Genomic DNA, 72,089 nt, shown 5'->3' with positions numbered 1-72,089 from the left:
GTCAGACTGGCCAATAAAAATAAAATAACACAGACACTGGACAGAGGAACTCTGCCTAGAAGGACAGCATCCAGGAGTCGCATCTTCATTTATTGAAGATGAGAAGTGGTGTTTTGCGGGTACAATTTAATGAAGCTGCCAGTTGAGGACTTGCGAGGCATCTGCTCCTCAAACTAGACACTCTAATGTACTTGTTCTCTTGCTCAGTTGTGCAACAGGGCCTCCCACTCCTCTTTCTAGTCTGGTTGGAGACAGTTTGCGCTGTTCTGTGAAGGGAATAGCACACAGCGTTGTACCAGATCTTCAGTTTCTTCACAATTTCTCGCATGGAATAGCCTTCATTTCTCAGAACAAGAATAGACTGACAAGTTTCATAAGAAAATTATTTGTTTCTGGCCATTTTGAGCCTGTAATCAAACCCACAAGTGCTGATGCTCCAGATACTCAACTAGTCTAAAGAAGGACAGTTTTATTGTTTCTTTAATCAGCACGACAGTTTTCAGCTGTGCTAACATAATTGCACAAAAAAGTTATTTTCTTTAAAAAATAAGGACATTTATAAGTGACCCCAAACTTTTGAATGGTAGTGTATATTATTTTCTAGAAATCTAGCTAACATTACACTGCAGTGATGATGGTGGGATTTACCTAGCTAGCTTTCCCCCAACAGTTTAAATGTAGCTAGGTATCTAGCTAGCTAATGGCATTTATAATCAATCAGATGGTTAACTAGCAAAAATATTAGTTTTCCCCTCGCATCTAAATCTGCCTGATAAAGCTAGCCAGATGATAGCTAGCTAGCCAGTCAAAGCTAGCCAGCTATGATGAATGTCTGAAGCCAGCTAGCTAACGCAATAGAGGCTGTCAATGCAATGGCTGGTCTAAAGTTCGTCTGAAATGTACCATTATATTTCCATGATAATCAAACTACTATAATGCATTTTCAGAAAAAAAATATAGATGAACACAGATAAACGTAACGAATACTTTCAAGGAGATAGTTTTGGTATAATCCAGCCAATGGATAGGCGGCTGTGGTTTTGGCATGGGGAACTGATTGGTCAAGAGTTAAAGGTCCTTCCCTAGAGCGCAAATCAAATTTTTACTTACAAATTTCTTTCTGCAAACGTTCAACACTCTTTTTGCGAGTTTACAAATATTTTGTTAACGTGACAAGAGTGACAGAACTCCAAATGTATGCAGATTCAAAATCTGAAAGGGTATTTTCGATTCACAGAAGAATATTTATACTCGTAAATGGACTTGTAATAATTGAGAAAATAGATTATACCTGCACATTTTATTGAACGTATTCAAATGTCAAATTACAAGTTTGTGACCGTTGTTAAATCATTCACACCTCATGATACAAGCTCGCAAAGTTAAATGACATTTGCGCATTGTACTTACAACCACGAATCTCAATGTGCAACCACGAAATTCAAAATACAACTCACGTAGTTCTGTCATCATTATAATCCCATATATATACATTTTCAGAATATTGAAACACTTTTTTTGTTTTAAATAGATTGGTGTGTATTTTCACTTTCTAATTATTGCATGGGGTTGTTCAGTTACAGACACATATTTGTTTAAAATCTATCACTTGATGGTTTCATTTCAGAGAGACAAATATCACATTTGTTGCTAAACAAAATATATCCACCTCTGCAAGGTTATACACAGTTAAATTTGACAAAAAATAGATTGTTTAATAAAGAACTGTACAAATCATACATTTGTGATGTCATTATTTAAAAAGTTTATATATTTACAAATTAATCAATACAGTAATATGAGATTTGAGCTCTGGTCAAAAGTAGTGCAGTATGTAGGGAATAGGGTCTAACTCTAACCAAACACTAAAGTAATATTTTAAACACACATGAAGATACCCATAAGAAATAATTTCTGATAAAACAGAAATTTGAGAAGTTGATGGATATCGCATTTTGGAAATAAACTCTCCATATGCATTCATCATGTCTCGGCCCAACTACATAAATAACATGAGAAATTGCATTGCAGTGTTATAAATAATTGAATTTTGGCCATAGCGGAGCAGCTATTAATCAAGTACTAATCAGAAAAATATGTTACTAATCAGCTACTGTATATGAGGTAAAAGTGAAGTTAAACAGATGCAGCTATTTATGGCTCCCTTGCTGACCTTTTTGTTAATCAATTGCATTTCTCTGAAATGAATCTGTTCCTAATTGCGGTTCACTGATGACTGTGCAAATTCACACATTTCTGAAATTCGCAGGCTGGTGACCAGATCATTGGTTCTGCTATTTGGAGTTAACATTGTTTTCCTCACTGACCATGTTTTCAGACTGGGTGAAACTCAAACTGCGTGGCTGTGAAATATCAACACTCCAGCTGGATGTCTTTCCACACTGAGAGTTTGCCATGGCCTGTTAATGTTGTTTAATTTCCCTCAAACCCGGAGATGGTCAGTCGGAGAAGATGTGTCACGGTCGTCCTCCTCTTCATCTGAAGAGGAGAGGCGAAAAGGATCAGAGGACCAATATGCGGCGTGGTAAGTGTCCATGGTAAATCTTTAATCAAGAAAGACTGAACACTATACAAACGAGTAACAAAAACAATAAACCAAATTCGACCGTGAAGCTACAAAATGAGACCTGTGCTGAAACAAGCCATCAACATAGACAATCACCCACAAACAAACAGTGCAACCCAGGCTACCTAAGTATGATTCTCAATCAGAGACAACTAATGACACCTGCCTCTGATTGAGAACCATACTAGGCCGAAACAAAGAAATGCCCCAAAACATAGAAAAACAAACACCCACCCAACTCACGCCCTGACCATACTAAATAAATACAAAACAACGGAAATAAAGGTCAGAACGTGACAATATGATGGAGTAGATGAATGATTTGATAAAAACAACATATTAAATCATGTTAGCTGGAGAAAAATTATACAGATTCCAAAAAGATTCCTTAAGGGCACATAAAATAATTATAATATCATGGCCATAATAATATCAGGAAAACAATATCCCTATGTATTTGTGTTTTTGCTATGTTCTGTTTAATTTGTTTGTTTTGTGCTTAAGATGGAATTTTTAAAAATTAATACAAAAAAAAGTTATGAGTGAATGACTATCATCTTATGCCTGTCTCTGGGCCTGTACACAGTGCAATCACCATCCCCGAGCTTCCAACAATAGTTATTTATCCCATTACACTGTCTTCAGCTAGGGATTAAAATCCTAATGAGACATGATTTGATCAGGTTTTTAATTGATAGCCCACTGAAATATGACCATAATCCAGCTCTGTTGGGAGATCATCAGAACCTCATTGTTTATTTTACTCACAGTGGGTCTTAGCTGATGGGGCTCCAATCTAGCATGCAAACACTAATTGTATTAAATCAGTTGCTATATCAAATATGTTTTTGTAAATTATGTATTGGAGAAATACTGATGGAAAAATATTAGTCCTCACAATCTCTCAATAAAAATGGAGAGGACATTTCAATGTATTTACAAGTATTGATACAAACCACAGATTAAACAGAAATTGTATGGTGAACCCTCATAGTATATTGGTCTTGTTATACCCAGTAGCTGTGCATGGATAAAATCACAGAGGAAGCCAAGCCAGTTAAAAAGCCATATTACAACCTGTGTTGTGATAATTGCATTGTTAGCTCTATAACCCATTCGTTCATACGCCACTGTGCTATACAAAAAGGCCATGACAACAAAAGTTTACAGTCAAGTGGCGTAATAAATTCAACTACACATAATTTTTGTTTCATCACAAAACTGGAGAGCAACATCTGTCCAGTGAACTCGACAAAGCAAATATTGCATGTAGAGTGCATTTGGAAAGTATTCAAGACCCCTTGACCTTTTCAACATTTTGTTATGTTACAGCCTTATTCTAAAATGAATTTAAAAAATAATGTTCCTCATCAATCTAGACACAATACACCTTAATGACACAGTGAAAACAGTTTTTTAGACATTTTTGCAAATTTATGACAAATAAAAAACCGAAATACATTATTTACACAAGTATTCAGACCGTATGAGACTCGAAAATTGAGCTCAGGTTCATGCTGTTTCCATTGAACATCCGTTAGATGTTTCAACAACTTGAATGGAATCCACCTGTGTTAAATTCAATTGATTGGACATGATTTGGAATGGCATATACATGTCTATATACAGTTGAAGATGGAAGCTTACATACACCTTAGCCAAATACATTTAAACTCAGTTTTTCACAATTCCTGACATTTAATCCGAGTAAACATTCCCTGTCTTAGGTCAGTTAGGATCAACACTTTATTTTAACAATGTGAAATGTCCGAATAATAGTAGAGAGAATGATTTGTTTCAGCTTTTATTTCTTTCATCACATTCCCAGTGGGTCAGAAGTTTACATACACTCAATTAGTATTTGGTAGCATTGCCTTTAAATTGTTTAACTTGGGTTAAACGTTTCGGGTAGCCTTCCACAAGCTTCCCACAATAAGTTGGGTACATTTTGGCCCAATCCTCCTCACAGAGCTGGTGTAACTGAGTCAGGTTTGTAGGCCTCCTTGATCGCACATACTTTTTCAATTTTGCCCACAAATGTTCTATAGGATTGAGGTCAGGGCTTTGTGATGGCCACTCCAATACCTTGACTTTGTTGTCCTTAAACCATTTTGCCACAACTTTGGAAGTGTGCTTGGGGTCATTGTCCATTTGGAAGACCCATTTGAGAACAAGCTTTAACTTCCTGACTGATGTCTTGAAATGTTGCTTCAATATACCCACATAATTTTCATCCCTCAAGATGCCATCTATATTGTGAAGGGCACCAGTCCCTCCTGCAGTCGATATAGGACTTGTTTAACTGTGGAAATAGATACTTTTGTAGCTGTTTCCTCCAGCATCTTCAGAAGGTCCTTTGCTGTTGTTCTGGGATTGATTGCACTTTTCACACCAAATGACGTTCATCTCTAGGAGACAGAACGCATCTCCTTCCTGAGCGGTATGATGGCTGTGTGGTCCCATGGTGTTTATACTTGCGTACTATTGTTTGTACAGATGAATATGGTACCTTCAGGCTTTTGGAAATTGCTCCCGAGGATGAACCAGACTTGTGGAGGTCTACAATTTTGTTTCTGAGGATTTGACTGATTTCTTTTGATTTCCCATGTTGCCAAGCAAATAGGCACTGCGTTTGAAGGTAGCCCTTGAAATTCATTCACAGGTATACCTCCAATTGACTCAAATGATGTCATTTAGCCTATCAGCAGCTTCTAAAGCCATGACATAATTTTCTGGAATGTTCCAAGCTGTTTAAAGGTACAGTCAACTTAGTGTAAACTTCTGACCCACTGGAATTGTGATACAGTGAAATATAAGTGAAATAATCTGTCTTTAAACATTTGTTGGAAAAATTACTTGTGTCAAGCACAAATTCGATGTCCTAACCGACTTGCCAAAACTATAGTTTGTTAACAATAAATTTGTTGAGTGGTTGAAAAACTAGTTTTAAGGACTCCAACCTAAGTGTATGTAAACTTCCGACTTCAACTGTATTTACATTTTATATTTCAGTAGATAAATAGATTTTTATTTAGTTATAATGAGGTATTGTGTGTAGATTGATGAGAAATAAAAACAATTTAATACATTTTAGAAAAAGGTTGTAACGTAACAAAATGTGGAAAATGTCAAGGGGTCTGAATACTTTCCCATTGCACTGTAAAAAACAGATGCATCACCTGCAGCATAGTCAAGCAAGTTAATGTTTTTGACAGTTTACTAAAGAACAACTGATTTAGAACCACAGAGTTACCGCAAATCAGCACAAAGACAACAGGAGCACTGCCTTTGCTATTCCAGCTCCATTTCAACAAACATTTAAACATCATCAAATCAACAAGACCATATATGCTTAGTTTAATAGAATGAAAACAAACTTAAAGATACCAAAAACTATTTAGTCCGATCAATGTTGCTAAATATAATGTGGCTGTCCGTGGGACAGATTTCTGTGAGTGCGCACACAAGTATAATAGTTAAAGTTAGCCTACTAGGCCACATCTAGTCTACATATTGAACTTCAATCGTCTCAGGCCATTGGCACAACATATTAATTTTTGGTTAGATCAGAATCACTGTCATAATCATTGGCCCGCACAGAGAATTAATTCTATACCACAAGTCCAAATCCCCATCTCCAACCATGGCTTAGGAAAGGTCAGATTTATCAAACTAGCTACTGCATTACATCAATACAAGCAGACCAGAAACAGACACGTTTTTCTGAAAATGTGGTTTTGCTTAGGAAGTGATTTGATTGGTGTGAAGTCGACTGCAAACTGGCCTCCCTTGGGGGGAGTTTTGCTGCACCAGAACAACCCACAAATGGGAGAGGGTCAGGGATGGGGGCTGCTGAGGGGGGGCTGGGAGAGGGGCAGGGCTGGAGGCTGCTGAGGGGGGGGGGGGGGGTTAGGAGAGAGGCGGGGCTGGGCTGTGGGCTGATGGAGGGGTTGGGAGAGGGGTGTGTTGGGAGAGGGGCGGGGGTATGGATGTGAGGGAGTTGGCAAGGAGGTAGGCTCAGGGCCTCCCTGATGGTACCAGGCAGAGGGTGTCAGCACGGGGAAGCCGTGTAGCTGAAGGATGGTTCCTGGAGTAATGAGCTCTGTGGTAGAGGAGGCGGCTAGCGCCTGTCAGAATGAGCAACAGTCCAGTCTTCATGAGACTTGCCAGCGCTCCCACTATCACTATCACCAGACAGGATTCTCTTTCCCTCAACAACCCAGATCACATGCAGCAACTAGAGCCGATTGATTGTTCAGACAACAAAAAGGGGTCCCATAGGGGACTAGGAGGACTGGGTTAGAGTGACATCATGGGAAGGGGGAGACATGTTGACGGCCTGACTTGAGCTTATCATTCTGCATAAAGGGTTATTTCTCTTTGCCTGGCTACCCAAACTCCTTGCTCCGGCCAAACACTTAGCCACTCCTACAGACGTTAGTTTCTTCTCCACCATGAGTCTGGATCTGAGTACCTCCTGGACGATTTCAAGAATGGCAAAAACATTCTAACCGTTCTGATTGTTCCTAGAAACCGATGGGTTAGGCCAGAGCCAGAACACACGTGGGTAAAGCAGTGGTTTGAAAATGTGTCATTGGCTTTTATACTCTGATAGGTTAGAAATGTTCCAATCACTGTTTACTTTGTTTAGTACAACACCCCTCATTTTGACATCACAACAAACAACTTCAATGATGGCAGTTTCAGACGACAGAACAGCGGATAGAGCAGTTTCAGACGATAGAGCAGTTTGAGTCATCAGGCAATATTTATCTTGGGAGAAGACCTACTTGTCTCAATACAAACCGGCTGCTAAATCCTACTGTTACAGTGTTAGTCAGTAATCCATGACCATTTCAAGGTGGTATGCCAAGAAACAGATATCAGATGGATATATCTCCTTTGACATATGGTGGGGGGCCCATTGGGTGGCAGCGTAGCTTAGTGGTTAGAGCGTTGGACTAGTAACCGAAAGGTTGCAAGATCGAATCCCCGAGCTGACAAGGTACAAATCTGTTGTTCTGCCCCTGAACAAGGCAGTTAACCCACTGTTCCTATGCCGTCATTGAAAATAAGAATGTTTTCTTAACTGACTTGCCTAGTTAAATAAAGGTAAAATAAAAACAAAACAAAAATATTTCTGGAGTGATAGGTATCTGCATATGGCTCATAGAGAATGTGTGAGCCATTTTACAAGCCTTTCATTGGTGTCCAGATAACCCCAGTAGATTATGTTGGAGGATCCAGACTTGTTTATAATGGTAGCATGTATAGCCCACCCGGAAGCCCCGTGTTGGGTTAACTACAACATTCACTGACAGGACACTTTCCACTGGTATTGACCCTAACGGATTCTTTAAGTGGTGTCTATAATCAAAAGGCGTTGTTTCTTCATAGCAAATGGAATAAAATGTTTACAATAATAAATGATGTTTTTCTGATTTATAAACCATTTGCAAATTAATAATAAACAGTCTATAACCTACATATGAACCCTTTACAAATCCTTTATAAAGGCTACTTTAAAGTGGTAACAGGTTTGCTAATGCAATACTATGACTCAGCATCTGAGTTCTGCTCATTGCTTAGTCACCCCCTGATGCCTTTGCAGATGTAGGATCTTAATTTGATCACCCTGTTGCAGGAGAACAGGACGTTTTAGACGTGAAGTGTATTTGACGTTTAAAAAGGCTTCTGAAGTTTGTAATTTCCACTTTGAACGGAAAATGTATCAACCACTGCAAAAATGTCAATTAATTATAATCCACATAATAATTCACATTTCATGTTGCTGCAGGATTATTTTTCTGATCCTACATCTGTAGCTTGGACAGCAACCAGGCATGGACTTGTGACTCATAATAATTGTTTTTATGTTTTGTAGTGTACAGTCATTTTCAATAAAAACAATTATGTTAGGAACATGATACAACTAATTAACCAAGGAGTTGTGCAAATCCACTCCTCAGAACATCAGCCCTGAGTCATTACTGAGGGAAGTGCCATTTGTACTGCAGCACCAGTCACGTTGGGGGAGGCAGAGAACATCGATACAGACAGAACAGAAACTGAGACCAGGAGAAGGGTCAACGTCTCTGTTGTGAAGAATCTTGGATTGATCACCAAAGGAAACATGCTGCCTCAATGTCTTTCTCTCTGCTCTGTCATTGCTAATCATTAGGGTATGAATGTTTGATGTCTGTGCTCTGCTTATTTCAAGGTGTCCGATTCTCTTGATGAGGCTATTGGGCCTTGTCATGTTCCATTGGGTTTGATATGTTTGTGACTTTCCTCAAGTCACAGAAGCTTACATTACCACAAGGTGCTGAAGCAAGGATCAATGTCAGAGTGAGCGAGAATTAACTTACAGGTCATGCAGCACAGGTTTTGTATACTCGCACAACCCAAATGTCTTTAATTTGGTTAGCGAGAAAACCTTTCCACTGGCTACTACTGTTTAACTCATTTCACCAAAGTCTCTTGCTCTCTAGCTAGTGGCTTCTGTGCAGCCTGCACCAATGCCCACATCACAGACAAACAAACAAACAATAAACCACTTTTGCCTGTACAAACATGCATGTAACATGTGTTTGTATGTTATAAGTCACGCCTGTGTTATTAAGTTCCATGTTTCTTTATCACAATTATTTGCTATCCATAATGTCTGTCATGTGGTTTGCATATGAACATCAAAGCGCAATGTGTTTCCCTCCATGTGGGGAATTTGGCCACCGTCAATACATTCTTGCTAAAGGACATCACAGTTGCAGTGAAAATGTCCCCGATATGACCCGTCTTTGAAATTCACGCAAATGTGTGAGTGGTGGCGTTTACCCCTTTATTAATGCCATTGTAGCAACAGGACCCTTTCAAGGAATTACCAAAAGTCTGTTGTCTGTCTGTCTAAATCAAATCAAATCAAATGTTATTGGTCCCCAACACATGTTTAGCAGATGTTGTTGCGGGTGTAGCAAAATGCTTGTGTTCCTAGCTCCAAGAGTGCAGTAATATCTACAGTACACAACAATACACACCAATCTAAAAGTAAAAGAATGGATTTAAGAAATATAGAAATATTAGGATGAGCAATGTCTGAGTCCGGAGTATATATATACAGTACCAGCTAAAAGTTTGGACACACCTACTCATTCAAGGGTTTTGCTTTCTTTAAAATAAACACACAAAAAATATTCTACAATAATAGGGAAGACATCAAAACTATGAAATAACACACATGGAACCATGTAGTAATCAGATAAGGGTTAAACAAATCTAAATATATTTTATATTTGAGATTCTTCAAAGTAGCCACCCTGTTCCTTGATGACAGCTTTGCACACTTTTGGTATTCTCAACCAGCTTCATGGGTAGTCAACTGGAATGCATTTCAATAAACAGGTGTTAGGTTTAACAGTTAATTTGTGGAATTTCTTTCCTTCTAAAGCATTTGATCCAATCAGTTGTGTTGTGACAAGGTAGTAGTGGTATACAGAAGATAGCCCTATTTGGTAGAAGACCAAGTACATATTATTACAAAAACAGCTCAAATAAGCAAGCAAAGAGAAACGACAGTCCATCATTACTTTAAGACATGAAAGTCAATCTGGAAAATGTCAAGGCCGTTTAAAGTTTCTTCAAGTGCAGTGGCAAAAACTATCAATGATGAAACTGGCTCTCATGAGGACCGCCACAGGAAAGGAAAACCCAGAGTTACCTCTGCTGCAGAGGATAGGTTCATTAGAGATACCAACCACAGATTGCAGCCCAAATAAATGCTTCACATAGTTCAAGTAAAAGACACAGCTCAACAGCAACTGTTCAGAGGAGACTACGTGAATCAGGCCTTCATGGTCGAATTTCTGCAAAGAAACCACAACTAAAGGACACCAATAAGAAGGTGGACATCTGTCCTTTGGTCTGATGAGTCCAAATTTGAGATTTTTGGTTCCAACGTCTGTGTCTTTGTGAGACACAGAGTAGGTGAACGGATGATCTCTGTATATGTGGTTCCCACCATGAAGCATGGAGGAGGAGGTGTGATGGTGCTTTGCTGGTGACACTGTCTGTGGTTTATTTAGAATTCAAGGCACACTATACCAGCAAGGATACCACAGCCATACTGGTTAAGTGTGCCTTGAATTATTATTCTGCAGCGATATGCCATCCCATCTGCTTTGCGCTTAGAGGGACTATAATTTGTTTTTGAACAGGACAATGACCCAACACACCTCCAGGCTGTGTAAGGGCTATTTGACCAAGAAGGAGAGTGATGGAGTGCTGCATCAGATGACCTGGCCTCCACAATCACCTGACCTCAACCCAGTTGAGATGGTTTGGGATGAGTTGGACCGCAGAGTGAAAGAAAATTAGCCAACAAGCGCTCAGCATATGTGGGAACTCCTTCTAGACTGTTGGAAAAGCATTCCAGGTGAAACGGGTTGAGAGAAGAGTGTGCAAAGCTGTCATCAAGGCAAAGGGTGGCTACTCATATATAAAATGTATTTTGATTTGATTAACACTTTTTGGGTTACTACATGTTTCCATATGTGTTATTTCATAGTTTTGATGCCATCACTATTTGCCATCACTATAATGTAGAAAATAGGTCAAATTAAGAAAAACCCTTGAATGAGTAGGTGTGTCCAAACTTTTGACTGGTACTGTATATATATATATATATATATATACATATATATATATAAATATATACATACATACACATATTGTATATATTTATATATTTTTTATATATATTTATATACAATATATGTGATAATATGTATAGACATTATGGACAGTATGTGGATAGAATATGTAGTATATCTGAATAATATGTGGATAAAACAGTATATGTACAGCAATAGTTGCATCGGATGGCCTTGACTAGAATACAGTATATACATGTGAAATGTGTTGAACAGTGTGTACATTTTTTTTCCAAGTAACCAGTTTTCCATTATTAAAGTGATCAGTGTTCTATGTCTATGTACATAGGGCTACAGCCTCTAAGGTGCAGGGCAGGGTACTGGGTGGAGGCCGGCTAGGGATAGCTATTTAACAATCGGATGACCTTGAGATATAAGCAGTTTTTCAGTATCTCTGTCCCAGCTTTGATGCATCTGTACTGCCCTCGCCTTCTCAATGATAGCAGGGTGAACAGGCCGAGCTCGGGTGGCTGAGGTCCTTGATGATCTTCTTAGCCTTCCTGTGACACCGGGTGCTGTAGATGTTCTGAAGGGCAGGCGGTGTACTCCCAGTGATGCGTTGGGCTGACCGTACCACTGTCTGGAGAGTACTGCAGTTGCCTTACCAGGTGGTGGTACAGTTTGACAGGATGCTCTCAATGGTGCATCTGTAAAAGTTTGTGAGGGTCTTAGTGGCCAATATGAATTTCTTCAGCCTTCTGAGTATGGGGCCGGGCACATACCCTTGTGGGGCCCCTGTGTTGAGGATCAGCGTGGTGGAGGTTTTATTGCCTTCCTTCATCACCTAGGGGTGGCCCGTCAGAAAGTTCAGGACCCAGTTGTACAGGGCAAGGTTCAGACTCAAGGCCCTGAGCTTAATGATGAAATTGGAGGGAACTATAGTGTTGAAGGCTGTCATGTCTATCTATCTATCTATCTATCTATCTATCTATCTATCTATCTATCTATCTATCTATCTATCTATCTGGGGGTGTGGACACAGAGCTAGGGTTGGGGTTCTGTCTGTCTGTCTGTCTGTCTGTCTGTCTGTCTGTCTGTCTGTCTGTCTAGGAATGTTTGGCCCTATTGTGCTGTTGACATAAAACCCTTGAAACTACAAAGAAAAATGACATAGGTAGGTGGTGAGTTGTTTGATTGGACTTCTCTGGTGATGGGGTTGAGAGATGGGAGGTGGGGATTGTCTTTGGAGCTCCTGATGACTTGATGGTGGTGGGATGTGATGAGGGGAAAGTCTGACAGACAGTAAACCCTTACCCCGAGCCAACAGAGGCTCACTGACACCAAGGGCTATAGCCAAGACAAGAGGGAAAGTGTCAGAGAGCAGCAAGTGAGCTTGCATTTGATTCCATAAGGGGAAAATAGTGACATAAACCATCCAACCACAGGCACATGGTCTAGGAGTAACAACATTGCATGGCCTGGCACCACCCCATTATCAGCAAACTATTTAGTTGGTGAACTAACTCTTTCATCTGAGTGTATCCTAATGTGGTGTCGTTATAGTTACGACTTAATAGATGTTGTGTCCATATGCTTTGTGTTGGGTTTGTTGTGGCCTTGGTTGCTTTCATGAAGAATTTTTGCTATCTGAGAGTAGTGGTTTATCGTTTACAACTACAGTTAAACATATTCTCCTGTACTTTTTTTACACTTTTTAGCCAGTAGATCTGAAAGTAGCGCTCATGAGTCAAAGGTGGTCCCCGGAAATTGCGTACTATGTCACAAATGTGCAGATATGTGCACTACATCATTGCTTTCTCTCTGCTGTGTGTGTGTCTTGTTAGCTGTCACTCAAATGGTGAGCAGTTGAAGCTCATTGGCTGAAACTCGAAATGCTAGGGGGCTGGCCCATGTGGGGGTAAATGTTTGGAAAATGAACAACACTTTAACACATTCATCCCAAATAAATAGGTTTAAAAAAAAGACTTACTAGTCGCCAAAGTACCAGAGCATGTCTTTAATGAGAAAACATTTGTTGTTAACTGGAGCAGGCATTGATGGAATTGTGTGTATAAACTGAATGAAAGAATGATATTACACAAAGATTTTGTATTAATCTTGATTATCTTCCTTGTTTGAATCCATACTGTGCAGACAGAGTAGACTACTGTACTGTACAGCTGGGCCTTGAGTCCATGGGCCATTGTTTGTAGGCCTACCTCAGAGGTGTTACAAACCACATCACAGGCCTCAGGCTCTTCTGTTCATTTCAGTAATTCTCATGTCCATACCATTCAACTTCTTTGTCTTTTCTACCTGCATGATAAAGATAGTTATAAGAGAAACGACTGTAAGAAAAGATGATGAAAAGAGCCTCTGGGTTGTTTTTTCTTAGTGTTCCACCCCACTTGCGCAGGGAGAGACTGTCTGTGTGATTCCAGTTTACCACCAACATGAAAAGAGAAATGTACTGTGCTGAAGGACACATTTAAGAGGAGCACAGATCTGAAACTGAGTCGTATAGTGACGAGTCTCAGAGCCTGGGATAACAAAGGCTTTTTCTAGCCTCTGTCCTGTGTTCTAAAGGATTTGATGTTGGTGGATGAATGGAAACTGGACACCTCCTCTGTTACCAGCTCACGTCGGTTTGCAGCACAGCAACAGGGCAGAAGTTGCAATCAAAGATGTGTGTGATGCGATCCTCTCTAGACCTGGGGGTTTGGGGTTTGACATGGTGTCCCATGCTAACTCAAATGGCTTCTCTTCAATGGCCTGCCCTATTCACAATGCTGCTTGTAGCTGAGAAAACAAAAGGAAGATTGTAGACAAAGCGCCGTGCTGATGTCAGTGAAAAGGTGAGCTACATGTTATTGTCTGTGATGAACTTGGTAATGGAAGGAGTGGATTAGGGCAATTCCATAGGGTATATTTAATTTGCAAAAATGCCAGGGACAGCTGATCGAATCTGGGTAATCATACTGTCTAACATGTAGAGTAGATAGTGGATACAATGCAGCAATGGGGAATACTTCTCAAGAAGAATATGGGAGGCATCATAAATAATCCCATACTACACATCATCCCCTTATATTCAACCCATTAGCCAAAATGTCCCTCAAACAGACTCTACTGTAGGAAAATGGTACCTTGTAGAGTCGCAAGTGTGATATCGGATACTGCTGTATATCAATGAATACTTGTACTGAGTGGTACACGATTCAGTTCACAATTCCATTTTTTATTTTCTCTTTTACACGGGTGTCCTGCCTCTTTTTCTGTTCTGTTTTTACACAAGTTGTCTGTGTTTATAACAACAGTCATCATAGCTGGTTTAGTTGCCAAATTTGAGAGACTGTGTTTACAAGGGAGATGTTCTGTTCTATCTTATTAAATTGCCACTCCCTTTCAATAAAAGGTCTGTCTGTATACAGTACTTCAATTGTTATATCAATAGTGTTTACAGTACTACACACAGCAATATTGATTTCAATGAAAACAGCTGAGGATTAACTTCATGCATATATTCCACTTTTCTGAGAATCAAAATCAGTTCAGAAAAGTAGGGTTTTGTCTTTAAATGTGTCTTTACAACCCCAGTAAACCCTCAATTGAATACATAGTTAAAAAAAACACACACATATTCAGTATTTGGTATTAAACATAATGTACTTGAACATACAGTATATAATAAGAATAACAGAATAAATAATTGTATGAACTGACTTGGAATGTGTATAGTGCAATGTAATGTATTTATTCAATGTCTTTCTGAGAAAGGTTACATTGGATAAACCTTTGTACTGAGAGGCCCAGCTGGTTTCCATCATGTTATAGAGGCTTGGGTATAATCCTGACAAGGCTATTAATATTAGCAACATATTTGCCCTGTCACAATTAACAGCTTAATTGTGCTAAAATGTACAAATCAGCTTTATTATACTGTAATAATAAGTCCCTAAATTCCAGAGTCAGGTTTGAAATGTTACTGTAACTTGCAGTTGTGTAAAGTACATACGTAAAAATACTTTAAAGTACTACTTAAAGTAAGTAGTTTTTTTGAGTATCTGTACTTTACTTTACTATTTTTATGTTTGACAACTTTTACTTTTACTTCACTACATTCCTAAAGAAAATGATGTGCTTTTTACTCCATTAATTTTCCCTGACACCCAAAAGTACTTGTAAAATGGTGAATGCTTAGCAGGACAGGAAAATGGTCCAGCTCACACACTTATCAAGAGAACATCCCTGGTCATCCGTATTGCCTCTGATCTGGTGGACTCAACAAACACAAACACTTTATTTGTAAATGGCGTCTGACTGTTGGAGTGTGGCCCTGGATATCAATTATTGAAAAAATATATATATAAGCTTAATATAAGGAATTGGAAATTATTTATACTTTTACTTTAACTTTTGATACTTAAGTACATTTAAAACCAAATACTTTTAGACTTTTAGACTTTTTACTCTTTTACTGAGTCATTTTCTATTAAGGTATCTTCATTTTTACTCAGGTATGACAATTGAGTACTTTTCCACCACTGGTAACTTATGATATTGAAAGCATGAAACGATTTCATGAAGTGCAAAGTTTTTGCCATTTGGTATACAGCTATGTGATGTGCTGAACAAAATGTAGTGTGGTCTGTCAGCTGACCTAAAGGAGTCTGGCCCAGTTTAACCTGATCCCTGAAACAGAGCCTAACTACTCTATGGAGGAAAGAAGGGTGTCTGGTTTCACCTGAGAGATGATAAGGATGTGAGGGGTTAGGTCGTGGAACACTGGAACACTTGCACAATTTAGCTCAGCTCTGTGTGTGTTTGAGAGAGAAGCTGTGTTCGAATACTCATTCTAACCGCACTAACCGTACTATTTGTGACGTGAATTGAGTATATAGTATGCTTATTGGTCATAGTATGGATATAGTTAGTATGCCAAACGTTCCCGGATGTTGTACTAAATTCACCAAAATATGAAGTATACACACAGAGGACACTATTTCCATACTTTATGGCCCATAATGCAATTCTTCAGGAAATGGGCGTGGCTTCACATCATTTCCAGATTTGAAAAAAATGCTGGAAAATATGCAGTTAAAGTAAAACAAGAGCGGATACAAATTCATTGCTTTAACTAATTATGACAAATGTTAAGAAAATGCTGAGAAATGTAATAAAATAATGACTTTTCAAATAAGTTAACTCACACATAATATCGGCTGATAATTTGTTAGCTATGCTGTGCTTACAAACCACATAGTGTATCATTACAGCTGTATGAACCGGTATGTTGTTAGCTAGCTACCTAACGCTAGTTAGCTACTTATACATCAAACTTGCCAGTATATTAACTATAAGCTATCCAACTAACTAGCCAATTTTAATAGACTTGATTATTCCCGTCATTCTTAGCTTAGCTAAATGGTACAGTTGTTGTGCATTCTCAATGGACATTCGGGTGCTTTCATAAATTCGCTCTGGCTATCTACTCCGAGTGTACCAGAGCTCAGAATAATTTATTTACTAGTGCTCAATACCCATTGAATATGGTCGGTGTCAGTAAACGTCGGTAAAAGAGCGGAATTAAATTGTTGTCAGCATCACTGTTACAGTCACCTACATTCTGGATAACATGAAAACTGACTAACTAGCTCTGCAAGGGGGAGTAAATGGTCAGAGTGGTCTCATTTGTGACTGGAAGTAGCTAGTAAGTTAGCCAACATTAGCTTGGGTGCTTGACTGCCGTTGTAAGGTCAGAACGCTCAATACGCTCTGAGAAAGAGAGAGAGAGACAGTGAGAGAGATAGAGATGGATACTTCTCCACCTTAGTATAGCAGAGCAGTTAACCCTAAAAACGGTCTATCTACACACTCATTAGAAGAGACAGGGGCTAAGCACAATGAGGTAAACTGTTCAGGTTCTATGAAATAGACATCTGGAGCGGTATCAGCAACTTCAAATGACTGAGCACTGAGCAGATAGAATAGTTTTATTTGTAACTGATTAACTCGAGATTAACGTCAGAATATGGTGCAACTTGAAATACATAAGAATAATATTGTAATAGTTGAAGAGTCTACACCAGGGGTGTCAAACTCATTTCCCCCCGGGGCTGCATTCGGTCTTCAACATGGTTTGGAGGACTGCAGTGATTTAAAAATATATATATTTTCCTCACTGTCAAAATGAGCAAAAAATTGTCCTCTAATCATTGTTTTGGGAGTTTTCAATGATCTGTCTAGCTTTCTTTTAGGATATTTTTGACGAGCTGGAAACTGTCAATAAATTGTATGGAAGTAGGTCCATTATTATTTCTACACAGTTTAGATTTGGTTTTAAGCATTTTAAAGTATATTGAGTTTATTTCCCCATCCCGAATAGTTATTTTAGAAAAATATTTTATTTTTTGTTATTTTGTTACTTGACTCAAATCACCCGTGGGCCAGATTGGACCCCCGGCCGGATCCAACCCATGATCCATATGTTTGACACCGCTGGTCTACATGTTTGAAATGGGACCCAGAGAGGTTAAGAGTTGACTGTACTGCAGTTAAACCCTTCAACCTTGAATGCTGATAAATAATTGGAGTGAGGACACAGCAGCCATGTGCGTCAGTAACCCTAGGCAGGCACTGATAGAGCTTCCTGTGTGTCCCCATCCATCCATCCCCCCTCCTCCCCCGTGGCCCTCAACAGGGCCACCAACATCAGGGTGACAAAGAGCCAAGACCTCCCGAGACAATGATTCCATTACCACATGCCTCAGATTTCCGTTGACTCAGGAGGGCTTTGTTCTGACAGAAATAACCCACAGTCCACTGTGTAAAGGTGTCCAATAGGATCGGCTGCTGGAGGAAATGTACTGTATTATTAAGATGTTGAATACTAGATATCTGTGCCTGACATATGACTTGTTACCTATGAAGTGAACTCATGGCTCCCATCTCCTATTGAATCTGACCTATAGGAGGTCTCCTTATTCCAGAGGGCCTGGGAGTGTTTTGGCCTAATTGCCCCTAGCCTCTTCCCACTTACGCACACCTGGCGCTCATTTAAGAGCTTCCGTTCCTAGGACTCCATATATGCCATAGAAGAGCTGGACATCAGATAAATCCACGTAGGGGAGGTGAAGCTTGCACATGACGGCTGACGCAATGATTAATCACAGAACCTAGAGTCCGATGGGAATGCCATGTCTGCCTCCCACAGCTTAAACACTCCACCACCTCCCACAATTAAAGTACATTTTCTTGAACTGTACCCAACCTCTGGACCAATGTTAAAGGGATAGAGTCCTCAAAATACAAATGTACATGATGTTTCACTTATCTCGGCTGTAGGCGATGCCTAGAGACAGTTTTGGGATATTTAGTTATCTTCCTGAGATCCCGTACTATATAGTCATTGCACGGGTTCCGATCACTTTGAAAATATATCTAAAACATCTTACAAACAAGCTAATTAAAATGTTATCATAGGTAAGTAGACATTACTTTTTTTTAAAGGTAATCTTCAGACAGGAAGCAGAACTTGAAACAGAAAAACAGTTCTCTGTAGCAACAGCCTTCTAGGGGATAGGGGTGTGAGTGTATATTGACATCTCTAAAGCTCTTTATCATCCTATCAGCATCACTTCAGACATTCCCCATGACTTTGAAGGCAACAGTCAGTCAGACCTTTATGAGTCACATGAAATTATATGAAAGTTATTTGAAAGGTCTCACTCTGCTCACTTTTTAATGATATCACCGATGATTGGTTACAGCCTTTTGCTTTGAACTTTCCACTTAGTGAAATAAACAATGGTACCAAGAATAAAAACAATCAACACATGTTTTATTTTCATAGTTAAAAAAATTAATAAAATAGATATCACAACCCCTTGCCTATGTGACTTTTATGGTCCTGTAAAAGTCCTGGAAAGTATATCTGCTGATTAAACCACAAGGTCTGTCCATCGCCTCTCCCGATTCCCTGAAATTGAGGAATGGCTTTGTACAATGATTAATTAATCTGCTCACTCGCTTTCCCTGAAACTAGAACTAATCCTGCCAACGTTACGTGCCTCCTAGAAGGAGGGAGGTGCAGGAATCAGGAGCAGGAGAGCAAAGAAGTCCCAGGGGCACAATAGTTTATTTAGAAGTCCCAACTCAACAACAACATGGGGGGGAATACGCCCAAACGAGGTCGCCACACACAGGGAAATAAACGCTACACACGGAGGAGAAACCTCTACTCCTAAACACATACCAAAACGGTGCAACTGCCGTGAGAAAGAAAACCCCGTGGTGCAGACACGCACCCCTAACAAAGTAACCACAGCAAACAATCCCGCACAAAGACTAGCAGGCAGCGGAGGTTAATTAACCCACCGAAATCAACTACTAGGACACAGGTGTAAACAAAACAGACAGACACAAACAAAAAGGAAAATTGGATCGGTGGCAGCTAGTAGGCCGGTGATGACGACCGCGGATTATTCACCAATAACCAACACTTCCACCATGAATATTTCAGCACTGCCCATCTAATGTTTTTCTCATGAGGTTTTAGATCACTTATTGGTATGAGATAGAGATGGAAGGTTCATAGAATCTGTGTGTTATTTTAATACCAGGAAGTAGAAAAGTGACCACTCATCCTTGAATATTTTCCCGGTGTTTACAAATGTTCCATCCCGAGAATAAATCACTGTTCTCCCAGGTAACCCGGTATTTCCCGCCAAAACCGTAAGTGTCATTCAAAATAATTTTAAAGCATATAAATGTATGGATTTGATTAGAGCTTTGATCAGCATGAAAATTCAAATCTAATGTTACCTGAACCTGATGAGCCATATATTAAATACATTTTGTGAGCCCTACATTAACCACATTGAATGAGCCCTACATTAGCCACATTGAATGAGCCCTACATTAGCCACATTGAATGAGCCCAAGCCCCAAAAAGCCCAAATGATTGTGCCATTATCCAATAGATATATGATATAGGCTACTGCACATTACACACGACAGAAAAACATAAAAGCACATAGATGTAGCTAGCTATATGCTCTCTTGGGTAAATAAATTAAACTCGCTCCAGTAGGCTAATCTTTTTGAGCGTGAACTGTATTACTGTACTGTATTGCATTATGCTGTATTATGGAATTACGCACATCGTAATTTTTTAATTTTAATTTTTATTTAACCTTTATTTAACCAGGTAGGCTAGTTGAGAACAAGTTCTCATTTCCAACTTCGACCTGGCCAAGATAAAGCATAGCAGTGTGAACAGACAACAACACAGAGTTACACATGGAGTAAACAATAAACAATAAACAAGTCTATAACATAGTAGAAGAAAAAAAATCTATATACATTGTGTGCAAACCATGATACGCAGAAGAGAACATGTGATTCTGGTGCAGCACATGTGTCCCTTAAAGTTACAAGCATAGGCTAGCAAATTTGATTTGAATTTTGAAATATAATAGGTCCTATTTGTATAATTAGTAGGCTGAGACATATTTATTCTACCTTTCATAATATTTCCCCTAATGTTATTAACCTATACCTCGTATTTCTCTCTCTATTATTGCTTCATTCCTCCCTCACTTTTGACAGTTAAATGAAATGAGTTTTGTTGTCCTTATCTTCATCATTCCAATGTCATCCTTGAATAATATAGGAGTAGAATTAGATGCAGAAGGCTTTCACTTCTCTTCACGAAGATTGAATGGTTATGGGTCTGAAAGAATAACTGCTATAGCCTACCGCCATTGCGTGTTCGCTCTTCTTTCAATCTACCCGGGAGTTCTATTCACTGCTGTAATTAATATTCAGCAAAAAAGAGCTTGTGTCCCTCTTTAAATAGTCTATTGGTATAAGAAATGCTAAAAAAAAGTATGTCCAACAAACTTTTCTAGTCTAACTTTTCCTGCATGGAGCTGAGGAGCTAAGGAGCTATTTTTAAGGAGAGGCCAGGAGAGCACAGGTGCTTACATATCGCGCATGAGATAGAGGCTAAAAGATGCATAACCCATCATCAATTAGCTAAATATAAGGCTAATACAGCATTGGATTTATAACCTGAACGAGGTAGGCTAGGACATATATATATATATATATAAGGCTATATATCAATCTAAAATTGGATCCAATTTCAATGGAGTTGATAGAGAGAGAGAAAGACTGCGAGTGTCTCGCACGTGCACTGATTAAAGCAATGATATTCGAGAGATAAGATGTTTTAAAACTCTGGAGCTGCAATTAAAACAATTATAATCTTAAAAAACAAGGTGACCCCTGAAAGCTGGATGGAGATGGGTAAATTAGACTCACATTCAGTATTTATATTACTGTAGCATAGGCTATGCTGCAGCAAATGTAGGCCTACCTGTTACAAGATAAAAAGTTACCATGATGAGATGAAAGGTCTACACGCATTGTGAATTGACTCCATACTGAGATGGACTGTCTGTTCCCACCCTGAGCGTTGATTTATCATACAGAGGCCGTAGAGAAGCCAGATTTAAACATTGCATATAATTTAACAGTTCCATTTCACGCCATGCTGTTCATATAAATAATTTATTATAATTTACTGGTTTCTCACAGTTACTTTTCTCGGGAAAGGGGAGTAGTTTTGGGCGGTAAATCCTGGTGAATCTCGGTAACTAGGTCCCCGCCATTCAACCCTAATCATTACATCTATTTCAGGACAGTTTACATAAATATAAAATTATTTTAGATCAATAGCAGTGTTTTAGAAGCTGATTTATACCTCATGTATATTCTTCCTCTTTCTCTGGTGTTTATGTTTTTAAGCTTGCTATTGTTTGACTGTATGGATTAGTGTAATAACTCTGTTAGTATATGGATACCAAGACAGATGTCATTGAATCATGTCTTTGTAACAGATGTCTTTGCATCACATATATAATTAAGAGCATTATAACCTCATTTTGAGTCATAATTCACAATATAACTTATATAATTAACTCACTTTACCAGATATAAGGAATAAATATTCCTGTCATCATAAAACTCAATTGAGCACTAAGTAGCCTTGTTGATAATAGAACTGGGTTGGACGCTACTCTTACCATTCTTGTGGTTTAGTTATACAGGTCTTATACCAGTCTAGGCCTTGGGGACCAGTCATAACTAACAGTCATCTGTTTTGAGCTGGTGGAGGACAATAGTACATGCTTTGTCATCCTATGAATAATTGTCAGTAGCTATGGCCAACATAGTGTATGTACTCATGAGGGAATTGCTGAGACAGTCCAAAGTTATGGGAACACACACTGCAGTTGGTTGACATCAATCTCACTGCTCACTGGCTGCAGCAAATGAGGAGATGATCGGAAACATTTAGCAGCATTAAGCGTATCAGGATCAGATGATGGGAGAGTCTCTGAAGACAGAGAGCAGTAATTCACCATTCACAGGTCCCCAGGAGAGGTGGAAGAGAGGGGGAGGGAGGGAACATGGGAGAGAGAGAGATTGCGCGGGGATGGGGGTGGGGGGTTAGACAGAGCGAGAGAGTTAGGGAGAGAGCGCTATGTTAAGATGACTGCACTAATGTAAGTCGCTCTGGATAAATGCATCTGCTAAATGACAAAAATGTCAACCTCATCTCAGAACATTTCGTATTATTCTTGAGGTAATTCCGAGACACTCCATTTAGTATGATATGTTACGTTTCGTATGGTATGTATTAACTTGTGGATGTCCATCACCCATTTCGAATGATAGGAGAGATTAGATGGAAAGACAGGCAGAGTAATCATAGAAGACCAAGGGGCATGCAGTGTGATAAGTGGAAATGTCCAAAACAGCCAATGTTAAGTAGCCTGTCTCAATTAGATAAAAATATTTAATAACAAATTCTTAAGAACTAATCTTACTGCAGTGTTTCCCTTCACCTTAGAAAATGAAATATATGTTACAAGACTTCACTAGATGTTATATAGTCAGAATAAGAACCAGATTCCTTCCTTATACTTTATCACCTAAAGTTCAGCTCATAACATTGAATGACATTTACCGATGTAATGTTCTCAGATTTAACTTTCACTTTAACCATTCTGTGATTTGTAACTCACATATGGAAATGGCAGAACATATTTTCTTCACGTTAACGTACTAAAACCTTTTGGGACTTCAGTACTGGATCACATAGCTATAATGCTCTATTCATACCCATTTAACATTTAATAACATCATGTTTGGTTTTCTAATGGAGGACATGAAGATGGAGGACATGTAATAACTTCATCATCATGGCAGAACATGTCTTTTTTTAACTACCCCCCTGTTTACTCTTTCTTAAAGGAGGTAAAGCTATATAAACAATCTTTGAAATTGGTTGAATCCAAACAAGCCCTTGATTTTCATAATAATTTCTGTAATTTGATTCCTGAATAGACCACCCTATGTATTTGTGTTTTTTTACTTATTATTTATTTTGTTTTTATTTGTACAAGGTTGCTCAGTCTGTGTATAGAAATACATGTTATTGCTATACAGTGCGTTCAGAAAGTGGTCAGACCCCTTGACATTTTCCACATTTTGTTACATTACAGCCTTTATATAGACAGGTGTGTGCCTTTCCAAATCATGTCCAATCAATTTAATTTAACACTGGTGGACTCCAATCAAGTTGTAGAAACAGCTCAAGGATGATCAATGGAAACAGGATGTACCTGAGCTCAATTTCGAATCTCATAGCTAAGTGTTTGAATACTTATGCAAATAAGGTATTTGTGTTTTTTATAAATGTGCCAACATTTCTTAGAACCTGTTTCGCTTTTATCATAATGGAGTATTGTGTGTAGATTGATTAGGAAATGTCACGCCCTGACCATAGTTTACTTTGTATTTTCTATGTTTTGATTGGTCAGGGTGTGATCTGAGTGGGCATTCTATGTTTCATGTCTTGTTTGTCTATTTCTATGTTCAGCCTGATATGGTTCTCAGTCAGAGGCAGGTGTTCGTCATTGTCTCTGATTGGGAACCATATTTAGGTAGCCTGGGTTTCACTGTGTGTTTGTGGGTGATTGTTCCTGTCTATGTGTTTTTCACCAGATAGGCTGTTTAGGTTTTCGTTACGTTCTTCACGTTCTTTATTTTGTAGTGTTTGCATTGATTCGTGTTTTACGTTTGTTCATTAAAACATGGATCGCAATCTACACGCTGCATTTTGGTCCGACTCTCCTTCGTATGAAGACGAAACTCGTTACAGAATCACCCACCACCAACGGACCAAGCAGCGTGTCAACAGGCAGGAGCAGCGCGAGGAGAAGCGCAATAAGGATTTCTGGACATGGGAGGAAATCCTCGACGGGAGAGGACCCTGGGCTAAACCAGGGGAGTGTAGCCGCACTAAGGTGCAGCGGGAGAAGAAACAACAGGAGCAGCCCAAAGAGGAGATATGGACATGGGAGGACGAATTAGAAGGAAGAGGACCCTGGGCTCAGCCAGGAGAATATCGCCGCCCCAAAGAAGAACTGGAGGCGGCTAAAGCTGAGAGGCGCAGATATGAGGAGGCAGCACGACGTAGCGGATGGAAGCCTGAGAGGCAGCCCCAAAAATTTCTTGGGGGGGGGCTAACAGGGAGTATGGCTACGCCAGGTAGGAGACCTGGGCAGACTCCCTGTGCTTACCGGGGGGCTAGAGAGACCGGACAGGCACCGTGTTATGCAGTGGTGCGCACGGTGTCTCCAGTGCGGGTGCATAGCCCGGTGCGGTATATTCCAGCTCCGCGTGTCTGCCGGGCTAGATTGAGCGTCGAGCCTAATGCCATGAAGCCGGCTCTACGCAGCTGGTCCCCAGTGCGTCTCCTTGGGCCGGCTTACATGGCACCAGCCTTGCGCTCGGTGTCTCCGGTTCGCCTGCATAGCCCAGTGCGGGCTATTCCACCTCGCCGCACTGGCAGGGCGACCGTGAGCATTCAACCAGGTAAGGTTGGGCAGGCTCGGTGCTCAAGAGCTCCAGTGCGCCTGCACGGTCCGGTTTTTCCAGTACCACCTCCACACCCCAGCCCTCCGGTAGCAGCTCCCCGCACCAGGCTTCCTGTGCGTGTCCTTGGCCCAGTACCACCAGTGCCAGCACCACGCATCAGGCCTACAGTGCGCCTCGCCTGTCCAGCGCTGTCGGAGCCCTCCTCCTCTCCAGCGCTGTCGGAGTCTCCCGCCTGTTTAGCGCTGTTAGAGCCTTCCTTCTCTACAGCGCTGCCGGAGTCTCCCGCCTGTTCAGAACTGCCAGTTAGCATAGAGCTGCCAGTTAGCATAGAGCTGCCAGTTAGCATAGAGCTGCCAGTTAGCATAGAGCTGCCAGTTAGCATAGAGCTGCCAGTTAGCATAGAGCTGCCAGTTAGCAAGGAGCTGCCAGTCTGCAAGGAGCTGCCAGTCTGCAAGGAGCTGCCAGTCTGCATGGAGCTGCCAGTCTGCATAGAGCTGCCAGTCTGCATGGAGCTGCCAGTCTGCAAGGAGCCGCCAGAGCTGCCTGTCTGCAGGATGCCGCCAAAGCTGCCAGTCTGCAAGGAGCCGCCAGAGCTGCCAGTCTGCAAGGAGCCGCCAGAGCTGCCAGTCTGCAAGGAGCCGCCAGAGCTGCCAGTCTGCAAGGAGCCGCCAGAGCTGCCAGTTAGCATGGAGCAGCCAGGGCCGCCAGTCAGCATGGAGCAGCCAGGGCCGCCAGTCAGCATGGAGCAGCCAGTCAGCATGGAGCAGCCAGTCAGCATGGAGCAGCCAGAGCAGCCAGTCAGCATGGAGCAGCCAGAGCTGCCAGTCAGCATGGAGCAGCCAGTCAGCATGGAGCAGCCAGAGCTGCCAGTCAGCATGGAGCAGCCAGTCAGCATGGAGCAGCCAGAGCTACCAGTCATCATGGAGCAGCCAGTCAGCATGGAGCAGCCAGAGCTGCCAGTCGTCCAGACTCTTCCAGATCTGCCAGTCGTCCAGACTCTTCCAGATCTGCCAGTCGTCCAGACTCTTCCAGATCTGCCAGTCGTCCAGACTCTTCCAGATCTGCCAGTCGTCCAGACTCTTCCAGATCTGCCAGTCGTCCAGACTCTTCCAGATCTGCCAGTCGTCCAGACTCTTCCAGATCTGCCAGTCGTCCAGACTCTTCCAGATCTGCCAGTCGACCAGACTCTTCCAGATCTGCCAGTCGACCAGACTCTTCCAGATCTGCCAGTCGACCAGACTCTTCCAGATCTGCCAGTCGTCCAGACTCTTCCAGATCTGCCAGTCGTCCAGACTCTTCCAGATCTGCCAGTCGACCAGACTCTTCCAGATCTGCCAGTCGACCAGACTCTTCCAGATCTGCCAGTCGACCAGATTCTCCCAGATCCGCCAGTCGACCAGATTCTCCCAGATCCGCCAGTCGACCAGATTCTCCCAGATCCGCCAGTCGACCAGATTCTCCCAGATCCGCCAGTCGACCAGATTCTCCCAGATCCGCCAGTCGACCAGATTCTCCCAGATCCGCCAGTCGACCAGATTCTCCCAGATCCGCCAGTCGACCAGATTCTCCCAGATCCGCCAGTCGACCAGATTCTCCCAGATCTGCTAGTCGACCAGGATCTGCTGAAACCGCCAGCCAGCCAGGTTCTGGTAGTTTCTACTACCTGCCTGGGCTTCCTCTCAGTGCTGAGCTTCTTCTCAGTGCTGAGCTTCCTCTCAGTGCTGAGCTACCCATCTGTCCCGAGTTACCTCTGTCCCGAGCTGTCCCTCTGTCCCATGTTATCATTGTGGTGGGTAACCTATTTAGGGACGTTTAGGAGGGGGATTAAAACTGTCATGGAGTGGGGTCCACGTCCAGCGCCAGAGCCGCCACCGCGGACAGATGCCCACCCAGACCCTCCCCTATAGGTTCAGGTTTTGCGGCCGGAGTCCGCACCTTGGGGGGGGGGTACTGTCACGCCCTGACCATAGTTTACTTTGTATTTTCTATGTTTTGATTGGTCAGGGTGTGATCTGAGTGGGCATTCTATGTTTCATGTCTTGTTTGTCTATTTCTATGTTCAGCCTGATATGGTTCTCAGTCAGAGGCAGGTGTTCGTCATTGTCTCTGATTGGGAACCATATTTAGGTAGCCTGGGTTTCACTGTGTGTTTGTGGGTGATTGTTCCTGTCTATGTGTTTTTCACCAGATAGGCTGTTTAGGTTTTCGTTACGTTCTTCACGTTCTTTATTTTGTAGTGTTTGCATTGATTCGTGTTTTACGTTTGTTCATTAAAACATGGATCGCAATCTACACGCTGCATTTTGGTCCGACTCTCCTTCGCATCAAGAAAACCGTTACAGGAAATGTATTTAATCAATTTTAGACATTTTAGAATAAAGCTGTAATGTAACAAAATGTGGAAAAAGGGAAGGGATCTGAATACTTTCCAAATGCACTTGGCATGGGTCCTCAGATCTTCAAAAGGTTCTACAGCTGCCTAATCGAGAGCATGGTTGCATCACTGTCTGGTATGACAACTGCTCGGCCTCTGATCGCAAGGCACTACAGAGAGTAGTGCGTACGGCCCAGTACATCACTGGGGCCAAGCTTCCTGCCATCCAGGACCTCTATACCAGTTGGTGTTCTATTTCTATTTCTACTTTTTTTTATTTTTATTGTTATTATTTTTTTAGGTATTTTTCTTAACACTGCATTGTTGGTTAAGGGCTTGAAAGTAAGCATTTCCCTGTAAGGTGAACCTGTTGTATTCGGTGCATGTGACAAATACAATTTGATTTGATTTTGATTTGATGTGAATTATGCCTGTTTGATTTTTTTAAATGCCCCCCCCAAAAAATCGAAGAATAAATAAAAAATATGTAATTATGTAGCCTGCCTCAAAGGAAATATTTGTTTATCTCATTTGGAGCACATTGTTATTGTGAAGACTGACACCACATCCTTGCACATCCTTCCTTATCTTCTGAAGCTATTTCAAAATCTAATTTACTATGTTTCCAATTCAGAGACTCATATGGATTGGGTTTAAAGTGGGTAGATGTTTGCTGGCTTTCCAAGTGGGATGCGATGCGGCCTGGTTTGATTGGTTTGTCAGAATTCTTTAGCTAAGTGAATCTCAGGAAACGTTGTTCCGTTCCAAGTACTTGATCGCTAGAAAAAGCATGCAATATAAGTATATTGCTACAACAAGTCTGGGGTTGATAAGGAAAACAAATTAAATCAACAAGATAAACTGTGGGAGATATTGTCTCTGATGGACTTGAAGGTCAATTAGACCATCCTTAACCACTTAGTCAGGGACCCTTTCACAGTAACTTAACCTAAATCCCATTGACTGCCCCTTGTTACTGTACTGTTGATGTACTACATTTAAGCTTGAATCTATATGCCATTACAATAGCGGACTGTAGGCTTCAACTTCATTTAACTGCTTGGCTGAACTGCTATGAAATAATTAGACCCAATTATGTCATTCAAGACATGACCTAGCCTTAAGCGACAAAGCCTCCAGTAAAGAGACTATTTCAACAGTCAGTCAACTCTTACATATTAGGGTCTGATATTAAATATGAATCAAAAAGACGGGTGTGTAATTAATACGATATTTTATCAGCTATATTGGCATGCCTTTCAACTGGTACAAAAATCCATGAGAAGTGGTCAGTTTTATGAAGTGGCACTGCCTGAAACAGATTCTCTCTCTATAGCCAGAGTGGAACAGACAGAGGACCCACAGGAAGACCTGATCCAGGCTGGAAACCAGGTAGAATTTCACCCCCTCCTCTTTGAAGTAACAGAGACGGATTCAGACCCCTTATTATCCTGATACCATCTACACTTAGACATGTAAGTTAGCGATTCAAATCTATGGGGACAGATTGGATTGCGTTAAATAGTGCCATTTTATAGTTTTCTCAGGCTCTCCTGACTTTCTCAAACGGGCGCCGCTAACAATGAGGAACAGAGCTGAACATTCAGTAGCAAAGACTGGCTGGGAAAAATATAGCCCTTTTTGACAGATCGTTTTTTGGGGTCGATGTTTTCATCATTCACTATGACGTGGTGGGTCTTTAGGACCAATCTAGCAGACATGATATGGACAGAGGGTTCAAACACAAATCACATAGTGTGAGAGTATTACAGAAGATTTGTTATGAATTATGTGCTTCATAAATATACTTTGTGTCCAGATGAAAACATTGGCTAACGTCACACAGTATGACCGCAGTAAGGGTTGACTGACAATGTGTATTAATGATGTTACACTGTATCTACCTCTGTGATTGTTTCCACGGTTTCCCTAAGCAGCTTGGAGGGGAAATCACATATCTGGTGTTTCAAAATATCCAACAAATTGTTCTCTTGTGTGACAAAAAGTGTTTTCATCAAGGATAATCAGACAGCAGACTACCAGAGAGGTAGTTGAAAACCTGACAGCCAGGGGGAAAGGAGGGGGAAGGGCATTTTATTAAGTGAGATGATAATCGGATTGTAGAAACAACCATGTAGGAAATGGGATTCAAAGGAATTTTTCGATTATGACTTAAGTTCTGTTTTGTTAGTTTTTAACCCTGTCGATAGGATTTATTTCACTAGAGGGACTCTGTGAAGTTTTATGTTATTCTTTATCACTCTATATCACTTTCTTTTTTACAGTGATGGATAATCCTGCTAGCTCACAACATTGAGTAACATGAGTGGTTCTGGAGACGCAGCCATAAACTAGAATCAGAACTGACCATAACTTAATGACTTATAGAACCTATGCATGTGTGTATTCCTAGAAGTGCTACTTCTACTCCAAACAATTGTGTAAATGTGCTTGTGAAAGCGATGTACTGCCATGTGTTGTCATTCTACACCAATGAATTTAGCACAGTGTGGTACAGAACAGATGTCCTCTCTCTCTCTGGTATCCCCCCTGTCCTGCCCCTCCCTCCATCCCCTCCCCCAGAGTGCCTGCAATGTATCCCATGGTTTGTTTGGCCTCTCTCTCCCAGCCGTCTTGGGGATGTTAGCGACACTCTGACGTGTCTGTAATGCAGGTATAGAAGTTACGCAAGATCTGAACCATATTCCTGTGGATGAATAAGGTCAAAAGGCTGAAGTCCAAAAACACCACAACAAAAACCAGCAGTGTTGATTAAATAAAGTGTCAAATGTATTGATAACAAAAGTTGGACTCTTACGATAGAGCTCCATCCTTAAAGGCTCCACCCGTCACTGAGCAGTGTCAGGGTCTTGAGAGACATGCATGACATTTCTTTGGCAGCAGTGGAAATGGCTTTAGCATGACCACCAAAACACAAGCTGTTTGATAGGTAGGGAAAGGACCGGAGATCAGGCTTTTGTCTGGCAATGTGAAAAGGAAATTAAACAACAAACGAACCAGACATGAGACCTAGATTCTTTGAAGGGTGAAATCGACTCACACACGGAAGGTCTTTTTCAGTTTTTAAAAGCGTAGTAATTGACTTGTTTATAAAGTAATATATGTGGAGTGGAGTGTCTGTCTGTCCACATCTTTGTTGCTGAGTATCTCAACTCCGTCCATACATCTGTACTGAGTTGAGTTGCGATGAGTGTCGGCGGAGTGTACCGCCGACTACATCGAGTAATAAGTCGATACTGGTTGTTTAATGCCAACCATGTACCTATGTTTGTCCTGTGTAACTGAAAGCTTTTCTTTCGGTGCTGAAATCCGTAGTTATTTATAAAAGTAGCATTTTACGTGACCTCTGGTTGTTAATTAACTTCTTATGGCTGCAGGGGCAGTATTGAGTAGCTTGGATGAAAGGTGCCCAGAGGTGCCCAGAGTAAACTGCCTGCTCTTCAGTCCCAGTTGCTAATATATGCATAGTATTATTAGTATTGGATAGAAAACACTCTGAAGTTTCTAAAACTGTTTGAATGATGTCTGTGAGTATAACAGAACTCATATGGCAGGCAAAAACCTGAGAAGAAATCCAAACAGGAAATGGGAAATCTGAGGTTAGTCGATTTTCAACCCAGACCCTATTGAATACACAGTGGGATATTGGTTATGTTGCACTTCCTAAGGCTTCCACTAGATTTCACCCACCTTTAGAAACTTGTTTGAGGATTCTACTGTGAAGTGGGACCGAATGAGAGAGGAATGAGTCAGAGGTCTACCAGCAGTCACGCGCTGGTCACGTGCATTTCACATGAGAGGTAGCTGCGTTCCTTTGCTTTTCTGAAGAAAAAGGAATTCTCCGGTTGGAATATTATTGAAGTTTTATGTGAAAAACATCCTAAAGATTGATTCCGTACATCGTTTGACATGTTTCTACGGACAGTAACGGAACTTTTTGACATTTCGCCTGCAACTAGGGAACGCGCTTCATGACTTTGGATTTGTTTACCAAACGTGCTTACAAAAGTAGGTCTTTGGACAAAAATTATGTACATTATCGAACAAATCAAACATTTAATGTGGAACTGGGATTCCTGGGAGTGCATTCTGATGAAGATTATCAAAGGTAAGTGAATATTTATAATGTTATATCGGATTTCTGTTGACTCCAACATGGTGGATATCTCTATTTGTTTTCTGAGCGCCTTTCTCAGATAATTGCTGGTTTGCTTTTTCCGTAAGGCTTTTTTAAAATCTGACACAGCTTTTGCATTAAGGAGAAGTGTATCTATATTTCCTTTTCTAACAATTGTATTTTCATCAACATTTATAATGAGTGTTTCTGTAAAATGATGTGGCTCTCTGCAATATCACCGGATGTTTTTGGAACTAGTGAACATAATGCGCCAATGTATACTGAGATCTTTTGATATTAATATGCACTTTATCAAACAAAACATACATGTATTGTGTAACATGAAGTCCTATGAGTGTCATCTGATGAAGATCATCAAAGGTTAGTGATTAATTTTATCTCTATGTGTGCTTTTTGTGACTCCTCTCTGTCTGGAAAAATGGCTGTGTTTTTCTGTGGCTTGGCTCTGACCTAACATAATCGTTTGTGGTGCTTTCGCTGTAAAGCCTATTTGCAATCAAACACTTTGGTGGGATTAACAACAAGATTACCTTTAAAATGGTATAAGATACATGTATGTTTGAGGAATTTTTATTATGAGATTTCTGTTGTTTGAATTTGGCGCTCTGCACTTTCACTGGCTGTTGTCATATCAATCCCGTTAACGGGATTGCAGCCCTAAGAAGTTTTAACAGTGAAGGAGTAGCCCGTCTTTGCACGGCTGATCATTTTTATCAAAAACTATGGATTCACTCTATAACAACTAGGACAAGCACAGGTACACAGTAAACATTAAAGAATGGATATGTATAAAACAGTGGCGGTCGGTGAGATTTAAGATGAGGGAGGAAGATTTTATTTTTTTATGCGCATGGCCTTATTTCTATTACAGCATATTGGATGACTGTCATTCATATTCCATTCACCCAGCACAATGCCACGTTGTTAGGTTTAGGCTACTACATGATGCTCAAATGTTTCCTACACCCATCATGCTACAACCTAACCAATGAATGAAAGTTTACAATGTAGGTACACAAGTCAATATCATTTTTTTTGTAATCAAGGTGATAGACAGTGACCAATTCAAGACTGCCTTGCACATGCTTGCCTGCATCTAGCAGATCTAGGGTGTAATCATTAGTCCAACAGTTACAAAATAAAATGTATATTGGACAAACCTTCATGTTATAACCACTAACCTCTACACACAGCCTACATCGTTGTCGCCATATTAGCTTATGTCATAGTCAACATAGCTACTAAAAATAATGTGTTAGTAAACCCGCTACAATCATGCAGTACAGTGTACAGTCAGAAAGCAGTTTAGCAGTTACACTGGTGGGCCCCAGTGGCAATAGATTAATAAAACCAAAAGCTTAACTTAATTTGGAAGAGTTCCAGTGTTGGAGAGTCATAACCGGCTAGCTAACATAGCATCCCTCTGTGTTTGAGCCAGGTTTTTGAGTAGGCTAAACTAGCTAGCTGCATTCGCTAGTGCTTCTCCTTCATTTTGTAAAATAATAATTTGTTCAAAACTGTTCAGCTATTGTCTTTCTCTTTGAGTCATCAATTCACCACATTTTTGCTGCAGTGCTAGCTAACTGTAGCTTATGCTTTCAGTACTATATTTATGATCTGATCCTTTGATTGGGTGGACAACAAATCAGTTCATTCTGTAAATACTCTGATAGGTTGGAGGACGTCCTACGGAAGTTGTCATAATTACTGTGTAAGTTTATGGAAGGGGATATTTTTGGTATTTGGTATTTTATTAGGATCCCCATTAGCTGTTGCATAAGCAGCAGCTACTCTTCCATGCAATAAGGGCTCTACATAATACTGTATGTTTTCTTGAATTTGTTGGGGACTATGAAAAGGCCCCTGGTGGCATGTCTGGTGGGATAAGAAATGATGATTGTGTGTCAGAGAACCATAAGGCTCCTAGGTTTTGTATTGAAGTCAATGTACTCAGAGGAGGACAGCAAATAGCTGTCCTCCGGCTACACCATGGTGCTACCTACAGAGTGCTGTTGAGGCTAAGACCAAGTCCATATTATGGCAAGAACAGCTCAAATAAGCAAAGAGAAACGAAAGTCCATCTTTACTTTAACAACTTTGAAAGTTTCTTCAAGTGCAGTCACAAAAACCATCAAAAACCACTACATGATGAAATTGGCTCTCATGAGGACCGCCACAGGAAAGGAAGACCCAGAGTTACCTCTGCTGCAGAGGACAAGTTCATTAGAGTTACCAGCCTCAGAAATTGCAGCCCAAATAAATGTTTCACAGAGTTCAAGTAACAGACACATCTCAACATCAACTGTTTTAAAGGCTCCTAACCAACTGTGCTATTTTGTTGTTTGTTCTCACGTTGTTTGGAACTCATTTTGTACATAATGTTGCGACTACCATCTCTTATGACCGAAAAGAGCTTCTGGCCATTAGAACAGCGATTACTCACCTCGAACTGGACAAAAAAAATGTATTTAATGAGTTTGACATGAAGGATATACCGCTTTGTCAAGACAAGGCCAAAATCCCTGTCATCAGCATGAAGAAAAGATGGAGGAAAACGGGGAGGAGGGCGGGATGCCTTGTAAGAATTCGCTGACGAGTAGGTAAACCACCACTTCCCTCCGTACTATTGGCCAACGTGCAAACATTGGAAATCAAACTGGATGATCTACGATTAAGATTATACTACCAACGGGACATTAAAAACTGTAATATCTTATGATTCACCAAGACGTGGCTGAATGACGACAAGGAAAATAAAGAGTTGCCTGGCTTCTCCGTGCATCAACAGGACAAAGCAGCTATGTCTGGTAAGACGAGGGGCGGGGGTGTGTGTCTATTTGTCAATAACTGCTGGTGCACATTGTCTAATATGAAGAAGTCTTGAGTTATTGCTCCCCTGAGGATGAATAACTCATGATAAGCTGTAGACAACACTATCTACCAAGAGTTCTCATCTATATTACTCATAGCCATCTATTTACCACCACAAACCGATGCTGGCACTAAGACCGCAATCAACGAGCTGTATAAGGCCATAAGTAAACAAGAAAATGCTCATCCAGAAGATGCTGATCCCAAATTTCCACCATCATGTCACATGTGCAACCAGATGGGAAAAAAAACTCTGGACCACCTTTACTCCACACACAGAGACGCATACAAAGCTCTCCCTCGCCCTCCATTTGGTAAATCTGACCATAATTATATCCTCCTGATTCTTGCTTACAAGCAAAAACCAAAGCAGGAAGTATCTGTGACTCACTCAATATGGAAGTGGTCAGATGACGCGGATGCTACGCTACAGGACTGTTTTGCTAGCACAGACTGGAATATGTTCCGGGAATCATCCAAGGGCATTGAGGAGTACACCTCCACAGTCACAGTCATAAGTGCATTGACAACGTCGTCCCCACAGTGACCGTACATACATTTTCCAACCAAAAGCCATGGATTACAGGCAACATCTGCACCGAGCTAAAGGCTAGAGCTACCGCTTTCAAGGAGCGGGAACCTAATTTGGACGCTTATAAGAAATTGCGCTATGCCACCAGAAGAAGTATCAAACAGGCAATGTGTCAATACAGGACTAAGATCGAATCCTACTATACCGGCTCTGACTCTCGTCGGATGTGGCAGGGATTGAAAAATATTAAAGACTACAAATGGAAACCCAGACGACCTAAATGCCATTTATGCTCGCTTCGAGGCAAGCAACATTGAAGCAAGCTTGAGAGCAACAGCTGTTCCGGGCGACTGTGTGATCCATAGACCATGTGAGCAAGAACTTCAAACAGGTCAACATTCACAAAGCTGCGGGGCCAGACAGATTACCATGACGTGTGCTCAAAGCATGCGCAGACCAATTGGCAAGTGTCTTCACTGATATTTTCAACCTCTCCCTGACTGGGTCTGTAATACCTACATGTTTCAAATAGACCACCCTGGTCCCTGTGCCCAAGAAAGCGAAGGTAACCTGCCTAAATGACTAGCGCACCGTAGCACTCACATCAGTAGCCCTGAAGTGATTTGAAAGGCTGGTCATGGCTCACAGCAACTCCATCATGCCGGAAACCTTAGATCCACTTCAATTCGCATACCGCACAACAGATCTCCAGATGATGCAATCTCAATCTCACTCCACACTGCCTTTTCACACCGGGACAAAAGGAACACATATGTGAGAATGCTGTTCATTGGCTACAGTGCAGCATTCAACACCATATTGCCCACAAAGCTCATCACTAAGCTAAGGACCCTGGGACTAAACACCTCTTTCTGCAGCTGGATCCCGGACATCCTGACGAGCCGCCCCAAGTGGTAAGAGTAGGCAACAACACATCTGCCATGCTGATCCTTAACACGGGGGCCCCTCAGTGATGCGTGCTTAGTCCTGTACCCCCTGTTCTTCCATGACTGCGCGGCCAAGCACGACTCCAACACCATCATTAAGTTTGCTGACGACACAACAGTGATCACCAACATTGATGAGACGGCTTATAGGGAGGAGGTCAGAGACCTGGCAGTGGGGTGCCAGGACAGCAACCTCTCCCTCAATGTGAGCAAGACAAAGGAGCTGATCGTGGAAAAGAAGGGCCGAACATCCCCCCCATTAACATTGAGGGATAGACATTGACGGGGCTGTAGTGGAGCGGGTCGAGCGTTTCAAGTTCCTTGGTGTCCACATCACCAGTGAACTATCATGGTCCAAACACACCAAGACGGTTGTGAAGAGGGCACGACAACACCTTTTCCCCTCAGGATACTGAAAGGATTTGACATGGGTCCCCAGATCCTCAATAAGTTATATAGCTGCACCATCGAGAGCATCCTGACCGGTTGCCGTCACCGTCTGGTATGGCAACTGCTTGGCATCTGACTGTAAGGCGCTACAGAGGGTAGTGCGTACGGCCCAGTACATCACTGGGGCCAAGCTTCCTGACATCCATGACCTGCATACTAGGTGGTGTCAGAGGAAGGCCCAAAAAATTACCAAAGACTCCAGTCACCCAAGTCATAGACTGTTCTCTCTGCTACTGCACGGCAAGCGGTACCGGATCGTCAGGTCTAGGACCAAAAGGCTCCTTAACAGCTTCTACACCGAAGCCATAAAACTGTTGAACAATTAATCAAATGGCCACCCGGACTATTTACATTGTTATTTTCTTGTGTTGCCTTTTTAAAACTTTAGTTTATTTAGTAAATATTTTCTTAACTCTATTTCTTGAACTGCATTATTCTTTAAGGGCTTGTAAAGAAAGCATTTCACGGTAAGGTCTACACTTGTCTGACAAAAATATGATTTTTTACAAATATATATACATTCAGAGGAGACTGCGTGAATCAGGCCTTCATGGTCGAATTGCTGCAAAGAAACAACTACTGAAGGACACCAATAATAAGAAGAGACTTGCTTGAGCCAAGAAACACGAGCAAGGAACATTTGACCAATTGAAATCTGTCCATTAGTCTGATGAATCCCAATTTTTTATTTTTGGTTCAAACCGATGTGTCTCTTTGCGAGACGCAGAGAGGTGAACAGATTGTTGGAAAAGGATTCCTCATGAAGCTGGTTGAGAGAATGCCAATGGTGTGCAACGCTATCATCAAGGCAAAGGGTGGAAATGTTAGATTCTTTGAAGAATCTAAAATCTAAAATCTATTTTGATTTGTTAAACACTTTTTTGGTTACTACTACATATGTGTTATTTCATATTATTCTACAATGTAGAAAGAAAAACCCTTGAATGAGTAGGTGTGTCCAAACTTTTGACTGGTACTGTTCAGTGGTACACTCCGCCGACACTCATAGCAACTCAACTCAGTAGAGATGTAGACATTTATGGAGTTAAGATACTCAGCAACATCTTTTCCTTACTTGGTTAGACTGTTTTGTTGTAATTTATGAGGAGGTTCCATTCAGTCTAGCCATGGTCAAGTATTAGATACTATTAGATACTACAGCATTAATAATGGATATTTTTGAGAGTGTTTTTTCTTTGATCTGTATTAATATATGTATTTATTTTATAGGTCTTTCTCTTTCCTGTTGTTCATCACTCATGATGAAAGGATAAAGAACAAACTCCTCAACAAATATCTATTTCTTAAAAGACATGAAGACAACACTCCTAGCTTCACCCTTTATGGAAAATACCAGAAACGGCCAGATAAGACTGATGTTGAGAGAGACCTGACCTGTCTGGCAACACTTCCACCACTGAAAAAGGAAGACAGCGAAAGACAGGAAAATAGAGAAATGTAAAAGAGGAAAGACGACATGTACATAAGATAGAGCGGTGGAGATGGTGTTAAGGGAATAGGAAGAGAGAGTTTCCACAATCCACTCCTAACCTGTTCTGAGGAACTGGTAGTGCTTGGAAGGGGAGGGAACAGGGTGAGAGGGAGGGGGTAGAGGAGAGAGATAGAGAGTGAGAGAGAAAGAGAGAGAGAGAGAGAGAGCGAGAGAGGGGGGGTGATAGGAGGGTAGAAAAAATGGCCTCTCACACACACACACACACACACACACACACACACACACACACACACACACACACACACACACACATAGAGACACACACAGGCAACTAAGCAACAGAGGAAGAAAAACTCACACACATAGATCTTCAAAGCCACAAGTTTCATAGACTGACAATTATCCTAAGAGATTACATCTGGGGGATTGCGTCAGATAAATAAGGTGAGAAGAGGGGCAAGACTCAGTCACCTCAGCGCAGCAAGACAGACAGACAGACAGACAGACAGACAGACAGACAGACAGACAGACAGACAGACAGCGACAGACAGACAGACAGACAGACAGACAGACAGCGACAGACAGACAGACAGACAGACAGACAGACAGACAGACAGGGATAGCAGCTCAGAGAAGAGAAAAAGAAGCAGCACTCCACCACTCCACTCAAAGGGACTCGGCTCAGAGAAACGGAGAGAAGAGAAGGAGAGCTCCAGCTCACACTCTACTCTAACTCTCTCAGAGGGACCAAGGACACAGAAAGCCAGCGCTACCGCTCTCACTCCCTCACATAGAGGAGCACAGCACAGCAGAGAGAGAGAAAGATACACTCCAGCGAAGAGTCTAAATTGCACAGACAAGTGACTTCAGAGAAACAGCCAAAGAGAACAGAAGAAAACCAAGGATTACATGGGTCCCTTTTTCTCACCTCCTTGGATTCTTCATTTTGATGAGAAAAAGCTTTAGTTTTTCTGTTTAGAAATTGTTTATTTTATTCATTTTTTAAACATTTTTGCTGTCTCCCCGTCCCCTTTTCTAACCCTCCCCTTATCTCATCCTCTCCAGAGGTGGTAGAGGTAGTTTCTCATTTGTATTTAATGAGGAGAGTGAGCGGTGGAGGGCGAGAGGTGCTTGTTCCCCAGCAGAGGTGTTTTGAGTTATGGACGTTGACACATTCCTTTGGAACACGAGAGGAATAAGCAGCAGCAGTGTTGTCGTCGTCAGCCGCCGGGGGTTTCATCTCCCGCTCTCAGCCCTTCTCCCTCTCCCCTCTCCAGCATGGTCCTTTCTGTGAGCCTCTCTCCAGTCCTCCCAGCTCCAGTACAATGTCCAGATGGACAGTGACTAAGGGTGCCGCCGCCTGGTCCTGCATTCGTCTGTCCCTCATCTCCACAATGCTCGTCCTCCTGCTCTACCCGTTGCCCTCCACGTGTCATCACAATGCACCTGGGGTCGCCACTCACTCCATGCTGCGCTTGCCCAGGGTGGCCAACACCTCTTCAGCTACTGTTGTGGGGAGGCATGTGCGCAGCTATAACCATCTCCAAGGAGACGTGCGCAAGAGGAAACTCTACTCCTATCAGAAGTTCTTTCTCAGGATTGATAAAAATGGCAAAGTCAATGGCACCAAAAACAAAGATGATCTCTACAGTAAGTAACCCCATAAAATATGCACTCCCTCAGCTTATGTTCTGTGAGTTTGGCTTCTTTTCTCTCCCCTCTCACATGTGGGTCTCATAGAGTTTGTGGGGTGGTGGTTTTCCCCCATTGTTATGGCATTGCTCTCAGATTTTTCTCCACTGCACATTTACACATAATAGGAACCTTACCTGGTATTCCGGTGGGCAGCAGTGGTGGGCAGCAGTGGTGGGCAGCAGTGGTGGGCAGCATAGATCATGTGTAGCCTGTGTTTCGTGTCTCTCTCTCTCTGCCTGGGCAGCATAAGGTTCTGGAAGCAGCATGTTTGTTGCCTCAGTTACTCAGTGTACTTTCCTTTAGAGCACGTCTACTGGAACCAATTAGAAATAGCCTGAAGAACCCTTTTGTCTCTGAGAAAATATCTAAAAAATCAACATCATCCCTGGGGCTCAGGGATCACATCCCTGTATGTTTTCTTTTGTGACTTATTATATCACTTTATTATAGGTCATAATACTAGTGATACTAGTGGCATATATGTTATCATTGTTTTCATCAACCTCATCCCTTCCCAGTTGCCGTAGCCGTATCCTTTACCCTTTATGGGCATGGCTGACATGAATCTCTCTAAGTGCTTGTATCCATTCACACGCCCCTGCTGAGAATGACACCTCAGCTCCTTGTCATGCTGCTCAAAACGCTACAATTGCCTGCCTGGGTGCCGTAAAGTTTACTATGCAGTGAGCAATACACCAGACACCCAGGACAACACTCGCAGCACCTGACCGCCACAGTCTCTCTGTCCAAACTGGCCGTGCACTTTCTGCCAGCGAACTCTGAACACACTGTGGCCCTAATAAAAGAAGGCTTTGCCATATGGAGCCCATGTGGTGTGAGGCTTCTCCTCACTGACAGGCCCACTCAAACGCTGAGGCTGTGCAAGACATGGCTGAAGGAATGTCAATTAGCAGAGCTTCCTCTCGCCTTCAGCGCTCACAGTGCTCACAGTTCAACCATTAGAATCAGACGTGTCAAAAAACACCAAAAGTTCAAGCTTTGAAATCAGGTCATTAACACCCAGGCGTTGAATACTTAGATAGTTTGAAAGCCACTTTACAATATTCTATAGGGGCGTCTTTCTTGTTTATTGAAAAATAGCGGTAAAAAAAACTAAAGAGAATATTAAGTGTCCAATGCATGCTGCATGTGAGTTGTTCCCACCAATAGCCAACCACATGTGAATATAATGCGGTTGTCATTAGCTCCCAGAATGACCTTAGGCACAAGTCTGGCTGGTAATAATGCTGAAACCAGATGCACAGAGCACTTCTTGGGGAATTCACATCCCATGCAGACCTAATACTGCCCCATCTGAAGTGTAGCTAGACTGGGCCAGGAATGTCTGGGAGGGGGGTTACTCGCCACTTTTTTAGCCTCTAAGGAGATTTATACGCACAAACATCTTATATGAATCTAAAAGTAAAATGCCCACCAGGTTGCAGCAATGTCCTGTGTCCCGCTGACTTGAAACCCATCAGTTTGTGGTCAAAAGTCATCACCACAAGACGTGGTGATAAGCACGTTTTGGTTTATTTATTCAGAAACTGTAGAAACTACAGTTTAAAAACCAGGTCTCCTGGTTTGGTCCTAGAAAGGGGGTCTTGTTGACTAGTTGAAATGTCTCAAGGTAGCAGGAAGATAGAGCTGCAGGGTAATATTGCTATATGTTGGTGGTGATGATAAAGATCCTGAGGGAGCGATTGTTTTCTCCTTGCTCTGCAGTTTGTCCAGTCATAAACCCTGACAGTGGGACAGCTGAAAAAGGATCCTAAGTCTTTATTGAGCAGTGGAAGCTAGATTGTTCTGAGTACATGTTCATCTAGCCTGTCACCTTCTCTTAGTCTATTTGTAGCCTGCAGCATCATGGAATTCGTTTTCTTGTTCAAATTAACCAAATATCAGAAGACTTTCCTCATCAGGACTGAGATGTGATGTTCTGTGCTGAAATAGGTTCACTTGGAGTGTCTCCAGAAAAATGTGTGAAAATGTGTCATACTTTGTGAGGAAAAGCAGATATTGAGTAGGTGTGTCTGTCTGTAAACTTAGATGTCATGGTAGACTGATGCGTGGCAGAATATGGTGAAATTGGTTCTAATTACACAGTGTGGGACCAGTAGACATTGCCTGGCCAGGCCTCCACTGCCCACAGAATTGTAGCCTGTTAGGGTCTTTAGCCTCTGCAGCTTTGATGTGCCCATGTACGGAGGCTAAATGTTTACGTACGGTAGAATCAAAAGCCAAATGAATGAAAGATCTTCTAATTAAATGAAATTAAAAGTCTGATAACATATCTTTCTGGAGAATGATATGATAATTAGTGCTTTTGTTTATTTGTATAAGCGTAGGTCAGTTTAAGCCAGACCTTTCGAGAATCATGGCACATTTCTTTAGGTGCAGGGTGAGAGTTGGTCCTTAGTTAAATATTCTTGGTACAAATACCTAGGTAGGACACACTACTTGGGCACAAACCTGGTTTCTTAGAGCCTCTTTGTGTGCTGTGTTGGTCAGGTCTGTGCTGCAGCCTGGCCAGTCTGTTACCCAGCCCCTTTCTCTCTCTCTCAGCCGGGCCCTCCACAAAAGACCCATCTATGCGCTGTTTGAAACCCAATCCAGCCCATATTGTGTGATTCCCTTTCAGAATCCATCTGCTCAGTATCACTTTGTCACACTGTGTTAGCAGATATTACTCTCCAGTATTAGAATAGTATAGCACTGCATGTGTGAACCAAACAAACAAGCTTATTTTCCTACTGAATCCTCCAATATGTCAATTATTTTTTGTGTTTTTCGAATGTCACCAAGCAATAAGAAACTGTTTATAACAGATGGCCGTCTTTTTCCTTAGTCATTCTCTCGGATTTGACATCTGGACCCCTTTCCTCTCCTCTCCGTTGCTTATCAATGAAACAAACTGGAATTGAATAAACACCCTCTAATATACTTAACTCACCCACAGTGGACTATGGTCTGAAGTTATATACTGGGGGATGCTGGGGAGGAAGGGGGCCTGCTAATGAGCATCATTAGACCCTGACAGTTTTGATTGAGGGGACTTAGCAGTTTAGGGTTCAACTGCAGGTTGGATTGTGAGCTCCCCAGTCAGTCTCTTTCCAATCATGTTGTCAACTTTGTGGGGTGTACTTCACGGAGGGGACAGGCAAGTAGCCATCCATCCCCCTCTCACCCCATTCAGCCCTTGCTCAAATCTGATGCTGCTTAATTAGTATTACAGAGGATCCCTGCCAAAACGGGCTGTTCCGAAGCCTAACTCATTTGTTCGTGTCAAGTTCTAGGGCATTAAGAGAACATTGATGTGTTGTGCTCCCGGATGAGATGCTGGTGCATAGCAAACACAGTTTATTTGTAGTAGCAGCACTTCATCTGTCATGTCATGGTTCACTCCTTTCCTTATATAAGGACCCTGGACATTGTGTTTTTTCATTTTATATTGCATCATTTGTTACAGCTACTGTACCTCTAGATCTGATATTCAACTTGCACCATGCACTTTTAACTGATGCCTTAATATACACTACTGGTCAAAAGTTTAAGAACACCTACCCATTCAAGGGTTTTTCTTTATTTGTACTATTTTCTACATTGTAGAATAATAGTGAAGACATCAAAACTATTATAAAAATATTGATAATACAGAAAATATTATAAAATTCAAGGGCTTGTTTGGATTCAACCAATTTCAAAGATTGTTTATATAACTTTACCTCCTTTAAGAAAGAGTAAACAGGGGGGTAGTTAAAAAAAGACATGTTCTGCCATGATGATGAAGTTATTATATGTACATTCAGCTTCCTGTCCTCCATTAGAAAACCAAACATGATGTTATTAAATGTTAAATGGGTATGAATAGATCATTATAGGTACACTACCGGTCCAAAGTTATAGAACAACTACTCATTCAAGGGTTTTTCTTTATTTTTACAATTTTCTACATTGTAGAATAATAGTGAAGACATCAAAACTATGAAATAACACATATGGAGACATGTAGTAACCAAAAAAGTGTTAAACAAATCTAAAAATATTTTATCATCAAGGCAATGGGCGGCTATTTGAAGAATCTCAAATATAAAACGTATTTTGATTTTTATTAACACTTTTTTGGTTACTACATGACTCCATAGTTCTGATGTCTTCACTATTATCCTACAATGTAGAAAATAGTAAAAAAAATAAAAACCCTTGAATGAACTGTTGTTCTAAAACTTTTGTCCAGTAGTGTATATATTTGTATTTTATTTTCATTATTGCTATTGTTATACTGTCTGTGTGTGTTTGTCCTGTCTGATGCACCCTGTCATCCATGAAAGAATTGCCCTTCTGGGAATAATAAAGTTGTATTATATTGTACTGTATAGCCAAGGAAGTGAGACTTGACTGAATCTAAAGCTCCTCTGACTGACCCAAAGTGACCCTATAACTATCCAACCTTTAATAGTGGGTGTTATCCTCTGCTGGCCTGGCTGGCTGGATCTATCACAGGATGCACCTCTTTCTGAGAAGATTTGTGAAAGGAAATGGTTCTGACAAGAGGTATCATCTTAAGTGTTGCAAATGAGGTCTCAGTGTACAGCCCTCAAATTAAACTCTGGACCTTTTCATGGTTCCCCTCTTATCAGATTCAGATTGTTTAATAATCACATGTACAGGGTTGCAGATGTGATTGCAGGGTGCAGTGAAAATCTTAGGCTTCGAGATCCAACATCAGAGACGATTGAGACCTGGGACACCAGGTGGGTGCAATTAATTACCAGGTAGAACAGCAGGCTCCGGACCTCATAGGGTCAGAGTTGAATACCTCTGGCACAGAGGATGGGGGGACTAGGTAAATCTAGAACTTTTATGGTTCCACCAGATCCTGGATGATGGAGGACGGGGGCTCTGATGTTCCATGGCTCAGCATTAGAACCATGTCTTAGGAAAAGGGCAATGGAATAGGCTATAGACTAGTGGTACCTTTGGCAATGGACTAATATGATTGGTTGGTGATGATCAATCAAAAGGGGTGAGTGGAAGTTGTAGAAATATTAGTTTTCCTAATAGTTATGTGTTTATGTTCTCATTTTCTCAGCCGATAATTACAGTTATTGGCTCTTACGTGCTTCTTCATGAGCTTCGTGGTGGTGTTGAAACACAAAGCTGTGTGTTCCCTCACTGGTTTGCATCCTCTTAGCGAGTGGAAGTGTGGTTGTGTGTCTCTTGATAATGTGTTTATGCGAGGATAGAAAGACACCATGATGTGAAATGTGTAAGTAAATGTATGTTGTAACAGCACCCGTCTGCACCACACGGATGGCACTTTCTCTTGAATGTTCTCCTTCTGTCTGTGGTTATAGTGCACATTTATGGTTCTCCTGGGACATCTTAACCACACAGGCAATAAAAGTGAGTTATGAGGAGTGTGTGGATGTACAAAAGGTTAGTGCCAGCGTTTATTTTTATTATATTTGACCTTTGTAGACTTTCTCTTTTCTGATTCATAAATAATGACCGACTGTTTGACCAGGGGTTTGGAGAATGTGCATTCCAGCAGTTCTGAATGATGTCTAATTTACTGTTACGTCCTGTACTTTTATATTTAGTATTAGAAGCAACATGTTTAGGGATTATTTTATTCTAGACCAGGGGTGTCAAACATATGGCCCGTGGGAAACAAACTCAATCTACTTTAAAATGACTAAAACCAAATCTAAACTGTGTAGAATGATAATGGACCTACATTCATACAGTTTCTTGACTGTGTCCATCTCGCTAATTATCACCTAAATGAAAGCTAGAAATTCAGGGAGCATCAAACATTGCAAAAACGATAGATAGAGGACCATTTTTGTTTCCTTTTGAGGACGAGGAAATATTACCAATTTTCAGTGATGCCCTATGGACCTCGTTGAAGATCAAATGCCGCTCATAGGGAAAAATTAGTTTGACCCTCCGGTTCAGGATTCAGGATAAATTATTACACGGGAGTAATTTTTTTGCGTTGCTTATGAAAACTGTTGTACAAACATTCTGAGTGTTTCCATATGTGTTATTTCATAGTTTTGATGTCTTCACTTTTATTCTACAATGTTGAAAATAGTTTAAAAAAATAAAGAAAACCCTTAAATTACATTTGACTGGGACTAGGTTCTGGATGGCAGGAAGCTTGACCCCAGTTATATACTGGGCTGTATGCATTACCCTCTGTAGCACCTTGCGGTCGGATGCCGAGCAGTTGACATAGCAGGCAGTGATGCAACCGGTCAGGATGCTCTCGATGGTGCAGCTGTTGAACTTTTTGAGGATCTGGGGACCCATGCCATGTCTCCTGAGGGGGAAATGGTGTTGTCATGCCATCTTCAAGACTTTCTTGGTGTGTTTGGACCATGATAGTTTGTTGGTGATGTGGACACCAAGGAACTTAAAACTTTCAACCTGCTCCTCTACAGCCCCGTCGATTTGAACGGGAACTTGTTCGGCCCTCCTTTCCCTGTAGTCCACAATCATCTCCTTTGTCTTGCTCACATTGAGGGAGAGGTTGTTGTCCTGGCACCACACTGCCAGGTCTCTGACCTTCTCCCTATAGGCTGGCTGTCTCATCGTGTCGGTTATCAGTCCTACCACCGTTGTGTCATCAGCAAACAACTATTTGTTGTGATATTTGTGTTGTTTGTTCTATAAACTATTAGTTCATATGCCTTGCCACCGTGATATATAGGCCTAAAGCCGAGACAATAAGAAGGCAGAATAAATTCAACCACTCCTTTGTTTCATCACAAAACCAGAGAGCAACATCTGTCAGGTCCACAAAGCATATTGCATGTAACAAACATTTGTGCTCCCAATTAGCGCAGCGGTCTAAGGCACTGCATTTCAGTGCAAGAGGAGTCACTACAGTCCCTGGTTTGAATCCAGGCTGTATCCCATCCGGCCTTTATTAGGAGTCTCATTGGGCACAGTTGCCCAGCGTTGTCCAGGTTTGACTGGACTAGGCCATCATTTTAAATAAGAATTTGTTCTTAACTGACTTTCCTACTTAAATAAAGATTAGATTAAAAAATAAAGAAACCTACAGCATGGTCAATCAAGTTAATGTTCACAACATTTTCGGACTACTAAACAACTATTGATATAGAATACCGGAGAGTTACCTTAAGTCGCAAAGAAAACCAGAGGTGCTTCTAGCACCATTTCAACTTCAACATTTCAAAATCATTTCAAAATCACCTATGATTAGTCTACAGTGACAAATAAAAAACAAAAACAATTTAGTCCAATCAATGTAAGCTAAATATCAGGTGGCTGTCCATGGTACTGATTTCTCTCTCTCTCTCTGTGTGTGTGTGTGTGTGTGTGTGTGTGTGTGTGTGTGTGTGTGTGTGTGTGTGTGCGTGCGTGCGTGCGTGCGTGCGTGCGTGCGTGCGCGCGTGTGTAAGTTAGTGGTGAAAAGGTACCCATTTGTCATACTTGAGTAAAAATACAGATACCTTAAAAGCACAGATACCCAGTAAAATACTACTTGAGTAAAAGTCTAAAAGTATTTGTTTTTAAATATACTTAAGTATCAAAAAGAAATGGAATTGCTAAAATGTACTTAAATATCAAAAGTAAAAGTATAAATCATTTTCATTTCCTTATATTAAGCAAACCAGACGGAACAATCTTCTCATTGTTTTATTGACGGATAGCAGGGGCACACTCCAACACTCAGACATCATTTACAAACTAAGCATTAAAATGTTGTGTTTAGTGAGTCCGCCAGATCAGAGGCAGCAAGGATGACCAGGAATGTTCTTTTGATAAATACTTTTGATAAGTACGAGTACTGTTGGGTGTCAGTGAAAATGTACAGATTAAAAAGTACATTATTTTCTTTAGGAATGTAGTGAAGTAAATGTAAAAGTTGTGAAAAATATAAATAGTTAAGTATAGATACCAAAAAAAACTACTGAAGTAGTACTTTAAAGTACTTTACACCACTGCCTCCTACACCCCTCCACCCCCTACACCCTCTCCACCCCCTCCACCTCCTCCACACCCTACACCCCCTACACACCCAGGTCGACAGACTTGTGTTGACAATTTCTGACTGTAAACCTTTCAGCCAGTATCTCCCTTATCACAGAGGAAGTTGGAACTGTTTAAAGAGGTTGTGCATTCACTTAGATTTGTGAAGGCCTATTACAGAAATCTGATTTGTTTATAGTGTAAGAGTTATGATTCATAGCGACATTGAAACTCAATGATTGAAAGCAAGCCAGTACTTTACAAAGTTCAAACTTCATAATTTTGCTCATCTTCAACTAACCCCTCTTGAACCCTTCTCAGGAAAAAAAGGTTGATCAGGGTAGCTTAGCTTTGTCTTCAAAACATCTTCTTCTAGTTTCTGCCCCCTCATTTGCCCTATTTAGAGTTCAACATGGAGGTATGGCGGTCCAGATGTATGCCTAACCTTTAACCCCATTACTTAAAGAGAGGGTCATTTGTGCCAGGCTTAGTCTAAGGGGGAACACAACTGTCTCCTCACTATCATTGTGTCCTGTCTGTCTCTAAGAAGCTGCAGTCAGAGAAAAACAGAGAGAGAGAGAGAGATGCGGTGGAGTGGTAGAAAATTATGAAAATTATGATACCAAATTGTCATACTTGAGTAAAGTAAAAGATACCTCAATAGAAAGTTACTCAAGTAAAAGTACATGTAAAAAATAATTGCTAAAATATAGTTAAGTATCAAAAGTAAAAGTGTAAATCATTTAAAATTCCTTATATTAATCAAAGCAACAATTTTCTTGTTTTAAAAATGTACGGATAGCCAGGGGCACACTGCAACTCTCAGACAATATTTACAAAAGATGAATTTATGTTTAGTGAGTCCACCAGACCAGAGGAAGTAGGGATGACCACGTGTTATCTTGATAAGTGCGTGAATTTGACAATATTCCTGTCCTGCTAAGCATTCAAAATGTAATGAGTACTTTTACAATATTTGCTTTATGAAAAAGTAAAAGTTGTCAAAAATATAAAAAGTAAAGTACAGATACCCCAAAAAAGTGTAGGAGTTAAGTGTAGGAGTTAATACTTGTGTTCGCGTTGTTTTGCAGTGAATAAATGTTAGTTCACACAGGGGCCTTGACAACTTGTGACAGCTAAACTCAGCTGAACCTCTTATTGATATCGCCACACATGAACCCCAATACATGGTTTGACTTCAAGCAAGGCTGTTTAAAGGCCCAGTGCAGTCAAATCTCTGTTTTATATTATATAGTACAACAGCAGATACAACTAACACTGTAAAAGTGTGAAAAAAATGGATATGTGTTATTTCCTGATAGTTGCTGGTTGAAAATACAATATACACAGGACCTTCCATGCAGTACATTTATTAATGCACCAACAATAAATAGAGTTTAAAACCTCTCTGCCATTAAAAGCTCGTTTTCCGTTTTGCTCTCCACACTCCACTCCCAGACAGTCCTAGCAAAATACTTGCTTGAGAAATAGTTTTTTGCTAAAATGCAATTTTTGCCCATTTGAATGGAAATCTATTACAGTAAGGTTCTTAATTGTTACCCAGAAATGATTTGATATTGATGTAAAATCGGCTGCATTGGGCCTTTAAGTACTGTTTCTACTCAAAATTCAAATAAGGAAAGCTAGCAGTCTATGTGGTAACTCTGACCAAATTCGCTGGGGATAAGGGGAAACTGAGGCATGGCTCTAGGGGTCACAGTTTTCCCCTATTCTTTAAAAATCATTATTTAAGTATATTGTTTCAGCACTTTCCTGATATTCACCCATCAATTTACTTTTGTGTCAATCATTGACTCATCTGAACATGTTTGAAATAAGACACAGATTACGTGAATCGCATAGTCCTGCCACTAAACCATCCAGCCACCTCTTTATTCTGTGTCTTCCAGCAACCTCTCAGCCCTTTGTAAATGATGGATTATTTACCTTGGAATTTGAAGTTGGCAATCTTTATTTTGATGAAATGATTTTGAATTTTCAATGTCTACCTTATTTGCTGAAATAGTGCAGATTCAAAACGCTTACAGACGTGCAGGAATTTACTTGTTCCTTAAACCAAACCAGAATGTCAAAGGCTCACAATTCATCAGAATGCTTCAACAGAAGAGCAACCTTTGAACATACTGTCAGCTCTGCAACAGTATGTTGTTGCCCAGAGCCCAGGATTGGTAAAGCTACATGGCAATTTCTCTTTTTTGGAAGATGCACTGCTAAGTCTAACTTGGATAGGCCAATGTAGTTGAATAGTAAGCTGTCCAGGGAGGGAAAAGTGAGCATGTTTCATGTGTCTGGGTGCTGCAATGTTACAAACATTCACTAGGTCAGGTCAAAGTTGCAAATCATCGAGAACCACAGACATCACAACACATTCAGAGATGTGTACACACGCACACACACACACACAGAGTGTGGTGGGACAGATGGAAGTTGGTGAGCGAGAGAGGAGAGAGAGTCTTAATGGAATCATCAAAGGTAGCGCAAGGAGACCAGTGCTCCGACCAGAGACGCATCTGGACGGTCGTCCCATTTTAAAGGAACAGGCAGGAATGCCAGCTAATTACCCATTGCATGCGTGAGAGGGGGGCTGTCCCTGGGCAACTCGTGGCTGGAGCAGGAGCCCTGGATCTTATCCGTCACAGATCCTATATCCCGATACCCACTGCTTTACTAGCTACTAATGCAACACGTTCCCACACTGGGCCAACACTATCCCCATCCACATGGATGACTGCTCTCACATTTATAAGGGGGAACAGAGTGTGTGTGTGTGTGTGTGTGTGTGTGTGTGTGTGTGTGTGTGTGTGTGTGTGTGTGTGTGTGTGTGTGTGTGTGTGTGTGTGTGTGTGTGTGTGTGTGTGTGTGTGTGTGTGCGTGCGTGCGTGCGTGCGTGCGTGCGTGCGTGCGTGCGTGCGCGCGCGCGTGCGTGCGTGCGTGTGTGTGTTTTTGTGAATGTGTCACATACTCAATACCTGCCCTCAATCTGGAGGGATCTAAAACAACAAGCAGAAAACTGTAACACAACAGACATAGGAAAAGCTGTTGATGCCCTTTCAGGAGGAAATGTTGAAAGTTGTGGTGATAGGTCTGGAGCGGATTAGTTTGTTAGGCCTACTGCTTGAGTGCTGCAGTGTATGGGACTTTTCCCAGCAGTTAAAAGGCATCTGGACTTCAAAAACATGGCACCTTAAATCCCAATGACCCCAGGTTCACTACATAGCATAACATAAAGAGTCTATAAAATGTCCAGAACAATTGGAATCACAACATTATGTTTACGCATGCATACCGTTTAGAAAATTCAAGAAAGGTTCTTAATTACCTTTCCAGATCAAACCCATAAACACACATGTGTCCAATGACATGTTTTGACATTTACCAGCAAAGATTTGGTGCTATACCATGCTGCAGAACCAATAGCATTGGGTAAATCACATTATCTGAGAAGACTGCATTTTTTTCTAAAACCAGCGTGAATATCAACATTCATTTAATTTGGTCTTCAATGTGCTTAAAACCACCATGACATAATACACAAGTACTATTACCCGGCATGGTAAACTGATCTCAAACCATGCTAATGTGAATGTTCTGTCTCAGAGAAATCTAATGCTATCTGTTGGCTGGAAAACAGAGCTCTGGTATTTGAAACATCACATTTATACTCAGTACAGGTTAATATTTTCTTCCAAATATCTGGATTGTCTTTTAATCATGCTTTGGTGCCAGGTTGACAGTGTGGTGTCAATATTAGTCCCCCGTGTAAGACTGCAGTGAATGCACGTTTCAGGCAAAGAAAACAATATTGACAGCAGGACGGATTGTATTAGAGAAGTATTAGATGTATAATTTCTGTGTGGAGATGGATCTATAACACAAGTTGACTTGATTTTAAAGGCATCTCTAATGTTACTAAGCTAACTTAACTGTCGCTAGGTGAAGAAGCAGACAGTGAACAGGTGAAGTTTTCATTCTATTTGGCACCAATACATTAACACCAGATCCATAACACACCGTCATGCTACCGCCAATCTACCGCCCTGGATCAGTTACCGTCATACAGATTTAGCCAGTCACCAATGAGTTACTACCAATTTATAATCCCCATCGCTGTGTAAAATATCTGTCACAAGTCACTAATGAATAAAAATGTATTGAGTAGTCAATAGTCATAAATTACAATGACAGTGAATGGTGAAAACATCAGACAGTTTTCTTTGACACAAGCCTTTGAACGCTTTGTGCTTGTCTGGTTAGAGTGGGATATTTTCCGGCTTTATCAACCCCAATACTTCATTACTTATCAAGTATAAAATTCCCTCAACACCACAATGCCGTTTTTGTTTCCCAATGGATCTAGTGCTCCCTCTGCCCCTAATGCTGAAGCTCTTCCATGGACATGAACCCCTGTGCCATGGTGAATTTGACAGAGCATCAATCAGGCTGTCACCAGTTGTCAGAGGGAAGATCTCTCAGATGTTAGTCACTTTAACCTCAAGGAATGCATATCAAACTTGGGATTGTTGAAAAGTGAAAACAAAACCTGGAGTGTTTTTATACTGAAATCTAACGGTTTTACAATTAAAACGCAGACAAGTACCTTACCTTCTCACACCCAGTTGTAGGCCATCCAATGGGAGCAGAGCAGCAATATAATCTTAGGAAGGGCCTAGAAGATAAACTGCGGAAACACTTTCACAGCCCTCCTTAACCTTAAAGTCCTGCTCCAGTCTCCTTTTCAGTTAATTTATCACCTGAGTTAGTTAACAACAGGCACATCTCAATAGGTGGTAAGGTCAAGGCAAGGTAAGCCATTACATGGCACAAATGGGGGAGGGGTCTTTCCTCTATTGTTCCTCAAGTACGGGGGGATGCCAGTGACATCAGAGGGCACCATCAGGCCAACTCCTTGAAGTCTGCACAAAAACACACTATTTTGTTCTAAACATTTTTTTTTACCATGAAGTGTGTGTACATAACTGTATTTATACATGGGATCTTGTTTTTCAAAAGGAAAAGGAAAAAACTGGAGTCACCACTAACCATGTTTAGGAGGCAGGGGGGAGTGTGTAGGAGAGGTGAAGGGTGTAGAGGTGTTGAGGGGTGTAAAGGAGGTGAGGGGTGTAAAGGTGGTGAGAGGTGTAGAGGTGGTCGGCAGAGGAGAGCTGTGCTGCTCTGCAGTGTAATGAAGCCGGTCCTAAAGAGAGCCAAGACCCCTCTTCACTGATCTCTCAGGAGCCTGGGATCCAGAGTCCTGTGGAGGCCAGATCAAAGGTGTGAAGCACTGCTGTCAGGAGCCAGCTCAGGGTCAACACCTGACACCCAGCCCCACTCCCTGCCCTGCCACTACCCCAGTCCCACCTCCTCAGCCCCTCCTTCCCGGCAACTACCCCAGACCCCTCCCCTGCCACTACCCCAGTCCCCCTGCCCAGCCCCCCCCTGCCTCCCCATCCCTGGCCTGCCACTACCCAAGTACCCTTCACTGCCACTACACCAGCCTCAGCCTCCCTGCCCTGCCACTACCCCAGTCCCCCAACCTCCCTGCCCTCCCACTACACCAGCCCCAGCTCCATCCATGCCACTGCACCAGCCCCAGTCACCTCCCTTGCCACTACACCAGACATAGCCCCCTCCCCTGCCCTTGCCACTATACCTCCTACCACTAGCCCAGCCCAGCCCTAGCCCCTCCTACCTACTCCTGTAGAGTCGTGAACCAGCCCACTGATAATATGCTTCGCCAACAAGTTTCAGAACCAACCCCAAACCCCAACCCCCAATCCCAAACCCCAACCCCAAACGGTGCCTCTTTAATAGGGCCTGAGCTGTCTCTACACCCCAGGATCTGGAAGGTTAATTGGAAAGACATGCCTGTCATGGGGGCAACAAGTTGGAGTTCCCAGGACAACTATGCACACAGTCTGGGGTGACAACATTGGTGGTCTTGTGGCATCTAAGCTGCTTGAACTTTAGTATAGAATTGGTGTCTGGTGTTGATGAGAAAATGTAAGGTTTCTCTCAGAATAGGGCATGCAGTGTATGTGCTGTAGTAGAGTCTAGGGATAGAAATGGGGAGGCTTAGCAGTAAAGTCATCTGGATGAAGCTACAAATGTTGAGGTAATTATGACAAGATGTGATAATGTGAGTTCTGTCACCCTGCCAAGAAACCACGTCCCTCTGTGGAGATAGAGGGTCCGTGGGCAGGGACGGGAGGAGAAAGGCCACCTACAGAGCCTAGGTTATAAGGCAAGGCTGCTGCCAATGGGAGTCACACCAGGCAGATGACTCGACCACCCAATGGACAGTCAGTGAACAGAACTGAACTGAGCCACCAGCTGTCTGCTCTTCAGTAACCCTGTAATTAGCAGACCTGGCCTCTGCTAATGGTACTGTAGGAGAAACCCCAGACACACACATTACTCAAATACTGTGAACACATCAATCAATTGAGGTTGAAAGAGATAGAAGTCCCAACTTACCTTATCCAAACCAAGATATTTCAGAAATGTTTTACCTGAGCTCATACAATATGATACACCATGCACACACTCCCCCTTCTTGTGTGCAGTGGTAAATTCCTTTATTGAGGCAAGCAAACATTGGACCACAAATCTAGGTAGCATAAATACAGTTTCATGCAGTGAAATGAGGTGGAAAAGTGATTTTGGACTCTGTTAAAGTCTTTTCCATCTCTGGAACTAACCCTTCATTAGCAATGAAGAACGCAGTCGACTGTTACAGGACCTTGGAGCCTGGTTTTACTGAATCTGCAGTATAAAACCAACACAGTCCTGCTACATACACAGGTGTTTTTCTTAGTAGTTTCAGAAAAATGTTGATTGCAGAATGTCAGCACCTTATTTTCTTGTTCATTAAGAAAACTCTGGTTATTACACTTTCAATATTGGTCACAAAACTTAAAAGTCCACCCTCACAAAACAAAAATGTCAGTTTTGGTCAACGTGCCAACAACAGGGAGAAAAAAACAACCCCCCCAAACATAAAAAGATAACAGATTGAGGAGGCAGGAACAGAGGGCAGAAGGAAGAGGAACAGACGTAGACTGTCATCCAATTATCCCTCCTTCCCATCCCCTGTTCATGAAGCTGAGGAAGGCAGAGGAGTAGATAGCAGGCCGATAGCCTTAACACCACTCAATAGCTGTGTGCAACCAGAGCCCATACGGAAGGGGCTCTCTCACGCCCGCCATGTATAGAGAAGCCTGTCTAATCTGTCTGTTGAATGGTGGCCACACTGCTTGTTTTGCCGGTTCACAGGTGCAGATGAAACCTCTCCGCCTTCTGAAATATGTCTATACATATGCAGGATATTAATTTGAGCCAGTTCCCTACAGCAGGAAAATAATCCTGCAGCAACATAAGGGAAAATCAAGTCTGAAATTTTAAAGTGGAAATCACAAACTTCAGGAGACTTTTAAAACCTCAAATACACCACAAGTTTAACATTTCCTGCATTGCAGGAAAGTTCTCCTGCAACAGCGTGCCCAAATTAAGATCCTACATCTGTATGTTTTCACACTCCTACTTTGGAAGTTTTTGTCTTTTACTGTAGAAGGAAAACTAGGGGATGGGAGTCTGACTAGAAGTCATGACCTTTGAGTAGAATCAACAGCTGGAGACTGTATTGGTTCAAAGGTGAAGTTAGTTTACACGGAAGTCCCTGGCAGGGGTAGACTAGAGTCCCCAAGTGAGATACTCTTCCTAAAAACTGTTAACCATAACATATAACCCAGTACAGTACAGGGACAGAACACATAGTCCAAAGAGGAAGACACCACTGATCAAAGAACCCTGCAACAGCCCTCCTCAAAGCAAATCAAATCAAATTGTATTGGTCACATACACGTAATTAGCAGATGTTATTATGGGTGTAGCGAAATGCTTGTGTTGCTAGCTCCGACAGTGCAGTAATATCTAACAAGTAATATCTAACAAATTACACAACAAATACCCAATACACACAAATCTAAGTAGGAATGAATTAAGACTATATACAGTTGTGGCCAAAAGTTTTGAGAATGACGCAAATATTAATTTTCACAAAGTCTGCTGCCTCAGTTTGTATGATGACAATTTGCATATACTCCAGAATGTTATGAAGAGTGATCAGATGAATTGCAATGAATTGCAAAGTCCTCCTTTGCCATGCAAATGAACTGAATCCCCCAAAAACATGTCCACTGCATTTCAGCTCTGCCACAAAAGGACCAGCTGACATCATGTCAGTGATTCTCTCGTTAACACAGGTGTGAGTGTTGACGAGGACAAGGCTGGAGATTACGCTGTCATGCTGATTGAGTTCAAATAACAGACTGGAAGCTTCAAAAGGAGGGTGGTGCTTCATTGTTCTTCCTCTGTCAACCATGGTTACCTGCACGGAAACACGTGCCGTCATCATTACTTTACACAAAAAGGGCATCACAGGCAAGGATATTGCTGCCAGTAAGATTGCACCTAAATCAACCATTTATAGGATCATCAAGAACTTCAAGGAGAGTGGTTCAATTGTTGTGAAGAAGGCTTCAGGTCGCCCAAGAAAGTCCAGCAAGTGCCAGGATCTTCCCCTAAAGTTGATTCAGCTGCGGGATCAGGGCACTACCAGTACAGAGCTTGCTCAGGAATGGCAGCAGGCAGGTGTGAGTGCATCTGCATGCACAGTGAGGCGAAGACTTTTGGAAGATGGCCTGGTGTCAAGAAGGGCAGCAAAGAAGCCACTTCTCTCCAGGAAAAACATCAGGGACAGAATTCTGCAAAAGGTACAGGGATTCTCTGATGAATCCCCTTTCTGATTGTTTGGGGCATCCGGAAAAAAGCTTGTCCGGATAAGATAAGGTGAGCGCTACCATCAGCCCTGTGTCATGCCAACAGTAAAGCATCCTGAGACCATTCATGTGTGGGGTTGCTTCTCAGCCAAGGGAGTGGACTCACTCACCATCTTTCCTAAGAACACAGCCATGAATAAAGAATGGTACCAACACATCCTCAGAGAGCAACTTCTTCCAACCTTCCAGGAACAGTTTGGTGATGAACAATGCCTTTTCCAGCATGATGGAGCACCTTGCCATAAGGCAAAAGTGATAACTAAGTGGCTCGGGGAACAAAACATCTATATTTTGGGTCCATGGCCAGGAAACTCCCCAGACCTTAATCCCATTGAGAACTTGTGGTCAATCCTCAAGAGGCGGGTGGACAAACAAAAACCCACAAATTCTGACAAACTCCAAGCATTGATTATGCAAGAATGGTTTGCCATCAGCCAGGATGTGGCCCAGAAGTTAATTGACAGCATGCCAGGGCGGATTGCAGAGGTCTTGAAAAAGAAGGGTCAACACTGCAAATATTGACTCTTTGGATCAACTTCATGTATTTGTCAATAAAAGCCTTTGACACTTATGAAATGCTTGTAATTATACTTCAGTATTCCATAGTAACAAAAATATCTAAAGTCACTGAAGCAGCAAACCTTGTGAAAATTAATATTTGTGTCACTCTCAAAACCTTTGGCCACTACTGTACTTTTGGCCACTTTTGGCCAAGACTGGACGAGCGATGTCAGAGCAGAACGGACTAAGATACAGTAGAATACCATAGAATACAGTATATACATATGAGATGAGTAATGGAATATATGTAAACATTATTAAGTGAATGAGATACAGTAGGATATTATACAAAACAGTATATACATATGAGATGAGTAATGCCAGATATGTAAACATTATGTGACTAAGATACCGTAGAATAATATAGAATACAGTATATACATATGAGATGAGTAATGGGCTGCCATCAGCCCATATATAAACTTCATAAAGTGACGAAGATACCGTAAAATAGTATAGAATGCAGTATATACATATGAGATGCCTACAGGCAGCAGCCTCTAATGTGTTAGTGATGGCTGTTTAACAGTCTGATGGCCTTGAGATAGAAGCTGCTTTTCAGTCTCTCAGTACCAGCATTGATACACCTGTACTGACCTCACCTTCTGGATGATAGAGGGGTGAACAGGCAGTGGCTCGGGTGGTTGATTTCCTTCCTGTGCTGTAAAGTAGGTGTCCTGGAGGTCGGGTAGTTTGCCCCCGTTAATGTGTTGGGCAGACCGCACCACCTTCTGGAGAGCCTTGTGGTTGCGGGTGGTGCAGTTGCCGTACCAGATGGTGATACAGGCCGACAGGATGCTTTCAATTGTGCATCTGTAAAGGTTTGTGAGGATTTTAGGTGACAAGCCAAATTTCTTTAGCCTCCTGAGGTTGAAGAGGCTCTGTTTTGCGCTTTCTTCATCACACTGTCAGCGTGGGTGGTCCATTTCAGTTTATCAGTGATGTGTACGCCAAGGAACTTGAAGCTTTCCACCTTCTTCACTACGGTCCCATCAATGTAGATAGGGAGGTGCACTCTGCTGTTTCATGAAGTCCATGATCATCTCCTTTGTTTTCTTGACATTGAGTGAGAGGTTGTTTTCCAGGCACCACACTCCCAGAGCCCTCACCCCCTAAAAGTGGGTCCCACCATGTCTCAGGCCGCCCAGTAAATCACCCCAGAACGGCAGGATGTTAGAAATGTGTGTCCAAGGAGTGAGAAGAGCGATGGCTCAAATGAAAGATGTTACAGGGGAGGAAGAGTGAAGGTGAATCAGTACCAACTGGTCCCATTAACTACCCTGACGAGCCTGTCAAAGGCCACCTTATGAGACAATATCTCCTCTCACCTGACCCAGGCTAGGAGGCTCCACACTGGGCCAGACCAGCCACCAAGGCCCTGCCTCCTTGCTTGATACAAAGACCCATTTCCACCAAAATTGGTTCTGAGCTAATCCCCTCTAACCCATGATAGCTTTATGGGTTTATGCAACTGACTTCAGGATGAAGGCGTGGGGAAAAGGAGACTGGTTACCACAGCTTTAATTGGTTCAAGAAACATTTAGACTGCAAACTGATACTTACATTTCAGCTTTCCCCAACGTGCCGCTCCGCTCCGAAAACAAACAAAAGTGGATAATTTTTTTCAAGGCTTAGCCCTGGCCAACACCTTCCACTCAGGATTTATGGCCCGTTAGCATAGGTATGAAATGTCGGCTCAGGCTCAGCCTGTCTGTTTTCCATGACTGGCACAGAGACACACAGCCAGGCAGCCAATTAGGTGGTCTGTGGTTTTCTGAGAGGGATCAAGCAAAGATGACAGTGATTATTTAAAACATGGGTAGGGATAACAGGCAGCGATAACAGTGTTAGTCGACCCCCGGTGTGGCTTAGATGGGATTCTGTAGTGTAGATGACTCAATAGGTTCAGTAAACATACTGGAAAGAACTACCTTCAGTAACTTACAACATCATGGACAACAACGTACTGTATCCGATTACAGATGTAGGATCTGTATTTAACCTTTATTTAACTAGGCAAGTCAGTTAAGAATAAATTCTTATTTACAATGACGGCCTACCCCGGACGACGCTGGGCCATTGTTTCACCACCCTATGGGACTCCCAATCAAGGCCAGATGTGATGCAGCTAGATTCAAACCAGGGACTGTAGTGACGCCTCTTGCACTGAGATGCAGTGCCTTAGACCGCTGTGCCACTCGGGAGCCCAATCTTAATTCGAGTCAGTTTGCTACAGGAGGAAATTAATCCTGCAGCAACAGGAAATGTGAATTATTATGTTAATTATAATTCATGGATATTTTTGTTGGGGTTGAGGTTGGGCAAATCTAGTCTGAAATTTCTAAGTGGAAATCACAAACTTTAGAAGCCTTTTAAAAACTTAAATACACTACAAGTTTGCATTTCATGCTTTGCAGGAACATTTTCTGCAACAAAATAGTGATCAAATAAAGATACTACATCTACAGTATACATTAACTGGCCTGCCAGCATGCTACAACAGAAAATAAACATGGGAGCCTAACAACTCTATGCAGTCAAAACAGAGACTGCTGCTAGCTTTTTCAAGCATTTCAATGACTCAATGACTTCTATCACGTCAGTTTATTGGCCTGGAATAACTAACTTAGAATGTCTCTGTGTGTCTGGCAGGTGTGCTGGAGATCAAGTCAGTGGATGTTGGGATCGTGGCCATCAAGGGGCTCAGCAGTAACTTTTACCTGGCAATCAGCAAGAAAGGAGAGCTGTACGGCGCGGTAAGTTTAGCCTGTCATGAAATTCACACACAGAATAACAATATCCCTAACAAAAACTGGAGCTAATTATTTGGTTGACTATTCAAACTTCCCATTAGACGGATTCAGTGTTCAGAACACTCACTAGTTAGATGCCAGCTAGTGTTTTCACACTGCCACTCTACTGCTGAAATCAAGTCTCCTTTGATGTTGTGTGAGAGCTCTTCTCTCCCCTGTCTTCAGGCCCTTAGAGAAGCCTAGGGTTGTTTTAAAGGACAGTTCCCCTCCACCGCCCATAAATAATCCCCAAGCACAAGTCGGCCAGGCCAAAAGAGATGTCGTCTAGAAGAAAGTAAGACGAGGCGCCCCTATCACCCCTCTCTCCCAAACACACAGATCCTCCCATATACCACACCATGTTTGTGCTCCGCTTTATTTAGACCAGAGAAACACAATGCAACAGCCTCTCCATTCTACTAAAAGCCCTCAAGGGCTACCGGCACTGTTTCATGTGCTCTCATACAACATTATCTGAAACATAACAGTGAAAGGCTGTTACTACGGCTCTCTCAATAGTGAAATCAGATTGAATGAGACACAAAAAGAATTCTAGCTAGGAAAATAATTCCCAATATATTCTACTATGTCACACTAAAGTACTGTCATTAATTCAGTAAAGCTTTGGTGGCTTGTCTGTCCCTCATTAAACAAGCATTACATTCTGATAAGCTTGTTCTACCTTCATATATGCCATTTGGTGGGAGATCATTTTCACACACGTTTCCATGAGAAAGAGGCAGCCGACGTGAGTTAAACACTAGGCAAAAAAAATATTCTTATATGCTTTCGGAACATTCACTTTACTTCTGGAACTAATTAGCTGTGGCCAAAGAGCATTTTGGGAAAGGAACATTCTTTACCGGATCACAACTGTATTCATTTTCGTGTCTAGTTAGTCAGAACACTGAATGACAAGAGCAGTCTGTTAGAAGCCTGATGGAACCTACTGCTGTCATGACTCTGCAAGTCTGCATTTACACTGTTGTTTAGCTTGCCTTATTGGAGCCAAACAACGTGGTTATATCTGGATGGGAACTTCTGCTTCATTAATAAATTATGCAAATGTGACCCCAGTTCCATTGCCTGTGCTGCCAAAGTTGTTGAATCACTCACTTACAATTTGTTTTTATTGTTTGTTCTCCAGAGGGACTTTGGTGTTGACTGTCGGTTGACCGAGCGGATTGAGGAGAACAGGTACAACACCTATGCCTCAGCAGAGTGGCGGAACAAGAAGAAGGCCATGTTCGTGGGGCTGAGCGCCAACGGCAAGCCCATGAGAGGCAAGAAAACACGAAGGAAAAACACTGCCACCCACTTCCTGCCCATAGTGGTGTAGCCACCTCATTGGACAGTTCCTTCCCCTGTGAATGTTTCACTGCACTGAGGAGAAAGACCGGAAACCTTCAAAGACATAATGGAGTCATATGGAGTCAACGTTTGAACTCATTATCATGAAGTCTGACTGATGATGCCACATATTTTGCGAGTCGGCACAAGAGAAAATATTACATGTTTTCTGTGCCAAATCATTTTCAATTAATGAACTGTTGGAGACAAATCTCAATACTGAATAAGAGGACAAAAAAGAGACACTGATTCGAACAGCGTCACTGAAGACAGGGTCAAAGGGCAGAGTGTATAATGTGTATTTGTCGTTGTGATGATCTATCAATGCAGTTATTTATTCTGTAGTAACTGATACGAGAAACTGAAATTGACACTCAAGCTTTGTGACCCAGTGAAGGGCTAGATGTACAAACAGACAGACACATTACTGGAAGCACTTGGGTGACTAAGATGTGATGAAAGAGAAGCTGGGCCATGGAGTGAGTCAAATGCAGAGAATTTAGTCATGCAAGCACCATAGCATAAACAACCCTTACAAACATTATTAACATGCAAGTTCACTGTATTGGATATCTCTTTTCCTTTACCTGACTGCTTTAAAATAAATTATTTATTTTATGTAATATTTAAAGAAACCAAAAAGACAAAAAAATGGATGAACAATTTTTTTTTTTAATCATATATGCTTTTCTTTTTAAATACTAATCTATCGTTTAAACATGAATCAAATAAATATATTTCTCTTTACCATGTTGAATTGTCTCTTTCTATGTTTGCATCTATTTATATCACAATATCACAGCTTTACACAGCACATGTTATGCACTGTAGGTCTATACTTAAGCAATAAGGCCCGAGGGAGTGTGGTATATGACCAATATACCACAGCTAATGGCTGTTCTTATCCGCTATGCAACGCGGAGTGCCTGGATACAGCCCTTAGCCGTGGTATATTGAAATATATCACAAACATCCGAGGTGCCTTATTGCTACTATAAACTGGTTACCAACATAACTAGATTAGTAAAAAATAAACGTTTTGTCATACCCATGGTATACCACGGCTTTCAGCCAATGAGCATTTAGGGCTCGAACCACCCAGTTTGTAATCCAAACTAACATGCCTGTATCAACAGCAGCTATAAGTGGTCAGATTAACAAATTAATGGAAATAGTGGTATGCTTTTTGTATCAATTTACAACTACCAACCCCTTAATTAATTAGTTGGGTACTGTAGGTACAACAGGAAGGAAAAACGTACAGGTCAGATTTCCTAGCAGCTTGACCAGAAGGAAGGAACTGTTTAGAAGCTGGTCACGATGCCAGAACATCAAATAAGTATTTAACAGCTTGTTCCTAAATTCTTTCATAACTAGGGGATTGACTTTGAGGTTCCACGGTGGAAAATGTTGACAAACAAACCTCAAACTGGGGTATATTCTGTCCAAGATTCATGTGTCAGCCAGTGTTCTAAAGAAAACATGGAGCGGACTTTGATGAGCATGAGCATAGTATAAGCACTTTAGATTTGCATATAAAGGATCTGATATACTGACGTCATAAAAAGAGAGTTTTTTTGTGAGTATGTCAGTTGTTTTCAAATTTCAGCACTGTTAAGCAGATGGCATAAAGTGGTAGTATGTAATTCTTCATTGTTTCAAATCAAATCAAATGTTATTGGTCACATACAAATGCTTAGCAGGTGTTATTGCGAGTGTAGCAAAATTCTTATGCTTCTAAACTCAGAAAAAAAAAGAAAGGTCCTCTCACTGTCAACTGCGTTTATTTTCAGCAAACATTAACATGTGTAAATATTTGTATGAACATAAGATTCAACAACTGAGACATAAACTGAACAAGTTCCACAGACATGTGACTAACATAAATGGAATAATGTGTCCCTGAACAAAGAGGGGGTCAAAATCAAAGGTAACAATCAGTATCTGGTGTGGACACCAGCTGCATTAAGTTCTGCAGTGCATCTCCTCCTCATGGACTGCACCAGACTTGCCAGTTCTTGCTGTGAGATGTTACCCCCCTCTTCCACCAAGGCACCTGCAAGTTTCCGGACAGTTCTGGGGGGAATGGCCCTAGCCCTCACCCGTCAATCCAAAAAGTCCCAGACGTGCTCAATGGGATTGAGATACGGCTCTTCGCTGGCCATGGCAGAACACTGACATTCCTGTCTTGCAGGAAATCACACACAGAACGAGCAGTATGGCTGGTGGCATTGTCATGCTGGAGGGTCATGTCAGGATGAGCATGCAGGAAGGGTACTACATGAGGGAGGAGGATGTCTTCCCTGTAACGCACAGCGATGAGATTGCCTGCAATGACAACTAGCTCAGTACAATGATGCTGTGACACACCACCCCAGACCATGACGAACAGCTGATAATCCTCGCAGTGGCAGACCAAGTGTAATAACACCTACCTACACAGGATCGGTACACCTCCAAATCGATCAAATCGATCGAACTTTGTTGCCGGTGAAGTCCACCTCCAAATCGATCCCGCTCCATAGTACAGGCCTTGGTGTAATGCTCATTCCTCCAACGATAAACGCAAATCCAACCATCACCCCTAGTGAGACAAATCCGCCACTCGTCAGTGAAGAGCACTTTTTGCCAGTCCTGTCTGGTCCAGCAACGGTGGATTTGTGCCCATAGGCGACTTTGTTGCCGGTGAAGTCTGGTGAGGACCTGCCTTACAACAGGCCTACAAACCCTCAGTCCAGCCTCTCTCAGCCTATTGTGGACAGTCTCAGCACTGATGGAGGGACTGTGCGTTCCTGGTGTAACTCGGGCTGTTGTTGTTGCCATCCTGTACCTATCCAGCAGGTGTGATGTTCGGATGTACCGATCCTGTGTAGGTGTTATTACACTTGGTCTGCCACTGCGAGGATGATCAGCTGTCCGTCCTGTCTCCCTGTAGCGCTGTCTTATGTGTCTCACAGTCCGGACATTGACTGCCCTGGCCACATCTGCAGTCCTCATGCCTCCTTGCAGCATGTCTAAGGCACGTTCACACAGATGAGCAGGGACCCTGGGCATCTTTCTTTTGGTGTTTTTCAAAGTCAGTAGAAAGGCCTCTTTAGTGTCCTAAGTTTTTATAACTGTGACCTTAATTGCATACCGTCTGTAAGCTGTTACTGTCTTAACGACCGTTTCACAGGTGCATGTTCATTAATTGCTTATGGTTCATTGAACAAGTATGGGAAACAGTATTTAAACCCTTTACAATGAAGATCTGTGCAGTTATTTGGATTTTAACAAATTATCTTTGAAAGACAAGGTCCTGAAAAAGGGACATGTCTTTTTGTGCAGAGTTTAGATCCGACAGTGCAGCAGTATCTAACAGGTAATATCTAACAATTCCACAACAAATCCTAATATCTAACAAATTCTACAACAAAACCGAATACACACAATCTAGTAAAGGAATGGCATGAGAATATATAAGTAGAAAATAAATTGATGAGCAGTGACAGAGTGGCTAAGATGCAATAGATGAGTAATGCGAGATACAGTTGAAGTCGGAAGTTTACATACACCCTAGCCAAATACATTTAAACTCAGTTTTTCACAATTACTGACATTTAATCCTGGTATAAATTCCCTGTCTTAGGTCAGTTAGGATCACCACTTTACTTTTTAGAATGCGAAATGTCAGAATAATAGTAGAGGGAATGATTTATTTCAGCTTTTATTTATTTCATCACATTCCCAGTGGGTCAGAAGTTTACATACACTCAATTATTATTTGGTAGCATTGCCTTTAAATTGCTTAACTTGAGTCAAATGTTTCAGGTAGCCTTCCACAAGCTTCCCACAATAAGTTGATTGAATTGTTTCCTCCTGACTGAGCTGGTGTAACTGAGTCAGGTTTGTAGGCCTCCTTGCCCGCACACGCTTTTTCAGTTCTGCCCACACATTTTCTATAGGATTGAGGTCAGGGCTTTGTGATGGCCACTCCAATACCTTGACTTTGTTGTCCTTAAGCCATTTTTCCACAACTTTGGAAGTATGCTTGGGGTCATTGTCCATTTGGAAGACCCATTTGCAACCAAGCTTAAACTCCCTAACTGGTGTCTTGAGATGCTGCTTCAATATATCCACGTAATTTCCCTGCCTCATGATGCCATCTATTTTGTGAAGTGCACCAGTCCCTCCTGCAGCAAAGCACCCCCACAACATGATGCTGCCACCCCTGTGCTTCACGGTTGGGATGGTGTTCTTCAACTTGCAAGACCTTTTTTCTCCAAACATAACGATGGTCATTACGGCCAAACAGTTCTATTTTTGTTTCATCAGATAACGATCGTTATACGGCCAAACAGTTCTATTTTTGTTTCATCAGACCAGAAGACATTTCCCCAAAAAAGTACGATCTTTGTCCCCATGTGCAGATGGAAACCGAAGTCTGGATTTTTTGGGGCGGTTTTGGAGCAGTGGCTTCTTCCTTGCTGAGCGGCCTTTCAGGTTATGTCGATTTAGGCCTCGTTTTACTGTGAATATAGATACTTTTGTACCTGTTTCCTCTAGCATCTTTACAAGGTCATTTGGTGTTGTTCTGGGATTGATTTGCACTTTTCGCACCGACGTACGTTCATCTCTAGAAGACCGAACGCGTCTCATTCCTGAGCGGTATGATGGCTGCCTGGTTCCATGATGTTTATACTTGCGTACTATTGTTTCTACAGATGAACGTGGCACCTTCAGGCGTTTAGAAAAAAATGTGGAGGTCTTGGCTGATTTCTTTTGATTTTCCCATGATGTCAAGCTACGAGGCACTGAGTTTGGCACTGAGTTTAAAGGTAGGCCTTGAAATACATCCACAGGTACACCTCCAATTGACTCAAATGAGGTCAATTAGCCTATCAGGAGCTTCTAAAGCCATTACATTTTCTGGAATTTTCCAAGCTGTTTAAAGGCACAGTCAACTTTGTGTATGTAAACTTCTGACCCACTGGAATTATGATACAGTGAATTATCAGTGAAATAATCTGTCTGTAAACAATTGTTGGAAAAATTTCTTAGTAGATGTCCTAACCGACTTGCCAAAAGTTTGTTAACAAAAAATTTGTGGAGTGGTTGAAAAACGAGTTTTAATGACTCCAGCCTGTGTGTATGTAAACTTCCGACTTCAACTGTATGTAAACATTCTTAAAGTGGCATTATTAAAGTGACTTGTGTTCCATTTATTAAAGTCTGTAGGTAGGCAGCCCCCTCTCTGTGCTAGTGGGGCCTGTTTAACAATCTGTTGGCTTTGAAATAGAAGCTGTTTTTCAATCTCTCTCTCCCAGCTCTGACACGCCTGTACTGACCTTGCCTTCTGGATGGATTTGAGGTGAACAGGTAGTGGCTCGGGTGGTTATTATCCTTGATGATCTTTTTTTCCTTCCTGTGACATCGGGTGTTGTAGGTGTCCAGGAGGGCAGGTAGTTTCAAATCAAATCAAATTATATTAGTCACATGCGCCAAATACAACAAGACCTTACAACAGACCTTACAGTGAAATGCTTACTTACGAGCCCCCAACCAACACTGCAGTTTAAAAAAATACGGACAAGAATAAGAGATAAAAGTAACAAGTAATTAAAGAGCAGCAGTAAAAACACATAAACAAGACTATGTACAGGGTGGTATCAGTTTAGAGTCAATGTGCGGGGTCACCGGTTAGTTGAGGTAGTATGTACATGTAGGTAAAGTTATTGACGTGACTATGCATAGATGACATCAACAAAGAGTAGCAGAGGTGTAAAGAAGGGGTGGGAGCAATGCAAATAGTCTGGGTAGCCATTAGATTTTTTGTTCAGGAGGATTATGGCTTGGGGATAGACTTGGCGCTCCGGTACCGCTTGACGTGCATTAGCATAGAGAACAGTCTATGACTAGAGTGGCTGGAGTCTTTGACAATTTTTAGGGCCTTCCTCTGATACCGCCTGGTATAGAGGTCCTGGATGGTAATAAGCTTGGCCCCAGTGATGTACTGGGCAGTACGTACTACCCTCTGTAGGGCCTCAGGTCGAAGGCTGAGCAGTTTCCATACCAGGCAGTGATACAAACAGTCAGGATGCTCTCGATGGTGCAGCTGTAGAACCTTTTCAGGATCAGAGGACCCATGCCAAATCTTTTCAGTCTCCTGAGGGGGAATAGGTTTTGTTGTGCCCTCCTCACAACTGTCTTGGTGTGCTTGGACCATGTTAGTTTGTTGGCGATGCGGACACCAATGAACTTGAAGCTCTCAACCGGCTCCACTGCAGCCCCGTTGATGAGAATGGGGGTGTGCTCGGTCCTCTTTTTCCTGTAGTCCACAATCATCTCCTTTGTCTTGATCACGTTGAGGGAGAGATTGTTGTCCTGGCACCAGATGGCTAGGTCTCTGACCTCCTCCCTATAGTCTGTCTCACCGTTGTCGGTGATCAGGCCTACCACTGTTGTGTCATTGGCAAAATGAATGATGGTGTTGGAGTCGTGCCTGGCCGTGCAGTCACGAGTGAACAGGAAGTACAGGAGGGGACTGAGCACGCACCCCTGAGGGGCCCCTGTGTTGAGGATTAGTGTGGCGGATGTGTTGTTACCTACCCTTACCACCTGGGTGCAGCCCATCAGGAAGTCTAGGATCCAGGTGCAGAGGATGGTGTTTAGACCCAGGGTCCTTAACTTCTTGATGAGCTTTGAGGGCACTATGGTGTTGAACGCTGAGCTGTAATCAATGAATAGCATTCTCACATAGGTGTTCCTTTTGTCCAGGTGGTAAAGGGCAGAGTGGCCTGCAATAGAGATTGCATCATCTGTGGACCTGTTGGGGTGGTATGCAAATTGGAGTGGGTCTAGGGCTTCTGGGATAATGGTGTTGAGTGCGACAGGTCGGTAGTCATTTAGGCAGGTTACCTTAGTGTTCTTGGGCACAGGCACTACGGTGGTCTGCTTAAAACATGTTGGTAATACAGACTCGGAAAGGGAGAGGTTGAAAATGTCAGTGAAAACACTTGCCAGTTGGTCAAAGCATGCTCGCAGTACATGTCCTGGTAATCCGTCTGGCCCTACGACCTTGTGAATGTTGACCTGTTTAAAACTTCTTATGGCTTGAATCTCACTAACGGGATCTTTATGACAACAGCCAGTGAAAGTGCAGGGCGCCAAATTCAAAGCAACAGAAATCTCATAATTAAAATTCCTCAAACATAGAAGTATTTTACACCATTATAAAGATAAACTTGTTGTAAATCCCACCACAGTTTCCGATTTCAAAAAGGCTTTACGACGAAATCATACCAAACGATTATGTTAGGTCTGCACCTAGTCACAGAAAAACACAGGCATTTTTCCAGCCAAAGAGAGGAGTCACAAAAAGCACAAATAGAGATAAAATGAATCACTAACCTTTGATGATCTTCATCAGATGACACTCACAGGACTTCATGTTACACAATACATGTATGTTTTGTTCGATAAAGTTCATATTTATATACAAAAATCTGAGTTTACATTGGCGCGTTATGTTTAGTAGTTCCAAAACATCCGGTGATTTTGAGGAGAGCCACATCAATTTACAGAAATACTCATAATAAACATTGATAAAAGATACAACTATTATGCATGGAATTATAGATACACTTCTCCTTAATGCAACCGCTGTGTCAGATTTCAAAAAAGCTTTACCGAAAAAGCACACCATGCAGTAATCTGAGTACAGCGCTCAGACAACAAATCAAGCCATACAGATATCCGCCATGTTGTGGAGTCAACAGAAGTCAGAAATAACATTATAAATATTCACTTACCTTTGATGATCTTCATCAGAATGCACTCCCAGGATTCACAGTTCCACAAAAAATGTTTGATTTGTTCGATAAAATCCATAATTTATGTCCAAATACCTCCTTTTGTTCGCGTGTTTAGCCGAGTAATCCAAATGCTCAATGCGCGATCGCTTAGTTCAGACGAAAAGTCAAAAAAGTTATAATACAGTTCGTAGAAACATGTCAAACGATGTATCGAATCAATCTTTAGGGTGTTTTTATCATAAATCTTCAATAATGTTCCAACCAGAGAATTCCTTTGTCTTCAGAAATGTAATGGAACTCAAGCTAACTCTCACATGAACGCGCGTGACTAGCTCATGCCTCTCTGGCAGACCTCTGACTCAATCCCCTCTCATTCTCCCCCACTTCACAATAGAAGCATGAAACAAGCTACTCATCCGGCCTGGGCCTGGGGCGGCAGGGTAGCCTAGTGGTTAGAGCGTTGGACTAGTAACCGGAAGGTTGCGAGTTCAAACCCCCGAGCTGACAAGGTACAAATCTGTCGTTCTGCCCCTGAACAGGCAGTTAACCCACTGTTCCCAGGCCGTCATTGAAAATAAGAATTTGTTCTTAACTGACTTGCCTGGCTAAATAAAGGTAAAATAAAAAAAAAAAAATAAATCCAAGCTACTCATCCAAGCTACTCAATACTGCCCCCAGCCATAACAAGTTAAAGGTCTTACTCACATCGGCTACGGAGAGCGTGATCACACAGTCATCCGGAGCAGCTGGTGCTCTCATGCATGTTTCAGTGTTATTTGCCTCGAAGCAAGCATAGAAGTAGTTTATCTCATCTGGTAGGCTCGTATCACTGGGCAGCTCTTGGCTGTGCTGCTCTATGTAGTCTGTAATGGTTTGCAAGCCCTGCTACATCTGATAAGCGTCAGAGCCGGTTTAGTATGATTCGATCTTAGTCCTGTATTGACACTTTGCCTGTTTGATCATTCGTTGGAGGGCATAGCAGGATTTCTTATAAACTTCCGGGTTAGAGTCCCACTCCTTGAAAGCGGCAGCATCTGCCTTTAGCTCAGTGTGGATGCTGCCTGTAATCCATGGCTTCTGGTTGTGGTATGTACATACGGTCACTGTGGGGACGACGTCATCGATGCACTTATTGATGAAGCCAATGACTGATGTTGTGTACTCCTCAATACCATCGGAGGAATCCTGGAATATATTCCAGTCTGTGCTAGCAAAACAGTCCTGTGCTTAGCATCTGCTTCATCTGAGCACTTTTGTATTAATCTAGTCACTGTTGCTTCCTGCTTTAAATGTCGCTTGTAAGCAGGAATCAGGAGGATAGAATTATGGTCAGATTTGCCAAATAGAGGGTGAGGAGGAGCTGTGTATGCATCTCTGTGTGTGGAATATATGTGGTCCAGAGGTTTTTTCCTCAGGTTGCACATTTAACATGCTGATAGAAATTTGGTCAAACAGATTTAAATTTCCCTGCATTAAAGTCCCCTGGGTGAGCATTTTCTTGTTTGCTTACGGCAGAATACAGCTCATTCAATGCTATCTTAGTGCCAGCCTTTGACTGTGGTGGTATGTAAACAGCTCCGAAAAATACAGATGAAAACTCTCTAGGTAGATAATGTGGTCTACAGCTTATCATGAGATACTCTACCTTAGGTGAGCAATAGCTCGAGACTTCCTTCGATATCGTGCACCAGCTGTTATTTACAAATAACCGCCCCTTGTCTTGCCAGAAGCCGCTGTTCTATCCACCCGGTATAGCATGTAACCAGCCAGCTGTATGTTGATTGTGTCATCGTTCAGCCACGACTCCGTGAAGCATAAGATGTTACAGTTATTAATGTCCTGTTGGTAGGTTAATCTTCCGCGTAACTCGTCAATTTTATTCTCCAAAGATTTGCTAGCAGAATGGAGGGAAGTCTGGTTTAGTTTATTAGACCACCCTTTTGCCCCTTTTTCTTTGCCTCTTCTTCACGCAAATCGCGTGATGCGTTGTGCAGACCGTACCACCCTCGGTAGAGCCCTGCGGTTCTGGGTGGTGCAGTTGCTGTACCAGGGGGTGATACAGCCTGACAGGATGCTCTCAATTGTGCACCTGTAAAAGTTAGTGAGGGTTTTCGGTGACAAGCCAAATTCTTTCAACCTCCTGAGGGTGAAGATGCGCTGTTGTGCCTTCTTCACCACACTGTCTGTGTGCATGGACCATTTCAGTTTGTCGATGATATGTACACCAAGCAACTTAAAACCTTCCACCATCTCCAATGCTGTCCCGTCGATGTGGATAGGGGGGTGCTCTCTTTGGAGGCGTGCATGGCCACGCAGTTGTGGGTGAACAGGGAGTACAGGAGAGGGCTGAGAATGCACCCTTGTGGGGCCCCAGTGTTGATGATCAGCGGAGTGGAGATGTTGTTTCCTGCCTTCACCATCTGGGGGCGGCCCGTCAGTAAGCCCAGGACCCAGTTTCATAGGGCAGTGTCGAGACCCAGGGTCCCAAGCTTAATGATAAGTTTGGTGGGTACAGCTGAGCTGTAGTCAATGAACAGCATTCTTACATAGGTATTCCTCTTGTCCAGGTGGGATAGGGCAGTGTGCAGTGTGATGGTGATTGCATCGTCTGTGGACCTATTGGGGAAGCAAATTGGAGTGGGTTTAGGATAACAGGTAGGGTGGAGGTTTTATTTAACCAGGTAGGCTAGTTGAGAACAAGTTCTCATTTACAACTGCGACCTGGCCAAGATAAAGCATAGCAGTGTGAACAGACAACACAGAGTTACACATGGAGTAAACAATAAACAAGTCAATAACACAGTAGAAAGAAAAAAAAGAGTCTATATACATTGTGTGCAAAAGGCATGAGGAGGTAGGCGGATAATTACAATTTTGCAGATTAACACTGGAGTGATGAATGATCAGATGGTAATGTGCAGGTAGAGATACTTGTGTGCAAAAGAGCAGAAAAGTAAATAAATATAAACAGTATGGGGATGAGGTAGGTAAATTGGTTTGGCTATTTACCGATGGACTATGTACAGCTGCAGCGATCGGTTAGCTGCTCAGATAGCAGATGT

At 41.9% G+C, this 72,089-nt stretch overlaps 1 protein-coding gene across 1 annotated transcript; it reads left to right on the top strand.

The window, feature by feature from the left end:
• The first annotated feature begins 39,204 nt into the window (after nt 1–39,204).
• Nucleotides 39,205–61,223, top strand: LOC139421906 (fibroblast growth factor 10-like). Its single transcript, XM_071173039.1, has 3 exons — nt 39,205–39,621; nt 59,745–59,848; nt 61,032–61,223. Exons 1-3 carry the CDS (start codon nt 39,297–39,299, stop codon nt 61,221–61,223), a joined length of 621 nt encoding a protein of 206 aa, XP_071029140.1. The 5' UTR covers nt 39,205–39,296.
• Nucleotides 61,224–72,089: the final 10,866 nt, after the last annotated feature.

The sequence above is a fragment of the Oncorhynchus clarkii genome, chromosome 12 (genome assembly GCF_045791955.1).
Source record: "Oncorhynchus clarkii lewisi isolate Uvic-CL-2024 chromosome 12, UVic_Ocla_1.0, whole genome shotgun sequence".
NCBI classification, from domain to species: Eukaryota; Metazoa; Chordata; class Actinopteri; order Salmoniformes; family Salmonidae; genus Oncorhynchus; species Oncorhynchus clarkii.
The sequence above is the reverse complement of the archived record's forward strand: the minus strand, read 5'-3'. Positions and strand labels throughout refer to the sequence as shown.

Coding starts and splice junctions, on each gene's coding strand:
- LOC139421906 (XM_071173039.1), top strand. CDS start 39,297: ATGTCCAGATGGACAGTGACTAAGGGTGCCGCCGCCTGGTCCTGCATT. Junction 39,622..59,744: donor AAACAAAGATGATCTCTACA/GTAAGTAACCCC, acceptor TGTGTCTGGCAG/GTGTGCTGGAGATCAAGTCA. Junction 59,849..61,031: donor AAGGAGAGCTGTACGGCGCG/GTAAGTTTAGCC, acceptor TTTGTTCTCCAG/AGGGACTTTGGTGTTGACTG.